The following is a 70,716-nucleotide window of genomic DNA, read 5'->3' on the forward strand; positions in this document are numbered from 1 at the left end:
CTGATGACCTCAGATGTTTAAGTCTCATATTGCTCAGAGCCATTTGAACCATTTTTTTTCCTCTTACCTCTTTCTGCGTTACATATCGCTGTGAAATATGCAACGCCTCTACCAGCTTGGTAATTACCAGAGTCTGTTTGTTTTCTTTGCAATTGTGGAAACTCGCAGTACTGTGAGAAAAACTCTTTTCCGCTATGCATACCTGGCGAAACATCAACACAAACAACGTCCTACAACCTGTCAAATCCGCCATCAATCAAAATTTCTCCCCAAACATGTCAAACAGGATCTACGTTTGACAAGCACAGCAAACAAAGCCTTACACTGGCAAATAGCGGAGTTTGACGAATTGCTTCATCATTTACAGGGGGTCTTAATTGGTGGGAGCGGCAATAACAGGTTAGTGTTGTTTATTACAAAACGGCAACACTGTTGCCAACACCACCATCAACGTCAAAACTCGCTTCCTGTGAAACCTGGACTTTTGTCTCAGTTCTGTTGGCAGCCTGTGTGAACTCCGCCATTTGAGACGCGCTGTGGATTATTTTGGCGTTTCGTGCCGGCCTGTAAAATGTGAATCGGCCCAAAGGAGCTTGCATACGTTCTATATAAATTGTCAAAGTTAGGTTGTCAGACTTTCTATACATCGAGCCTCTCTCACAAAATATCGTCCATTGGCAACACAGTTCCACAAGGTGAAGATGTCGAACTACCAACGAAAATGCGTGCTCTAGTTATATTAGCTATAAGTCGTAAATTACAGAAAACTATGAAAAAGAGAAAGTGAATCCTAGAATGACAGAAAAAGGTGTAGCGTTTTCTGACTAAATTTATCACTATTTTTGGATGAGTCTTGAATCATACAACGAAGTATTAACGTTGGTACAACATGAAGTAAAGAGGCCAAATGTGTCAATGAGAATGACATTTACAGGCGGCGATAGTTTAGGTACAACTTTGAGATTTCTGTTGGGTAAGTTTGCTCGGAATTTAGTGCTGGAATGTCAACAATCACAATTACCAAAGCTGTTACTGAAATTTGTGAAAGAATTATATTTGTCTTGTGATGATATACTCCTGTAATTACCACTTTTTTTTACATTTTGTTATGTGGTACCCATGGCATGTATTCTGCCAACCTCTTCAGACCCGTTCACATGGAACAACCTGTCTTCACAAATTTTTGTGCACATCAAACATCATTTACACAGAAATGAAATGTGTGCAGGCCTGGCAGTTGGAGTTAGAGGTTTGAACGAAACTGTTCAAATCAGTGGATTCAGATCACATCTGCACAGGCAAGCTGGAATGTGTGGACACGAGGTCGCCACAAATCTATCGCTAAAACATGTTTGAGTCATTTGTTTGTCCATTCAGGTGTTTATCGTCTGTGTGTACACAGTACATTTTTAAAATGGTAGCTACACATTAGTGTTCTAGATAGTTTACTGCCGAACTTATTGAATTTTATAGGGGTCATATATGTTTGTTGAAAATTAAAAGTAGGGGATAAAGTGATGGGGATAACATGGCAGCTGCTTATAATTGTTTGACAGAAAAATTATGAGTGGTTAACCCTATGACAAACAGAGAAATGGTACATAAAAAAGAAAAATTCTTTGCAGCCGGATTATCACAAAGAGCTAAGAAAAGTAACGAAATCTGTTCGATCTGGTGCAGGGGTTTCTTAGTGTACATCCACTCTGTACTCTCCCATGTCATCATCTAATGTCAACTGTAACAGTGTCACAGAAAGAAGAAGGTCCTACTTGATGTGCATCTTCATATTTGCTCTAAAGCAGAGTGCAGTGAGAATACTGTGATAACTTGATAATGGGACATGTTGGAACAATACCTTCACGGTCATAGTTATTATAACACTTCTATAACTTTCTAACGTAATACATGGTTCATACCAAGAGTCATTTAAAAGTGAACTGTTTAGAGTTTGGAATGGAATGTGGAATTTTATATTCTAGTGCAAAAGTTGCTGAGAACTGAAAATATAGACTTACAAAAAAACTGAATGATTGCTGATTGGGCACTTATATAGCTTATAAGAGTACACTGTATCTCAGACATGTCCAGAAATGTAAAAATATTATCCGTAACTTAGAATTGAGGTACAAATTCAGTACTTTTCTTACCTTCAGGTCAGCATGGAGCGAACAGCTCACATGTGTATGGTACGATTTCGTTCAATGCTTGGGAAACTTAACTTCACCATGATCTGATCACGGTGAGAAATTGCTCTCCTCATGCAAGCTTTTTTCGTGTTATACTAGGAGCTATGGGCATCAAAAGATAATTGTAGTACGTTCCTAAATCCATCCTCAAATAATTGCATCTGTCGTCAAGTTCGCCCTGCTACTCGTGAAGTAAATTTTGTGTAGACCATTTTCATCAGTCTTTCTGTTTCTGACTTTTTGTCTGCATCTTTTAGTTTTATTTTATTTTATTTGCAACACAGATCGTTATAGAAGCTCCTTCATTTCTGAATAAATGAAATAACCTTTGAGGTTACTGTGCAAGAGTCCAGTTGCTTTGCCACCAAAATTCCTTTTCTGCACTAACAGATGGCCAGCGAGCAGTAGATCGGAACCTGTGTCATGTGAACACAACACATTTGTGCAGACAGATCGTTGCTTGATCGTTTCCAAAAGTTTAAAGGTTCACATTTTAAAGAAAATAAACAAATTAATAGGTTCCAAAATTGCAGTGAGTATACCAGTTGAGGATATAATAAGCTGCTCCTTTAATTCGCCTGCAAAACGGCTACCATCTACGTCAGATTATAAAAGTAAAAGCTTGTGTAAAAAAAAAAAAAAAAAAAAAAGGATCAAAACTGCATGTATATAAAAGGGTCTACTCTCCATCAGCTTTGCAAGAGTTTTCCTTAAAGTTAACACATGAAAGTTGGGAAGGAGTATGTACAGAAACTAAAGTGAATACCAATTTCTCCAATTTTATGTTTGAATTTAAATTAAAATTTGAAGAAACATTCCCCAATGTATTAATTCCTAATGGAACACTCACCAACAATAAATGGACTACCAAAGGAATTAGAAAATGTGCTCAAACTTGTAAATACCTAAACTCCATTAAAAAGGACAATAGTGGTCCAGTTTTTTTGCACTACTTCAAAAACTACAAAAGGATCTACAGGAAGAAAATCAAACATTGCAAAAAAATCAGCTAACGATAGGTTCATAAATTTAGCCAATAATAAAACTAAAGCTGCATGGGCTGTAGTGAAACAAGAAACAGGAACTGTGATGCAGAGAGATATAAACACACAAATCAAGAACAAGGAAAACTCAGAAAGTAACCTGAAAGAATTAGTATATTATGTGAATACCTACTTTAGCAGCATTTCAATGAAGTTACAGAAAATTTTTCCAAAAAGTGCTAATCAACCAATGCAGAAGCATATAGCAAACTGAATGGTATTGCTTCCAACTACTGAGGAGGAAGTATGCAATGTTGTAAGGCAATTAAAGTACCAAAAACTCGGCAGGTTTAGATGTGTGTGCTGAAAAGTTGTGTAACTGGTATCAAAGCTCCAATAACACAAATCATAAATGATTCTTTCAAAACTGGTTGCTTCCCTGACTATCTGAAGCATGCCAAAATCTTACCAGTTCACAATAAAAGGTGGCATAGAAAACTTTGAGAACTACAGACCAATAGCCCTATTGTCATGCTTTTCCAGAGTAATAGAAACAATAATGAAAAACAGGCTTATAAGCTATCTAAGTAAATTCAACCTCCTCTGCAATGGCCAGCATGGTTTCAGTCCTGGTAGAGGTACAGAATCTGCAATAGTACAATTTACAAAAAAAGTTTTAGAAGCAGTAGACGAGAACAGCTATGTAACTGGCCTTTTCCTAGGCCTGTCTAAGGCATTTGACCATAGTTGACTACCAGAAGCTGTCACATAGGTTAGAGGCACTAGGAGTAAGGGGAGTGGTTCTCAAATGGTTTCATTCATATCTAGAAAATGCAGTACAGTCAGTAGAGATCACACATGTCTCGAGTGGATCAAAGTACATTGACAAACTTATATCGGATCTACAATATATAAATATTGGTGTCTCTCAAGGAAGTGTTTCTGGTGTATATAAATGATTTCCCACAACATATCCGCCATGGAGAAAACATGACACCAACATAGAAATCGTCATACATACTGGAAAATTCTACTGACGTGCTGAGGGATGTTCACAAATGGTCTCAGGAAAACAAAGTAACTCTCAACATAAAGAAAACAAATACAAGATGCTTTAGAATGAACAAAAAATAGAGTCCCTTAAATTTAAAGCTAGATAACATCTCCATAGATGATGCACCTACAACAAAATTCTTAGGGTTGCACATTGACAGCCAAATGAAGTGGAATGAACATGCTATGAAATTCTCGAAAAAGATATCCACAACATGTTATGCACATACAGTTCTTGTATCTGCATGCAGTAATGAATGTTTGAGAACTGTATACTTTAGTTATGTTCATTCAGTAATCAGTTACGGTATTATTTTCTGTGGAAACAGTGCTCAGAATTTACAAACAGTATTTAAAATGCAATAGAGAGCAGTAAGAATTATAACGAAAAGCAGTAAGCAGGCCTACTGAAGAGAACTTTTCAAAATGTTCGAAATTCTAACTGTTCCTTGTGAGTTTATATTCTAAACTCTAGTGTATATCAACAAAAGTATAGAAAATTACAGCACAACTAGCAGTTTTCATGACTGTAGTACACGAACAAGTCACTGTCTTCACCTAGACAGGAAGAATAAACATAAAACTGTATAATAAACTGTCTCAGAAAATAAAAGAAACAGATAACATATACTCCTTTAGGAAGAATTATAAATTGTTTTTGCTGGAACACTTCTTTTACACTAAAGTGAATTCCTTAGTACAAAATGACTATAAATAACTTTTGTTTCACAATATTTAATTATATGTGACGTTTTGATAAGGAGCAAAAATGATTGTAGATAACTTATATGTCAGAATGTTTAACTACATGTAACAACAAACTTTATAACTATATGAATGTACACAAACTGACAACATCCATGCATTTTAAAATGTCCACAGATGGCTAAATAAATACGTAAATAAACGGCGACTCGGGCGATCACGAAAGTCGACATGCGGTCTCTGTCATCTTCCACACTGCGCTAAACATCACAATGACGCCACACATGGCTCTACCAGCGTGCAGTAGACCCATCCGTTCAGTCAATTAACATAGAAGTTTTTTTTCACTTTGTGATAATTTGGTGCAATTGGCATGCATTTCACTGACATCTTACTTGTCTTTGCAGATGTTGTTGTTGTCGTAGTCTTCAGTCATGAGACTAGTTCGATGCAGCTCTCCATGCTACTCTATCCTGTGCAAGATTCTTCATCGCTCAGTACCTTCTGCAACCAACATCCTTCTGAATCTGCTTAGTATATTCACCTTTTGGTCTCCCTCTACGATTTTTACCCTCCACGCTGCCCTCCAATACTAAATTGATGATCCCTTGATGCCTCGGAACATGTTCTACCAACCGATCCCTTCTTCTAGTCAAGTTGTGCCACAAGCTCCTCTTCTCCCTAATTCTACTCAATACCTCCTCATTAGTTATGTGATTTACCCATATAATCTTCAGCATTCTTCTCTAGCATCACATCTCGAAAGCTTCTATTCTCTTCTTGTCCAGACTATTTATCGTCCATGTTTCACTTCTATAAATGGCTACACTTCGTACAAATACTTTCAGAAACGACTTCCTGACTCTTAAATCAATGATCGATGTTAACAAATTTCTCTTCTTCAGAAACGCTTTCCTTGCCATTGCCAGCCTACATTTTGTATCGTCTCTACTTCGACCATCATCAGTTATTTTGCTCCCCAAATAGCAAAACTCCTTTACTACTTTAAGTGTCTCATTTCCTAATCCAAATCGCTCAGCATCACCCGACGTAATTCGACTACATTCCATTATCCTCGTTTTGCTTTTGTTGATGTTCATCTTATACCCTCCTTTCAAGACACTATCCCTTCCGTTCAACTTCTCTTCCAAGTCCTTTGCTGTCTCTGACAGAATTACAATGTCATCGGTAAACCTCAAAGTTTTTATTTCTTCTTCATAGATTTTAATACCTACTACGAATTTTTCTTTTGTTTCTTTTACTGCTTGCTCAATATACAGATTGAATAACATCGGGGAGAGACTACAACCCTGTCTCACTCCCTTCCCAAACACTGCTTCCCTTTCATGTCCTTCGACTCTTATAACTGCCATCTGCTTACTGCACAAATTGTAAATAACCTTTCGCACCCCTGTATTTTACCCCTGCCACCTTCAAAATTTGAAAGAGGGTATTCCAGTCAACATTGTCAAAAGCTTTCTCTAAATCTACAATTGCTAGAAACGTAGTTTTGGCTTTCCTTAATCTATCTTCTAAGATAAATCATTGGGTCAGTATTGCCTCACGTGTTCCAATATTTCTACCGAATTCCCGAGGTCGGCTTCTACCAGTTTTTCCCATTCGTTTGTACAGAATTCTCGTTAGTATTTTGGAGCTGTGGCTTATTAAACTGATTGTTCGGTAATTTTCACATCTGTCACAGCTGCTTTCTTTGGGATTGGAATTATGATGTTCTTCTTGAAGTCTGACGGTATTTCGCCTGTCTCATACATCTTGCTCACAAGATGGTAGACTTTTGTCAGGACTGGCTCTCCTAATGCTGTCAGTAGTTCTAATGGAATGTTGTATAATCCGGGGCCTTGTTTCGATTCAGGTCTTTCAGTGGTCTGTCAAACTCTTCACGCAGTATCTTATCTCCCATTTAATCTTCATCTAGATCCTCTTCCATTTCCATAATATTGTCCTGAAGTACACTGTCCTTGTATAGGCCCTCTATATAATCTATCTGAAACCTTTCGGTATCTCCAGGATTCTTCCATGTATACAACCTTCTTTCATCATTCTTGAACCAAGTTTTAGCTGTGGTTAAGTTATGCTCTGTGCAAAATTCTACCAGGCGGGTTCCTCTTTCATTTCTTAGCCCCAACCCACATTCACCTACTACGTTTCCTTCTCTCCCTTTTCCTACACTCGAATTCCAGTCACCCATAACTATTAAATTTTCGTCTCCCTTCACTATCTGAATGATTTCTTTTATCTCCTCATACATTTCTTCAATTTCTTCGTCATCTGCAGAGTTAGTTGGCATATAAACTTGTACTACTGTAGTAGGCGTGGGCTTCGTGTCTATCCTGGCCACAATAATGCGTTCACTATGCTCTTTGTAGTAGCTTACCTGCACTCCTATGTTTTTATTCATTATTACTCCTGCATTACCCGTATTTGATTTTGTATTTATAACCCTGTAATCACCTGACCAAAAGTCTTGTTCCTCCTGCCACTGAACTTCACTAATTCCCTCTATATCTAACTTTAACCTATCCATTTCCCTTTTTAAATTTTCTAACCTACCTGCCCAATTAAGGGATCTGACGTTCCACACTTCGATCCGTAGAACGCTAGTTTTCTTTCTCCTGATAACGACGTCCTCTTGAGGAGTCCCCACCCGGAGATCCAAATGGGGGACTATTTTACCTCCAGAATATTGTACCCAAGAGGACGCCATCATCATTTAATCGTACAGTAAAGCTGCATGCCCTTGGGAAAAATTATGGCTGTAGTTTCCCCTTGCTTTCAGCCGTTCGCAGTACCAGCACAGCAAGGCCGTTTTGGTTAGTGTTACAAAGCCAAATCAGTCAATCATCCAGACTGTTGCCCCTGCAACTACTGAAAAGGCTGCTGCCCCTCTTCAGGAACCACACGTTTGTCTGGGCTCTCAACAGATACCCCTCCATTGTGGTTGCACCTACGGTACGGCTATCTGTATCGCTGAGGCACGCAAGCCTCCCCAAGGTCCATGGTGCATTGCATATATATGACGTATTTTTCCAAATGGGAGTGTTTTTCAAAATTGCTTTGCAACACAACGGTCTATACTATATTTTCAAATTAATGAAGTAAGCAATGTCATAGATCATCCTCTATTAACCATCCTAAAGTGGCATATAAAATGATTATTCTTAGATAGACCTAAAAGTTCTTTGTGATAGAAAACTCCTTAATAATTGAATCTGAGTTGTAATGCACACAACACAGAGTTGACAAAATAAATAGTGCACACTAACGCCATGTGACTTGTTTACGAAACTTTGTCAACATCTGAATGGAGAACATTGTCAAACCGTCAATATTTGACCTCACATGTTCAGTATGTATTGACAGTATTCAGAATGTTTTGAAATCCATCAATTTTGCTAGTTAATACTTTTGGTACTGGCAGTACGTCAATAGGCGCCTTACGATAGTGAATGCATTGACAGTTTCACTATATTGTTGAACGTGTGAGGGCCCCTAAATATCCTTGGTTTTGTCCATAGAATTTACTCTATGGTTTTGTCATTCCGATATGTGAATCTAGAGATCACTGTGTGAATCTGTTGTTGTGGGTTCTTCATGCAAAGAGCTTCGTAGAGTTTGTAGTTTGTACTTTGTTTTTGTTTTGCCTGTGTCTGTGTAATGACGTGATTTGTTCAAGGAAAACTTGAGAGTATTTTTGTCTGCAGAGTCGTGCTGATACTGAAATTGATTCGAAGCTGTTACGTAACACATTGGTGTTTGTATGAAGCGGCGTAGTATAGCAATGGACGCAGATGCCTTCATATCGTCGAAAGGTAAGCGGTTAATACTTTTGTCTGCTGTTCAAACCTTTATTCGAAAGATTTTGATTTACCGACTCTGTTCTTAGTTTCCCTTGTGGAAAGGAATCCCCAGCCGATGGGTCTGCAGCTGGTCAGCCCCACCGCCGTAGGCAGAACCGATCGAGCCAGCCTCATCGAACTGGCGCAGGAGATTGAAATGGTATGTAGGCCCCGTTCGTGGAAATGTGGGATTCACTGCGTAGTTAACAAACGAGACTCTGGAAGTACTCCGTGCTCATATCGCGTGTCATGTAACTACCGAAACTGTACGTCCTCAGGGTAATGGATGCCAACATGTTTTAGCACAAATGGCAACACGGTTATCCCATTGGTTAGATGCTACAACTGTGATAACAGAGCTGAACCACGGCGAGTTTCGAAACTATTTGGGTACATTCCTATGTTTTCACTAAAAATTTGTAACTCTTATTTAGTGCTGCCACGCAGATCAGTACTTGTGCACGGGACTGTCGGTTCCATGTAACGAACATTTGTTGTAGGTAGATCGTAACATAGTCAGCTGATAGTGGTCTGTAGGCGTTAATGTTTTGTCTGAACTGTTAGGTAGGAACAGCTGATTTGGTATTAAAGGAGCGGTGGTTTCTTCAAAGGTGATGATTTTTTTGCTCACGAATGTGTAAAGTAATCTAGAAGCAATGACATAGTCATCTGTTCCAGTGGATTTGTACTGGTCATAATTTATCATTTTACTTTATACAGGTGTATCAAGCAATGGTTGCTGCTGCCTGTTCGTGTATAATTTGACTCGTTTGGCTTTCATGAAGGGATAAGACAGAACATGATGTGACTGAGTGAGGTGGCACAGGACGACCATGGTGCAAACCCACGTCTGACCATCTCGATTTAGATCTTTCGTGGTTTCCCTAAATCACTTTGGGTAAATGCCAGTATGGTTCCTTTGAAAGGTCACGGCCAATTTCGTTCCCCATCGTTCCCTAATATGATGGGACTGATGACCTCGCTGTTTGGTCTCCTCCCTCCAAACCGACCAACATGATGTGGGAGTGAGTTAATCACAGCAATGAGAACTCTTGTTTGACTGGCATTGAGTAAATGTATATTTGTTGATCCAGCCATAGACAGTATGTGTTTTGTGGATGAAGTACAATTGTATGAATAGGTATGTAGGTAAAACTTTATAAAGGGCCTTTGGGGAAATCTGAGATGGCAGAACCGCTGAATTGTGCACCCGTGTGTCATATGATTGACAGTGAATCACCAGTAATGAAAAGTAATCTGTCTGCTGTCATTTTGGATAGAATTATCCTTGGCGGTATAACAATTATATTTTAGCTAAATAATGTTTCAGATCTGTCCTGAATGAATGTATATCTTTTGTCTTTAATCTGTTGTGGTAATCAGTTGTATAATTTAATTCCAATTTACAGTGCCTTGGATTCCCACTGTGTCTGGTGAGGTAGAAATGCTGACAGGGTCAGCTCTTAGATTCCTATATAGACTTGATTGTGTGGTACTGATGGGAGTCTTCTTTATGCAGCTGACCAACTGCAAAGTGCATTTACGTGGGGCTGTCAGAATTCTCACAGTTGTAAGCTATTACTGCAGTGAGGCCTCTGCTGACTTCTTATTATAATTTGTAATGCCTTCTTTTCTATTTTAAATATTCTTTGCACATTAGTTTTGCCAGAAGGTAGTTCCATAACTAACTATAGAACACACACACACCATTCTAGTTTTCATTAAAATGTTATTTTATAATTCACTTTTCATCTAGCGTGTATTGTAAGTGTTTTCACATTACTAATTGAAAAAGTTTTATTTATAACAAAAATTAACAGAATAAGATAAAGTTATGAAATTTGGAACTTGATGTACTGTATCTTTTGGTAAATACACTGTATTAGTGTAGGGTGAAGTGGGGTAAGTGTAACCATGGGGTTAGTGTAACCACGGCTTATGGTGCCTTAAAGAAGCTGTATTTTTACCTCTGACCTATCACACATTACTCCTTTCTTTGTTATATTTAACCATAAGTTGTCATATCTGACATAAATTGGTAATTAATTTTTGGAGATTGATGTCTACATTTTCACTCTGCGAGAGAGTGACATGTTCAGAATTTGGTGGTCTGTCATTTTTGCAGTTTTGAAGATAACTGCACAATTTTTTGGTTACAATCTAACTTTTGCATGATAATTTCAAATATGAGATTTGCTTTACTCTTCTGATAAAGCTCTTGATATGCCAGGCATAGTCACACTTACCCCAACTTTTACCCATGTGGGGCAAGTGTAACCAATCGGCTGGGGCAAGTGTAACCAGGGGAGGGCTACACTTGCCCCAAACAAACTTACTGGAGCATATTTACCTATTTAAGCCATAACCTTGTTTTTGCTATCACACTAGATCAACTAAACTGGCCTTCCTGTACAAATGGATACCAGAATACCTGATGTGCTGGATTTGTAGGTCCACTGAGTTTGTGTGAGATATATTTTATTTTTTATTTAAGTCTACTATATTTTTAAACCACGTTTCCTTTTATAAAATGACACAGAACTGTAAAGAATGCCACCATTTCAATTACAGCACAGTATGTGAAGCATTGTTTGACTGACAACAATGTTGAGCATGATAATTCATCCTGCAGCCAATGGGTGTAGCGGTGTTTAAGGGTGTGAAATCTACTTGGGACCAAAAGTTAACTTGTCACCAGAGACATCATCAAGGGGTAAAAATTAGCAAACGTGACTTTTCCAATCTCCTCGCTGCTCTATGGAATGAAACACCACATGAATTGTTGAAAAGTGGTTTTCAAAAAGCAGGAATATTCCCTTACAGTAGAGAAGTAATTGATAAAACTAAATATGATCCGGAGGCATATAAAACATACGTAGCTCATACCAAATCTTTGGCAGAAACAAATCCATTGCCAGCTCACGATAACGCAGCCATAGACTGTGTGGAAGCTATGTCTCTAACACAAAGTACTCAGATTTTTGGAAAGCTTCCAGTTGAACAACCTCCATAATTTTATAGGCCTACATCTACTGAGCCCTGCAGTTCTCCCAGTATCAGAGTTCTTTCTCAACCATTCCCAAGCTAACCAGTATTTCATTATGTTCTGGAACTTCTGATTTGTCATTTGCAAGCTCATTATTGGAAACAGTCCGACAGTGTAGTCTCCCTGGTAAAACAAAGAAGAAACGGATTGCACCAGGAGCTGAAGTTATCACTTTTGAAAATGCCACCTATAAAGAAAAAGGTTTTAAAGGAAACAAGAATAATAAGGAGAAAGCAAAACAAAAAAGCATCATCGGCATAAAAAAGGGCTTGATAATGAAAAGTAAATCTTCCAAACAAAGTGCTGTTACTTTATCCGAAATGGCATCTTTTAATGTGGAAAATAAAATCCCTGATTGCTCATGTGAGTAACAAAAAAAAAAAGATGAAGTTGAATCAGTAAGTGAAGAAAGTGAAACTGAAGGAGGCCTATCTTTAATAAGTGCTGGTGAAGAAAATGGGACCATAAGAACACTGGACGATGTCAGGAAAGAAATGATAAACTATGAAGAAGAAGAAGACAAACTTTTTTGAAGCCAAATATAAAATTACAGTTTGAAACTATGTTCTGGTAGCTTTTGCAACAAAATGTAAGAACGTTCATTTTATTGGCCAAGTTACCAAAATTAGTGATTTAGGAGATCCAGAAGTGATTTTCCTCAGATGCAAAAATAAGACAAAGCATGGCACCACATTGTACTGGCCTGATAGAAGAGATGAGACGGAAGTTCCATCCTCTGATGTCATTTCAGTGCTGCCTGAGCCTACTTTGGGTCACTGGGGAGACCTGACATTTGGTGTTACATTTGATTCATACAACATTCAGTGACTAAATAATAGTTAGGGCCTAAGTGTGAATATAATAAGTTGAATTAGGGCAGTTTAGTATTAAACACAAATTGCCAACAACTTTAGTTCAATTACCATGAAAAATAATAGAAAGTGAACTTATAAAGTGATTTTTTCTTTTCTCTTGATATCAGATATTTTATTATTTTTGTTAAATTGCCTACTAAAGAAAAAAATATTACTTTTGTAGAATTTAAACTAATAAATTACTGGCTTAAAACAAAAATAAATCATCTATGAAGTATTCTGTTTCGGTGTTTTATGGTTTAGGCTAACACTTATTTTTTAGTTTAGCTAACATTTTCTGTGTATTTCATAATATACAAAGAGGTGTGTGCAAAAAAGTTCATCTCTTGAGTAAAATTTAAGATATTTTAATAATTTAAAAATCCTCAAATTCAGTAAAAATTGCGTAATCAGGTCACTTACCCCAAGTCTCTTTTACAATGCTCTGTATGGGTACGACAATGCAGGGTTACACTTGCCCCGAACCGTGGGGCAAGTGTAACCTCACAACACAAAATTTTGAAAACAATTAATTGATCGTATAATTTATTTTTTTTTTTTTTCAAAAACAAAATGTATATTGTTTAAAAGTCAATAAGTCAAACTTTAAGCATGAGAAGTTTCAAAATCATATCTTCAATAACAAGTTGGCAATTTGATGTCAAAGTTGAACTATGCCAAAACGTGGTTACACTTACCCCACTTCACCCTATGTAAAAAATACAAATTCATAGTTTGGGTCTTTTGACACACCACATGCCAATGATAGAGTGCAGGTTCATGGGTGATGCCAGGTCAACTGAATCTAACGATACCAGATGTCGGCTTTGTCCTGTTGCATAATGACGAGGTGGTGTGTGACGATTTGTGTTTGCAGACAGAAAGAAAGCAGAATACTGACCATTTTTCTTTTGCATCCGTAATAGTTTCTGGGATGTAGGTTGTTTTTTAATACTGATGTGTAGTGTAATCAGAGGTCTTTGTTAAATCTGAATGTGGTGGCAGTTTGATTGTTAGTTGACATAGCAGTGTCGTATGCTTCAGTTAACCTGTGTTGCCATTTGCCACCCACAGTCACTGCTACCTCTCGGGTATATCATTGTTGATATATTGATAAACATAATATGCGCCAAAGTACTTAGCGTAGATTTATGGCCTCGGCAGCTGAGGAAAGTGGTCGTGTGTGTGTAAGTTCACTATATGGTGAATGGCAATCTATCCTTTTCATAATATTTTTGTTAGTCTATCCTGGATTTTCCTTTGTTTGCCACAGGTTTATCTATCAAATAATATTTCCTGTATTTTCTTTGCAGTTCATATTATTTCGTAATTTTTTTATTTTTACCGTCGTTCTTCACTTGCCTCTGTATTCCTTGATACGTGGTTTGTCTGATGCAACTAAAAGTAAGGCTGTTTGCATTGTGCCACACATGTTTCATTTCTATTTATTTGTGCAGCATCTTTCATTGTTTATAATGAAAAGTGCATTTAGTAGGAGGTGAACACAGCTCGTGCACTTACCAATACCTTTATTTTGGATTCGTGCTCTTTGGCTCCAGCTCACAACTGAACTGCTACATTACAGCCTCGCCTGAAACTCGATCTATACTACAGGTCAGATTGTCACTACAACAATGATTTTGAGGGGGTCACTGTTGCACTACAGAACTCAGCAGTTTCCCATCGGTACTGACTAAACCATCTTTCCTTGCGAGTAACTGCAGATGAAAAGCCTTGTTATCCAAACAATTTTATTCCACGTTATTTGAATATTGATAGAATTTTCTTTAGGTGGTGATTAATTTTGTTCAGTCATGAACTTCTCAAGATCTGACAAACACGAGAAGGTAATGAGTGAGAAAAGCATCAGATGGCAGTGTGTGGAAAACTAATGTACAAATGTGAGTGCAGAGTTCAACTCCCACAGTTGGGAGCAGGTACCTGAGTAATAATGTGGGGAAGTCGCAGACAAGCAAACCACAGCTTCGTAAGTGTACAGCCACAGTACCGCCCTAATCCAAATTGGACTTGTTCAAAAGTAAAAATTTTTGAAAGAAATGTTCGTTAAAATCTGTGTTACTGCCCAGCCATAAAAAAGCAAAAGGAGAAAAAAAAACAGTAAGTTCACACACAGTTTGTGATTATCAGCTACTGTTGGTTTTTATCATATTTTAAGTAAATGCAGTTGTGGATGGAAGTGTCAATGAACTGTTGTTTTGCAGAAGTTAAGTTTTGAATAAGTCCTATTTGCATTATGCCACTACTGTGGTTGTACACAACAGAAGCTCTTAGTTGCTTGTCATTGACTTCTCTCTCGACTGTGATAGTTGAACTTTGCACTTAATGAAGTACCTCCCGTTTTATGTAGATCTGCACCCATACTCTACAACACGCTTTGAAATGCACAGCAGAGAGTTCGTCCCATTCTACCAGTTATAAGGGCTTTTTTCCAGGCGCATTCACATACGGAGCATAGAATGAGTGAGTGTTTACATACCTCTGTCTACGTTTACATCTACGTGATTACTCTGCTATTCACAATGAAGTGCCTAGCAGACAGTTCAGTTAACCACCTTCAAGCTGTCTCACTACCGTTCCGCTCTCGAATGGCAAGAGGGAAAAACGAGCACTTAAATTTTTCTGTGCGAGCCCTGATTTCTCTTATTTTATCGTCATAATCATTTCTCCCTATGTAGGTGGAGGCCAACAGAATGTTTTCGCAATCGGAGGAGAAAACTGATGATTGAAATTTCACGAGAAGATCCCGTAGCAACGAAAAACGACTTTGTTTTAATGATTGCCACTCCAAATCCGTGACACTATCTCCCCTATTTCGCAATAATACAAAACGAGTTGCCCTTCTCTGAACTTTTTCGATGTCATCTGTCAGACCCACTTGATACAGATCCCACACCACACAGCAGTACTCCAGAGTAGGGCGGACAAGCGTGGTGTAAGCAGTCTCTTTAGTAGACCTGTTGCACCTTCTAAGTGTTCTGCCAATGAATCGCAGTCTTTGGTTTGCTCTACCCACAACATTATCTATGTGATGATTCCAGTTTAGGTTCTTTGTAATTGAAATCCCTTGGTATTTAGTTAAATTTACAGCCTTCAGATTTGTGTGATGTATCGTGTAATCAAAATTTATCAGATTTCTTTTAGTACTCTTGTGAATAACTTCACACTTTCCTTTATTCAGGGTCAATTGCCACTTTTCGCACCATACAGATATCTTATCTAAATCATTTTGCAATTCATTTTGGTCATCTGACGACCTTACAAGACGGCAAATGACAGCATCATCTCCAAATAATTTTAGACGGCTTCTCAGATTTTCTCCTGTGTTGTTAATATAGATCAGGAACAATAGAGGGCCTACAACACTTCCTTGGCAACACCAGATATTACTTCTGTTTTACTCAATGACAATTCGCACATCTGAGGCGATATTCCATAGGCACGCAGTTTGGTTAGAAGTCGCTTGTGAGAAATGGTGTCTAAAGCCTTCTGGAAATCTAAAAATATGGAGTCAGTGTGAAATCCCCTGTCGATAGCACTCATTACTTCACGAGTATAAAGAGCTGGTTGTGTTCCACAAGAACGATATTTTCTGGATCCGTGCTGACTGTCAATAAAACTTTTTCTTCGAGGTACTTCATACTGTTCCAAAACAACACTGCAAATCGACATTAGTGATATGGGCCTGTAATTCAACAGATTATTCCTACTTCCCTTTTTGGGCATTGGTGTGACTTGAGCAATTTTCCAGTCTTTAGGTACAGATCTTTCTGTGAGCGAGCGGTTGTATACAGGGTGTTACAAAAAGGTATGGCCAAACTTTCAGCAAACATTCCTCACACACAAAGAAAGAAAATATGTTATGTGGACATGTGTCCGGAAACGCTTACTTTCCATGTTAGAGCTCATTTTATTACTTCTCTTCAAACCACATTAATCGTGGAACGGAAACACACAGCAACAGAACGTACCAGCGTGACTTCAAACACTTTGTTACAGGAAATGTTCAAAATGTCCTCCGTTAGCGAGGATACACGCATCCACCCTCCATCGCACGGAATCCCTGATGCGCTGATGCAGCCATGGAGAAAGGCGTATTGTATCACAGCCGTCCACAATACGAGCACGAAGAGTCTCTACATTTGGTACCGGGGTTGCGTAGACGAGAGCTTTCAAATGTTCCCATAAATGACAGTCAAGAGGGTTGAGGTCAGGAGAGCGTGGAGGCCACGGAATTGGTCCGCCTCTACCGATCCATCGGTCACCAAATCTGTTGTTGAGAAGCGTACAAACACTTGGACTGAAATGTGCAGGAGGTCCATCGTGCACGAACCACATGTTGTGTCATACTTGTAAAGGGACATGTTCTAGCAGCACAGGTAGAATATCCCGTATGAAATCATGATAACGTGCTCCATTGAGCGTAGGTGGACGAAACTAAAATCAGCTCTAACATGGAAATTAAGTGTTTCCAGGCACTTGTCCACATAACATCTTTTCTTTATTTGTGTGTGAGGAATGTTTCCTGAAAGTTTGGCTGTACGTTTTTGTAACACCCTGTATAATTGCCAAATATGGAGCAACAAGTGGAAGTCACAGCCTGTGTGGTGACAACTTTCTTAATGACACATTTTGATTTATACATCATCAAATTAGTTCAGTTTAAGGAGATCATGCCATACATAGTTATGGGGTCATGCATTTTATCCATAACACAATGCAAAAACTTTAATATTGTGACATATAAATCAAACACGTCATTGAAGAAAGAAGCCGCCACTCAACCTGTTACTTCCGTGTTTTTTATAGCATCCATTACAGCACTGATACAACCTCTACATTACATAAAAATGGGCGCTTACCTCTTATACGACTTTACATCAGCGCTGATGGAACTGGAGTCAGTCAGCTCGACAGATACCTAGCCATAACACTGGGAATGGTCACATAAGTTCATTCATAGGTAAGGCAGCTGGCAATTTCAGTTCATTGGTAGGATACAGGGGAAATCCAGTCAGTCTACAAAGGAGTAGAAAATCCTGGTGTGATACTTCCTACAATATTGCTCAAGTGTGCAGGGACCCATAGCAAATAGAGCTGACAGTGGACATGGAACATACACAGAGGAGGGCAGCACAAACATTTGCACGTATTTGTTTGACCGACAGCAGAGCATCACAGAAATGTTGAAAAAAGTAAATGGCCAGACTTTTGAAGATAGATGTAAATTATCTACTTACAAAGTAGCCTACTTACAAAGTTTGGAGAAATGACTTTAAGTAAGTAATCCACAAATATACTAAAACCCCCTATGTACCGCTCGCAAAGAGATTGTGAGGAAAAAATTAGATTAATTACAACGTCAGACAGAGCACCTCATGTTTCTGCTGCTAATAAGGTGAGTACACCATTCGCTTCTTGCATATTATCACGAGCTTCAAACGGGAGCAACTGCAGTAATGGATAGCACGTGTGATTGCTGTGTACAGATGTGAGCCGAGTTGGCAAACCTTCGCTCACAGCTCCAGGCTGTGTTGGCTTCTGTCTCACAGTTCGAGGCTGCAGCCGAGGGGCATCACTGTGGGGGGAGGGGGGGGGGGGGGGGATCGGATGCAGGGATGTGTGGGAGGCCTAGCACATCCCACGTGTCCCCGATCGGTCCTCTGCTGTGGCCGCCCCGGATACTGCCTGCACTGAGGTTGACCCCTCACCCGTGGTCGAGTGGGAGATCATTCCAAAGTCTGGCATTCTTTCCGTGGGTCCGACTGATAGGGCCTCCAGAGTTCGTTTGACAAACAGATTTTGGGTGTTATCTGTGGCTGACGATGTCTCTGAGCCAGATGCAGTCGTCCATCCTGTTCCAGAGGAAGCTTCTCGGGAGGACGACGGTTCAATCCCGCGTCCGGCCATCCTGATTTAGGTTTTCCGTGATTTCCCTAAATCACTCTAGGCAAATGCCAGGATGGTTCCTTTGGAATGGCACGGCCGACCTCCTTCCCCGTCCTTCCCTAATCCGATGAGACCGATGACCTCGCTGTTTGGTCTCTTCCCCCAAACAAACCAACCAACCGGCAAGCTTCTCGGCCCTCGAGGTCTGGGGATTCACAGAGGGTGAATTTTCTAGCAGTTGGGAGCTCCAACGTTAGGTGCGTAATGGGGCCCCTTAGGAACATGGCTGCCGAGGAGGGGAAGGAAGCCATTGTGCACTCCATGTGTATGCTGGGGGGAGTCATTCCGGATGTGGAAAGGCTGCTTCCAGATGCCATGAAGAGTACAGGGTGCACCCATCTGCAGGTGGTCGCCCATGTCGGTACCAGTGAGGTGTGTCGCTTTGGATCGGAGGAGATTCTCTCTGGTTTTGGGCGGCTACTGGACATGGCAAAGACTGCCAGTCTTGCTTCCGAGATTAAGGCAGAGCTCACCATCTGGAGCATCGTCGATAGAAGAGACTGTAGCCCTGTGGTGCAGAGCTGACTGGAGGGTCTGAATCAGAGGCTCACGCGGTTCTGGACCGTGTAGGCTGCAGATTCCTTGACTTGCGCCATCGGGTGGTGGGTTCCCGGGTTACGCTTAATAGATCGGGAGTCCACTACACACAGTAGGCGGCTACACGGGTAGTGGAGGCTGTGTGGAAGGGACTGGGTGGTTTTTTTAGGTTAGAGGGTCTCGGGGAACCACAGAAGGGAAGTCCGTCTAAAAGTGGGCAGGTAAGGTACTTGTAGAAACGATTGTTATTGTATGGTTGTACATAAAGCACACCACTGGCAACACTCAATACCTTCACTGTGCGACAACAACGGTGAAGCCACTGATAACAGTGCCACTGAAGAAGAGTTATTAAACGCAGTTTTCCGACACTCCTTCACCAAAGAAGACGAAGTCAATATTCCTGAATTCCAATTAAGGACTGCCAAGATGAGAAACATAGAAGTTAGATATCCTCAGTGTCGCAAAGCAGCTTAAATCACTTAATGAAGCCAAGGTCTCCATTCCAGACTGTATACCAGTTAGTTCCTCTGAGTAAGCTGATAAAATAACTCCATATTTAGCAACTACGTACAACCACTCGCTCACAGGAAGATCCGTACCTAAAAACTGGAAAATTGCTCAAGTCACACCAATGCCCAAAAAGGGAAGTAGGAGTAATCCATTGATTTACAGTCCCATATCATTAACATCGATTTGCAGTAGGGTTTTGGAACATATACTGTATTCAAACATTATGAAGTACCTCGAAGAAAATTATTTATTGACACACAGTCAGCATGGTTTCAGAAAGTATTGTTCTTGTGGAACACAACTAGCTCTTTATACTCATGAAGTAATGAGTGCTGTCGACAGTGGATGTCAAATTGATTACATATTTTTAGATTTCCAGAAGGCTGTCGACACCATTCCTCACAAGCGTCTTCTAACCAAACTGCGTGCCTACGGAGTAACGCCTCAGTTGTGCGACTGGACTCGTGATTTCCTGTCAGAAAGGTCACAGTTCGTAGTAATAGACGGAAAGTCATCGAGTAAAACAGAAGTAATATCTGGCGTTCCCGAAGCAAGTATTACAGGTCCTCTATTGTTCATGACCTATATTAACGACACAGGAGACAATCTGAGTAGCCGTCTCAGACTGTTTGTGGATGATGCTGTCATTTACCGTCTCATAAAGATCATCAGATCATCGAAATAAATTGCAAAATGATTTAGATAAGATAGCTGTATGGTGCGAAAAGTGCGATACAGTGTCTGTGTGGTGGCGCCAGTTGCCTACAGTGTACATTGCCCCTGTGCAGTCGGCACCTTGTGGTTCCCAGTTCCACATCTACGTCTACATTTATACTCCGCAAGCGACCCAACGGTGTGTGGCGGAGGGCACTTTACGTGCCACTGTTATTACCTCCCATTTCTGTTCCAGTCGCGTATGGTTTGCATGGAGAACGACTGCCAGAAAGCCTCCGTGCGCGCTCGAATCTCTCTAATTTTACATTCGTGATCTCCTCTGGAGGTATAAGTAGGGGGAAGCAATATATTCGATACCTCATCCAGAAACGCACCCTCTCGAAACCTGGCGAGCAAGCTACACCGCCATGCAGAGCGCCTCTCTTGCAGAGTCTGCCACTCGAGTTTGCTAAACATCTCCGTAACGCTATCACGTTTACCAAATAACCCTGTGACGAAATGCGCCGCTCTTCTTTAGATCTTCTCTATCTCCTCCGTCAACCCGACCTGGTACGGATCCCACACTGATGAGCAACACTCGAGTATAGGTCGAACGAGTGTTTTGTAAACCACCTCCTTTGTTGATGCACTACATTTTTGGACAGCCCTGTCCATCACGGATTTGAGCTGCCACGTGAGGCGACATCTCGTTTCGTCTGTGTGTCGAGGATGACGGCACGTGCGCTGTTCGAAAAGTCTGTCGTTGCCGAGGGTGTGACCTGGCTCCGTTCGGTAAGTTACTCAAAGGATCATGATCCGGTCTGAGAGTTTACTCTAGCGTACGCGAACCGACCATGTATCGAGTATCGTGCAGCTCGAGGTGGTGTCCGAAGTCCGAACTGTTGATCCCGATGCCGACAGACACGTTGTCGAGATAATGTGAAGCTTTCGGAGCAGATTTTAGGACAAAAAGGAATAAAGGAGAAGATACGTGTTCAGTTGAAGATTGGATTACATAGTGTATAAATGTGTGCTACGATATTATTTAGGTTGCAGTATCTCCTGTACAGGATGGCAGGTTTGAGGAATTGCCTGAATCGGTCGTCGTGGTGAGTAGACAGCTGAATATTTGAAGTCTCAGCAACTCTTTCCCACTGCAAGAAGTGGCAGTGTCGCTGGCAATCTTTAGTGTACTGTTGCAGATTCTCCTGCACCTGTATCTTGTTTATCATTTGAGAATTAATAGTGCCAGAAAGGCAGAGATAGATTTCTTCATTTGTCCTTAGGTAATATAGCCAACATTGAGGCTAATTCTTCAATTTAATGACAAGTAAATGACAGAATACATTTTTTGTTCTATCGGCCACTCTTTACGTCACACACGGACACTGAAGCCACAGGAAAAAATCAGTCTGTCTCTGCCGGCCAGCCTCCGTACAGGTCTGTGTGTAATCACCTTAGCAGCATTAAGACTGCTGTCACTGTTAAGAGTACGTGTGTTACTGCTTTGTTTGTAAACTGAAGAATGCCAATGTAACTGCTGCCAGCACCACAAGCAATAACACACACACACACACACACACAGTGATAGTTTCATTAATGAAAGGCGATAGGTTATTAGAAAAATGCTGATGTCCTTTCACAGGACACACAAGAAGCAAAGAGCAGCTGAGAAGCACACCACACGGACTGGGAGCTGTCAGAGAAGCTCCTCAGTTCTCGGGTGCACGAGGGGTGAAGTGTCTGCCTGAAAATTTGAGAGAGAGATGACGTTCCAGGAACCTATTGATCATTATTTACTTAAAAAGGAATTTAACAGTGTACAGGAGCATACATGTAAACAATGGGAATGTTTAGCTTCTTTTATCTGTATACTGCAGACTTGCGTGGGAAATAATTTTTGAATATAATACTGCAAGCCGACTATAGTTAAACTGTTGTATGTATTGCGTGTTCTTGGTGTAGGTCTGTGCTGTAGTTACTGGAGTTGGTTAACTTTAATATGTGAATATCAATCGAGAGATAAGATCATATTATGATTTTTACCAATTGTTTTGAATTGTAATGTGTGGGCTAAATATTTTGAGAAGAGAAGTGTGTGACGTTTTAAATGTTTACATAATAAAGTCGCTTAACAACTTTGATGTTCGTGTCATTGGTTTCGGCATTTGATTGCCATCTTCAGGTGTGGTGAATCCTCTAAATAGCTACACCAATATATACAATAATTCTAGTTAAGTTTTCTGAACATAATTAAGTCTTGTAAAATACAGGACTACTATAAATGATTCATTTGTCCTCAAAGCTCTATATTTTGCAAAGTATAATGTGTACAAATACGATTGACGTGTCAATAGAGGCGTAACTCACAGAGTCGGCATTTTATGCTTTACAGTTGTTCTGTGAGTGCCCCTCGGGACACGTGACACACGCCCGAGTGGCGGTAGAGTTTGTTCCGACCTTATACGGGATGCCTCAAAGCCTTTTGGGTCAGATTGAAGCAGGTGACGGTGGGTCCACAACAGACTGTATTGACGTAGGGAACCAGTGGTCGGAAATGTATATTTATTGTGTTACGGACCTACACGGTGTACACTGTGGAACGACAGTGTAGCTCGTAGAATTGTTCAAAGTGACGACCGCCAGTCTACGCCCCCACATGGCAGCGGCGTGTGGAGTTCTGCCGCACTCTCTTGCGGGTCCCCGGTGTCTGTACCGGAAGACGGGCAGCTCGGACAGTAGCGAGCGGGTCTGCGTCCATTTCTACGGGGTTTTGGTACACCGACGTCTCGACGTAATGCCGGAGAAAAATGTCCAGAGGTTAGAAATCCGGCGATCACACTGACCTCGAGACGGGACCGCCGCGTCCGATACGACAGTGGGGGTACGTGTCGTCCGAGTGCCCACAGCTGTCTTCATCGAAGTCGGCCAGTGCACCGTCGTCTCGAAACTGCTACCTTTTTCGGACAAGGAGGGGTACGGTCGCCGAGAACTGTGGCCAATGTCGACCGGTCAAACGGGAATTCGGATTCGGCAAACGAGGTCCTGCAAGTGAGCTCGGACAGTGTCGGCTCACAAGTTGACAGAGTACTTACGGGTGTCCACCGATGTGAGTGGTGTGACGGATTGTCCTCACTTCAGATGTGGCTGTCGACAACACGGACGCGGGTGAACGTGGGTGCAGCCACGAACAATACGTACTGTACAGTGTGTGGCATTGAGGCACCGCGGTGGATAATCTACTGGCAGAAGTGAATGCGGGCTTCAAAATCCGTCGGTCCCAGTGGTCGTACAAATTCTTTGACAGTAAGGGTGTACAATACCTGTTCGACCACCACTCTCCGATCCGAGTGCTTCAGTGTGCGAGTTTCACGGGCACCGCGTTCTACCGCACCGTACATGAGGTGCGCGTCTCCCAGCTCTCGTGACGCGTAACGTTCGACGTCCGAACACGTGTCGTGCACAGTACACGGTAACACGTCTCACTGTGGACACATGACTACCTACGTGATGCGACAGACGACCGATGTCGGAGTAGTGGTGTACTCGCGACGTAAGTTAATCTGCCGGTGTGACGCTTGAGGCCGTCAAGGGGCACACGTACTACGAGCCGAGTCGCGAACGGTACGTCCGTTTTGTAGTCTGGGACGTGGGCCGGTAATCACGCGCCCGTTCCGGCGTACGGTAGACACCTGGGACGAGAGTGCGTCAGAACTGCGCACACTGGCACGATAGGGGCACCGAAACTGGTGGCCGCCGCTTCCGACAGTTACTGTCGGCTACACTGTAGTTACGCGGTGTACACTACTTGTGCCCGTAACACGATAAATATTCATTCTCGAATGCCGGTTCCCTATCTCAATATAACTGGTTGAGGACCCACTGTCAATTTGACCCAAAAGGTTCGAGACATTCTGTGCGGCAGTGTCCTGTCGGCGGTCGTCACAGAAGCGTCGGTGCACTCTGAGCTGTCCCGGTGTTCCCGGTAGTGGGGGGGAAAGGGGCAGGACGACACACAAATAAACACGGTCCTCAGTGTAGCCCCGAAGGAAAAAGCCACGAGGCGTCGGGTAGAGCGACCCGGGGGGCCGAGGGAACGGAGACGCGTCGTCTCCACTGCCGTGCCGACTCCGGCAGTGCCAGAGTCCGACCGACACGGGTGCTCCGGCGAGCGGGTGCCCCGTCGTGCCTGAAGGTGAAACCCTCGATAGTCGGGTGGGGAAACGACCCCGGCTGCAGTATCTCGAGGTGAGAGTCACCCGTCGCACGCTTCTCTCAGAAGAAGTGTCCCTCACAGATTCATCTGTTAAACTCGACACAAAACGTCAATGTCCGTCGAATCTCGTTCGTGTGCCACAATTTTGTGAGGATTTTCAGTGCTTCACACTCTCACATTGCGGCTATAACCTTTGTCAAATATCGGCACAGGGGCAAAATGTCTGTCGTCGAGTGCTTCTCGAATTGCGATTCAAAATTGGAGGCACAGATCACAATCTTCCGGTTTTAATTGTCGCGAGAGGTGCAGGTACGGTTGGAATTGTAACTACCGTCGCAAAATCTCCGTTAGAGCTCGCTGCAGGATTTAAGTTCTCGGCTCGCACGGATCGTCACTCCTTAAGGACTGCGTGCGACACTTTTCCTCGCCCTCTCCGTGATCGTCGCCACCGGCACACTCGGTCGACCGGTCCTTTCCTGTTCACGGAGACGACCGGTGCCCCCAAATTGTCGATACAGACGCACGGTGCCCTGTCCTCGTGGTGTACCTTTTGCGTAATTCCTCATGAATGCACACGGCACTGTTGTAAGAGATAAACACCTCGACTATTCCGGCACACGAAAACTCTATTCTCACTCTGTCGCCATTTTTTCGAGGTACTGCACTCTTAATACCACGTGGCAGGCAGAATGCAAACTTGGTGAGTTTATGGTTCTATTGGCACATCAAGCGTATTTGTACATGTAACACTTCGGAAAGTATAGAACTCTGGAAATGAATCAATCGTTTATAGTAGTCCTGTATGTGTTGTGATGTGTTTCGTACTCTCTGCAGAGAGAGAGAGAGATTGTGTGTTGTTGTTATCATTGTTGTTGTTGTTTTCCAGTATAACTTGTGATGACACTCTTTCCTTTTGATGTGTGCAGGCAGATGAGTTTGTGCAGTCGACAGCCGGGGCACAGCTGCGGCTGATAGCAGAGCAGGTACCGCTTTCTCTTCTCTTTGGTTGGCTTAATATTCTCTCTCCCTCTCGCTGTCACACACACACACACACACACACACACACACACACACACACACACACACACAGAATGTATTCCTGTAAAGAAACAGCATCATTTTCCAAAAGTTACTGTTACTGTGTGCGTAATGGACTAAGGCGAATACAGGTTGTGGGAAAATAGGATGGTGTAAAATAATTCCTCTGTGTCATCAGTTGTGCAGCTATTCTTTAAATCAAAATTTTGTGCAGGTGGTGTCGAATGGCTTTCACGAACTTCTTTTGGAATGGCTTTATATAATAAACAGATGCACAGTACACGTGTGTATTATTGAACTTAATTCCGAAAGATTATAAATTTTTGTTCTTTTTTCTTGGAACAGATGGATCTAAAAGGCAGAAACTTTCTGAGAAAGGCATATATTTTCGAGTAGTAAAGTTTTGTAACTATTCGGTCTTAGACAACTCTCACTCACAGCTTACAGTGAGTCGTTTGTACCTCTCGGACACTCTGGGAATTCGAATTTAAATCGCTCACTCTTTGCTTCGTCTCGGAAAGCTACCTCGAATGTGTTCTTCTATTTTCTACGTGCTTATAGAACTTTGATGTCAGTGCTCAGACAAGAAGTTCCTAAAGCAGCAGGAGAACTAAACTTACCTGCTACAATCTGAGCTACCAGTTTTGTATTTAACGGCAGTGAGAGAGTTTTGAAGGTGGTGATAAAAATTGTCGTACTGCTGTAGGAAATAGAAAAGGACCCATAGCTTTTGCAAAGTGAACAAATTTTTTCATAAATAGGGACACCTCCTTCCAAAATTTTTGTCTCTGAAGTGGTTTTCTCGTGAATTCAGATTTATTAATCTTTATTAATGCCAAGTTTGGTGGTGTGGAGTATTTTCAGCAGCAGGTAAATAACCAGTTGTTTTATAAATTCAGTCACCTTTTCGTCTCTATTGCATATTATTTATTTACACCGTAGAGGCATTCCACTATTTTTGTTAAAGGCATTTTCAGTGGATTTTTTTTATTCACTTGCCTGTCCTGTGAGAATCTGTATTTCCTCTTGTCCGGATCAGAGACTAGAGGGCGCACTCCACTTGTAAAAATTAGGCACACAGCTGCATTTAGCTCTTTTGATTTTTTTTTGTTTTCACACTTTGTTTTTCATTAGCTACATAATGAGAAAAGTGTCACTGTCGATCAATTTCGGGTCTTCAGTACGATATAACTGACGATTTTTGTCATACTTAAAGATTTGAAGCTATTGCTGGGTCAGATGAGAAGTGTTTCACATTTTGTATCTAATGAGAAACAAAGTGCAGAAACGAGAAAACTGAAAGGTCTCAAGAAAAGTGTGTGCCTATTATAAGGGGCAATGCACATCCTGAGCTGTGATCCCACAGGAGGAGTCATAGATTTTGACAGGAGACACAAGTAACTAAAAAAAAAAGATACTGAAGGTGCCTTTTATTTAAAAAAAAAAATGTGGAATGCATCTGAAAAGTAATACAAATATTATATTGTAGGAGCAAAAAACTTTTTGACTATACGAACTGAATCTCTGTTACTAGCTTCAGTACAGCACAGCGGCAAGCCTGTGGCCTTTGACTGACTGAGAAGTACTCGAGTAATTTCGTGTCGACGCAGAAAGTAACTTTTCAACCAGACCGTCTCAGATTTGTTTCAGACTTGGTGTATCCAGTGATCCAGATAATAGATGGAAAACTACCAGTTTACGGAGGCATATGACAGTTGTGAAGAAAGTTGCAGGAATGCAAAATTTGAGAAGTTCGTGAGATCTACGTGCATCTATCCCTACATAAATTTTTATAATCACGGTTCTAATCCAGAGACAGCAGTGAAACTTGTATAATTGAATACCTAATGAGTAGCGCTTTACACTGATATGAAAAAATGTGGGTTTCTAAGAATTTTTACATTTGAGGTCATTGGCCTCAACCTTTGATCTTGAATATATCATAACACCCCACCTTAAATAATAATAATAATAATAATAATATTTTATTTATTTTAATATACCAGGTGGTTATAATTAAACTTTCCCAATTTAACATGTCATAAAACGAAACTAATTACTGTAAGAGTACCAGACTTAGTAGCATTAATGTCAAGGACATGGAGAAGAGAGATAATGCAGAAGGAGTTCACTTGACACGCTTTTAATGTGCTGCTACAGTACACTACACCATTACATGCCGGTACCATTACTGCTACAGAAGGGGCTCAGTATGGCATCCATCAGTGTCCAGAAGAGTCTGGAAGAGCAGGATTGCATTTTGCACAGTAGAACGAAGCACTTCTGTAGGTATGCAGGCTACCTCTCTCGATACACTGCACTTCAGATCGGCACGTGTGTGAACGCTCCCCAGACAAATCCTGTCCTTCGGGTAGCCCCAGAACCTGAAATCACGGGGACTGAGATAAGGTGATCGTTCCAGCCGAGCATTTGAAAACGACCGGATGACAATTCGATCCTTTCCGAACGCGTTTCGGAGAAGTGGGTGAACTGCACGAGCGACGTGCGGCGGGGCCCCGTCTCGCACGGAAACTGTAGGTTTGACGCGTCTCCCTCCCGGAGGGTGGGTACGAAGCGTATCGCAGTAACACCTCCGATCCTCGAGCACCGTCCCGTTCGAAAAAGAGTGGACCGGTGACGAACGTAGCTGCGAAGTCACACCGTACGGCGATACGTTCGCCGAACGGAATAACTTCGTGCACAGTGACCGGAGGTGAAGATCCCCGTACTCGGCAGTTCTGCGTGTTCACCTCACCCGTCAGAGAAAAATGAGCTTCACCTACCCGTAGGACTGTTCGGGGGCAGTCCTCGTCGACTTCGTTCCTCGCGAGAAAGTGGAGAGCAGAGTCGACACACTGTCGTGCTTCCTGTGGTGCGAGCTGGCGTACGGTACGGATCTCGTACGGATACCGTCGGAGAACGGTTCGCGGCACCTTCCGTACGGTGGCCCGCGCGACGTCCGACTGTCGTGGCACGGCACGCGCACTGCCCGACGGTCGGAAAATGCCCGCAGTGTCGTCTGTCGTAGCGACGGCGATTTTCTGAACCGCCTGTGGTGCGACGGGTCGTCAGCCTCTTCCCGGGGTGACACCTAATTCTCCGGTCGGTTCGAACTTCGTCCTGCTCCACGAGGCGGGTGGAGCAGGAGGATTACCCTTTCAGCCGGTGATATTCTCGAAGTGGAGGTGCGGCATTACTGTCGTTTCGATAATACTGCTCGGTGGACAGTGCCCCGCTCCTTTAGTCTGAGCTGGTGTCGACACGTCGACGAGTCCACTGCGACCGGTCGGGTCTGTGAGACTACAGATGACGGTGACCGATCGCGGCACCCGTCGGCCCTAGTCGGAAGTGGGCGGTGGCGCAGTGACGCCTGGAAACCGTGCACCCCGTACTCTGGACATTAGTGCAGCCGAGTTTGTGTTAAATAGGGAAAGTTTAATTATAACCACCTGGTATTGTATTGCCCCAGTATGCTAATATAAACATGGTAAATATCGAGAGAGTACGTCAGACATTGTGATCAAAAATTTATTTTGTCGACATCGATACACTGTCAAAATAGAAAAGGAAGCACATAAATATGAACTAAAAATAATTAAAAAATACATTTCGTAAGCAGTGTTGTGCAAAATATGGTTTATATAATTGTAGTGGTATTATGAACCATTTACAGTGTAGCTTCAATGAAAAGACAATAAAAAGTGGTTGCATCTTGTTTCACAAGTCTCCAATAATTAAATTGTCAATGTTCATCAGATACGGTGCAAGGAGAGAGTATGTCCTTCCACTAGGTGTTGTCGGATCCAATCTCACGAGAATGCAACCCCTTCTGATAACACGAGTGTCCGGAATGGCAGGAAACACAAATGACGGGGACGGCCTGTGTGGATGCGAGAAGCTGATTCGATACGTGCTTTGTCTGCTTCTTTCGTCAGACGTGTGCAACTCGCCAGTTACTGTTGTACAAAATGGCGACAGATCCGTGTATGTGTGTTAACAGCATTTCTTTCCACATAGCAATCACCGACTCTTCCTGCCCAGCAAATAATTCAACATTTACATCTGGGTCTGTATCTTTGTCTTTCTAGCATGGCATGGCCCCCATATGATCACAGAAAAAAATCATACAGCTCAGTGTTCTCACAAGAGGTCTTACCTAGCTATGGATCTGGTGTATATAATAGAGGGAAACATTCCACGTGGGAAAAATATATCTAAAAACAAAGATGATGTAGCTTACCAAACGAAAGCGTCGGTATGTCGATAGACACACAAACACACACACAAAATTCAAGCTTTCGCAACCCACGGTTGCCTCATCAGGAAAGAGGGAAGCAGAGGGAAAGACGAAAGGAAGTGGGTTTTAAGGGAGAGGGTAAGGAGTCGTTCCAATCCCAGGAGCGGAAACACTTACCTTAGGGGGGAAAAAGGACAGGTATACACTCGCGCACACACACGCATATCCATCCACACATATACAGACACAAGCAGGGTGTCATTGATATACCATGTTCTGCTACTAACTGTTTTGCTCTTTGCACCGTGTAATCTGAAGTGGAAAATTCTTTCACGGTTTTCCTTAACTTCAACTCTGCAGAAGTACTGTCAAAATTTGTATTTAGTCACTTGTAGGTACTGTAGTGTGGAACTTGTCTTTCAGTCAGGTAACAATTTCTCTTTCTCCATTTCTTTTACAGACTACTTTTTCCATTTGTGCAAAATAACTATGCTCCAATACTGAGACAGCATTATTTAAATTCTTGCTTCGGGCACTTGTTCTCATCCTAAAACCTATAATTTCTTTTCCACAGGAGATTCACCTAAAAACTGAGGACTAATATTTAAAGAATCCAGTGCCAGATCCAATGGTACTTCATCTCCAGTTATCATAATCTCTGGAAGTACTTAGCACAGCCGAGGCAACACCTGCAGGAGCGAGTGGGTCTTGCGATGTTTGCTTTCTAATTGTTGTAAATTTTTCCACCTAGGAATACACCAGGACTCTCGTTTACCATCCACTCGTCAACATTCCTCATTCTTCTGTAATCTTGCGTGGTCGTCTTTTTTAAGTAGCTTGCAACAGTACAATTTTACTTGGAGTCCTCTTTTTCTCTCTCTCTCTCGTTTTTTTTTTTTTTTTTTTTTTCAAACAACTACTCAATACTACTTCACAGCACATGAACACTGCAGTTGGAGTAAACAATCCACACTCAAGAAACAAGCTAATAAGTGATTGAAATAAAAGGTCTCTCTGGACTAGCTGTTCCCAGCAAGAAATTTTCACAAACTTTTTAGAATAATAGTGACAGCTATTGTCTCCTGTTCCAGAAAAAACCAGATGCATAGCTGCTCGGATGTTGAGATAGATGTATGTAAATTTCATACAATTTCTGAACTTTGGGGACTTGTAGCTTTCTTCACGCACATCTGCAAATTGGTAGTTTTCCATCTTTTATCTGCATTATCGGATGCATCAAAATTGGAGGAAATCTGAGTGGGTCGGGTTGAGTGGCGTATTAAATTGACACCGAATTAATCCACTTACCTTCCGAAGGTGAAATGCCGAGATTGTCGATAGACACGCCGAAAGGGGGAAATAATAGTACAGAGAGGCTTCGGAGGTGTCGGTTCCTTCTTGTCAAGGAGGCGAGGTATTGGGCTACCTCGCATCTCCCCTCATCCTGTGCTCTGAGGAGGGAACTGTTGTTTCCTTCAAAATATGAAAAGCTGCTATGTTAACTTTCTCACAATTTCTGAGTAGCACATATAAAGAGGAAACATTGGTAACAAAAATTTTCAAAAGTTCTTGACTGTTTTATCTCACATATGCAACACTCTTCTTAACATTTGGACAGACATAGCCTATGTGAGGGGTTACTCAAAAAAAAGGAATAATTTTTAAAAGCTATATATTTTCAAATCGATTACAAAACCTCATTCATACCCATCAAAACTCTCTATTACAACTAACACATTTGGCCCTCTGGTACTTCATCTGTTCGAAACAATTTTTGCAGTCATGTTTAGAAATGGCTGACAGCCTCTCCCTTGTTTTTTTCTCGACTTTTGCAATGTTGTCAAATCGGTGTCCTTTGCGTGCACGAAAATAAGAAAGTCACACACGGAGGCAGATCGGACGAATAAGGTGCATGAGGCAGCAGAACTGTGCCATTTTTAGCCAAAAACTGTCTAACAGAGATGGCTGTGTGTGCAGGTGCGTTCCCGTAGTGGAAAAACCGGCCTCCTGTCTGCCACAAATCGGGTGTTTTTTGACGAACACTGCTGCGCAGTTGTCTTAAAACTTGCAAATAAAAGGTTCGATTGATGGGTTTTCAATATTTTTGTCGATTTGGGCAGTTGACGGACGCCCAGAATGAGGTTCACCATCGGTCGACGCGTTCCCATTTTTAAATCGAGTGAACCACTCATACACGTGAGTTTTTCCCATACCGTCATCTCGGTGAGATGTTTACGACATTAAAACAGTTTCGGCAGCATTTTTACCGAGTAGGAAAAAAGTCAATGCTGCACGTCATTCACGTAAACTTGCCATCTTACAAAAAGGAGAAAACGACACAAACAAAAACGATCGCTGCCGACAAGCAGGTCGACAAGACACGTCACTGAACTGGCAGTCGGTTGTACTGTACATGCCTAGTTGCAGAAGTGCATACTACCCCCGAGACCAGCCCGTGGCGACGGGGTGTCTTTTTTTACCCGGACCCCCTCGAATATTTGTCGGAACGACATTGTTCGGCCTTTCTGTTAAAACTGACTGCGAGAAAGAAAATGCTTGGCTGTGCTGTGAAAGTGTGCAGTTTTATTTCTGTTTAAGCAGGAAGCATATAAGGGAGGATATAAGATGTACATCAACAAAAGCAAAACGAGGATAATGGAATGTAGTCGAATTAAATCGGGCGATGCTGAGGGAATTAGATTAGGAAATGAGACACTTAAAGTAGTAAATGAGTTTTGCTATTTGGGGCGCAAAGTAACTGATGATGGTCGAAGTAGAGAGGATATAAAATGTAGACTGGCAATGGCAAGGAAAGCGTTTCTGAAGAAGAGAAATTTGTTAACATCGAGTATAGATTTAAATGTCAAGAAGTTGTTTCTGAAAGTATTTGTATGGAGAGTAGTCATGTATGGAAATGAAACATGGACGATAAATTTTTTCGACAAGAAGAGAATAAAAGCCTTTGAAATGTGGTGCTACAGAAGAATGCTGAAGATTACATGGGTAGATCACGAAACTAATGAGGAAGTATTGAATAGGATGGGGAGAAGAGGAGTTTGTGGCACAACTTGACTAGAAGAAGGGATCGGTTAGTAGGACATGTTCTGAGGCATCAAGGGATCACCAATTTAGTATTGGAGGGCAGCGCGGAGGGTAGAAATCATAGAGGGGACCAAGAGATGAATACACTAAGCAGATTCAAAAGGATGTAGGTTGCAGTAGCTAGTGGGAGATGAAGAAGCTTGCAGAGGATAGAGTAGCATGGAGAGCTGTTTCAAACCAGTCTCAGGACTGAAGACCACAACAACAACAAGCAAGAAATCTGTACGTTAATAAATCTGGATTGTCCAAAACCTTGTAGTGCAAGTAGTTCACAGATTAAAACTATGCAAAGTAATGCCATTAAAGGTACTAACCAGAAAGAGCCAGCAACTGGATAGTTCTCTCTCGTACATCACTTGCCACTTACCTCATTAAGTTTAAGGGACTAGAGTTCCCAATCAATGTTCGATTTACAGTAACAGATGTTCAAATGTCAGAATTGATTTACAGTGAGTGTTTTTTTTTTTTTTTCTACGGTCAGTCGCACATTTCCCATTCACAGATCGGTAATTCGGAGAACCGTTTCGTAATTTTTCTCTCACTGTATCCAGCAAAACAAAAAATGTATATTCCTAAGTCTTGTAGTTGTATTGTATACAAAAATTTTAAAAAAATACTTAAAAACACTGAAAACTGAAAATGAAAACAGAGGAGTCTTTTTCATTAATTTTCTGTGTGTTTTATGATGATTTATTTTCACAGCTTCAAAGTAAGCAAGGTCATAATGAGGAGCTGGAATTTGTGTCCCGACACAATTCCAGGGATTTCCCCCAGATTACGACGTACTTCTAATTCCCGTACGTATTTTGCGTATGACAGGTTCGCTAGTAGTATTAAAAATGTGGCGAGGGTGGGTAGTGCGTTAACACGTGATAGGAGAGTGAGAAAGGAGCCCACTGTTCGCTCGCTTCACAGCTGTACAGATTTGTAGGTCGTCATTTTGGTCACGTGCGAGCCCTCCCACAGCGCGTGTAACGCCTCCAGATAAATGTTGACAAACTGGGAAGTTATTTATGTAGTGTAGTGGTACCCGCGCCTGTGACCTGCGGTCTGACTGGCGCCGGTCGTGCGCGACGTGGCGATAAGACACGGTTCCCTGCCGGTGCTCTCCACCTCACCCGACGTCGGCCTACTCGCCCCCCCGCTCTGTGTTCGAGATACTGTATCCGTTTGACGACCGGTGTTTGAAACTGTTATCACTCGGGTTCTCTGGTCTGAAGAACAGTTTGGGGAGACTCTCCACGCTAATCTGTCCTGTGCGAGCCGAGCCTCGGTCTCCCTTTGCAGTTACTGACCCCCGCACTTCCCTATGGGGGGGAGGGACTTGCGTGGGCTCACCGATTTTCACAGAGTTTTGGAAGGACGTTCTATATTGGATGTGGGCAGGTTGCAGACAAACTTCAGGTCTCTCTGCACACGTCCGTATGCCTTTCTTTCATTTCTGATGTCAGATAATTTTGGAACCCACCTCACACACACTTTCTCGAACAATACGGTGGGCCGATCTGACACTTACGTTTGTCATTGCGGCAGCGTCACCCCCTGTAATATGCCCGCTTTCCCGTACAAACTCGTCAGCTCTGACAGTGTCGTTTTTCATGACCATGCGGTGCGTCTGAGGCGTGGTGAATATTCGACACTTGTTACGGCCGGTTTGAACTTATCTGTCCACTCGTACAGTTGTGTTAGACTCGAACCACTTTCACTGTACTGCACTGCCATCTGCCAAAGAATTTAGATTGTTTTCGACCCTTCGGCCGACGGAAATCGAGTGACACTCGACTGCTCCCCGTCGAGGATGTCGCCGTCTCGCTTCACGGGTTCCCGGCATCCTGTTCGTGAGGCAGGCATACTGAGCACGTCTCGGACTCCGTCAAAAAAAAACAGAGGAGTGCAAACTTGGCCAGAGTTTTGTAATTTTTATAAATCTTTTCCAGTTATTTATAGACTGAACATTGTATAATTCAGCGCTGTGCATTTGCCTGTAGAAGGAATTTGATTGCACTAGAATGTCGTAATGCATTATTTTCACAATTCTCGGTACACACTTTTTATTGTAAGTGTCATTTTGGTTACTCTACGTGCTCTCCTTGTCGAACTTCGCATTTTGAGAGAACGGACTTCCGTCTTTGGGGAAAACTGTTAATGTAGTTCTGTTGCACTGAACGGGAAGATGGGAGCCTGATCTCTGAAAACGTTTAGTTAGACTGGGAGAAGAATATAATGTGGATTAATACAGTAATTTGAGGTATGAGTTAAGACTCGCAACCGCTACTACACCTCTGTCTCGACAGAGGATGTTAAAAGTGGTGCATTTGCTTATTTTGATGATAAATTTTGTTTTCTTGGCAGTGATTCGTACTTAGACTTTATTATAACATTTTTCATTCGTTTTGCTGTCTCAGTTTTATCAACAATGGCCTCTAGTATACTATAACCTTCCCCTCTACTGCTACAAAAATATGTAATAGAATGCACTTTTGTAGTTGTCTCGACGCTAGTGTTGTAGTGCGTGCTTTGTAAGTGACAAGGAAGATCGAATAATAGTAAAACGTAGTTTACTTACCTGCTTCTTGTAAATCCCTGTCAAAAACATAGCTGGCTGAAAAACATGGCTTTCAATAAAAATAAATTTCACATCTAGGAAGTAGGATTTGGTTTGATACTTTAGATTCCAATACTGTTCCTTCCAGTTTCTTCCATCCAATCTTTTATTTTCTTCATTTTACATTTCTGTATAATATTACAAATGAGTCTTCACGTTACTACAGTTCACTGTACACACCGACAACCGTTACCGACTCCCTACTATAGTCTGGTTAAAATTACTTGATAGTTGACACTTCACACGTCAGAGCCGCCTTCCTCCAGTCAGAGCACATGCCACGCCCAAGCTGTTCGGCGTTGCCAAACTGCCACAACAAATGGTCAGTTCACTTCTAATTCCGTGTCTGGCTTTTTTCCCTTGATGTGTTTCAACCCCAAATCCTAGGCCTGACTCTTTTATTTCATATTTTGTCGGATATGATAACTGCTCCAAAAGTAAAGCACACAAAACAGTAGTAACAAAATATGTATGTTTCTTACGCAGCACTAGCCAAATATTACTGGATCATTTTGCACAAGATGCACTTTGGCGCCACATATTCAATTATTACTACCACAGAGATCGGACTAAAACATTGCACGAGGCTGAACTATTTGAAGGTAGCAAATGATAGTTGCAGCTGGTTGTACGGAGGAATAAATAAACCACCATAATGTGAAACAGAGCTGTAGCGCAGTGGTTAAAGTAGAATCTGGATGTGCAGAAGGTTTTGGGTTCAAATCTTGTCAGGTGTCATAATTTTTGTTTTTTTGTTAAAGCTCTGATTATTGTTATATTTTCAATTAATTGGCTTAAATTTGATTTTTATTATTAATCTTTTTCACATCATTTTAACATTATATTGTCTTTTTTATTTGCTCTTATTGTTTCTTCCTATCATTCTTTTGTTATCTGCTTGTGGTGCCTACAACGTGGAACAGAGTGCCAGCCGGTACTGGTCACTGGTCGGTATCGTGTCGGCTCGTGTAGCCGTCGAGAGGACAGCTTCACGTAACTTGTGAAAGTGAGAAGTTACAGTTAGCTTTTAACGCTGAAGCAAATTTTTCCGTCTAGAGTTTGTTTGTAGAAATCGGCATTAATCGCCGTGAACAAAGGGAATGTGATAAATAGTTCTGTGCAGGTTGTCGACTGCTGTTTTCTCAGATATGTTACAGTTCACGAGGTTGTGGTTAGTTTGGGACAAGAGTTTAAATTCACGGTTACAGAACGTGTCGTTTGCTGCAGTCCAGTCATCGGTCACTTAAAATCAGCTGCGGCTGCGAGCAAAGCGTCTCGTGTTGCCGCCAAACCCGACGGCGACTGCTTCGGACACTGACACTTTGGCACCTGTGGAGTGACGTGCCGTGTACGCGCGTCACCCTTACCCGAGTGACAGCCGACGTGGCGACACTTCAGCGCCAAATGACAGGTGTCGGCTCTCGAGTAATTTTAATCGGACTATAGTAACCTGTTAACTCGAGGAAAGATACAACAGCTTGCTGTACAGTGATCTTACAAAGTGCTGAAATTTTTTTTACGTCTGGATAGTTTGTGTACGATTATTGGCCTGACAGATCCTTTTAAACTATTACTCAGAATAAATTACAGAAAGAACAATAATGACAGTAATAATTATTATTTATTCTAAATGTATCTTCAAAATTTAGAAAGCAACTCTTTGGTATTTTAATTAAGAACAATTCATTATAACTTTTATAACTGAATAATTGTAGCATATCACTGTACTGTTTGTTCATATATATATATAATAATTTTTTTTTTTTTTTTTTTTAATGGGATTTCGCAATTCTTTTATTGTATTGAGTACTGCGGTACGTTAAAAAATGGCCCACTGACCATTTCCACTGTGAGGGCCTTTCCCTTTCCCTTTACCTTTACCTTTCCGTCAGCTGCCTTCGGCACTCCACCGCCGGCCGTCTGTCGCAGGTGTCGGTGCTGCGGCGGCAGGCGGAGCGCGTGCTGTCGGAGGCGGCGCAGTCGCACCGCCTGCACCACGCGGCCTGCAACTTCCGCAAGGCGCCCGGCTCCGTCTACCACCTCTACCGCCGGCCCTCGGGACAGGAGTACCTCTCCATGCTGGCGCCACAGGTCTGTGAAACAGTGGGGCTCGAACGTTACCACTCGGTAGCGTTTCTGCCCCTCCGCGTCTCCCGCTCCGGTGCTCGGCGCCGCCGCCTCTAGGTCGGCGTGCCGCGGGTGCGGTTCCCGGCCGGGTCGGAGAGATTTTTTTTTGGCTCGGAGATTGGGTGTTTGTATCGTCCTAATCGTTTCTCCTCATCTCCGTCACAAATGTGTGAAAGGCACCGGAGAGACTGCGTATAGAAAGTCGGCCAAACCACATCGGACAGATCTCCCGGCCAGTAATACCTGGTCGTCATTGGTTCGTTTACTCACTCGTTCGTCGATGTATTTGTTCACTCGTTCAGTATTTCTTCCTGTTCCATTTGCATACAGTGTGTTGAAGAATTACTGCTTAAACACCCCTGTGTGTACTTTAGTCAGTCCGCAGGAGTGGTACAGAGTGTAATGTAATATACTGCTAGTCTTCAGTTAACACTGGTTCTCAGAACTTTGTGTCTGGGCTCTTGTGGTTTAACTGATATCTATCTCACGTCTGCCATTACTGATTTTTCGACATTACCGTGACGTACTGTTGTGCATCGAACGAACCTGTGACCGTTCGAGCCGCATGTCTTTGCGTGTGTTCGGTATCCCCTGGTAGTCTTATGTGCCACTGGTTTGACGCACTCGAGCTATATTTTAGGGTTTATCTTGTGAGCAGTGCGTAAACGATCTCTTCTACGTCTGCACGTTAACATTACAGTTCACACTTGAGCACCCTGCAGAGAGTTCATTGAACCATCTTCGGAATTTTCCTCTGTGTTCCACTGTCAAACAGCTTGTGGAGAAAAATGAATATTTGAATCTTTCTGTGCCAGCTTTGATTTCTCTTATTTTATGGTCATCGTTTCTCCATATGTAGGTGAGCATTTTCGCATTTGGAGGAGATAGTTGGTGATTGACATTTTGTGAGAAGATCCTGCCGCAACAAAAAAAACATTGTTTTAATGATTGCCCCCCCTCCCAATTCACATATGATACCTGTGGCACTCTCTCCCCTTTGCGCTAATACGAATTGAGCTGACATTCGTAGACCCTTCTTGTCATCTGTGAATCCTATCTGGTACAGATCCTATACCCTGCAACAGTGCTCTAAGGAGGACAGACAAGTAGAGTGGGCACTCTCTTCAGTGGATTTCTCGCATATCCTAAGTGTTCTGCCAGTAAACACAGTCTGTGGTTTGTCTTCTTAACAACATTATCTACGTGATCATTCAAATTTAAGTTGTGCAGGTTCTTCATTTCTCTGAGGAGTTTCATTTTCTCGCACGGGCCCCACATTTTCCTTTCCCGTTCTCTCTTCTTTTTTTATGCTCAATGTTTTTCATCAGCCTGCTGTGTCTGGTAAGGCTTTTGTTCGACCACTCGGCACTGGTTGACATCTCGGAAACCTGCAAATTTCCCTGTAGGTTATAATGCCGTCATATGATCGAGTATAGGCAGTGCTTCTTTGTGGCCGAATGCGATTTTTCTTCCCTCTCCATCTTGTGATGAGATGCCCATTTTCTCTGTATCTTTTTTATATGAATGTGTCAGAGTATTTTTGGTTTTCTGTCTAGTCAAAAACGTTGAAGATACAGTTATCAGGTTTTGTCATGTATTCTTCAGATGTGGCCACAAAATTGTTTGCATGTTAGATCATTTTAGAATATATCTGTTGTTCGGATTTTTTTTTTTATGTAGACCCCATTCTTGTAATTAGGACCCATTCTTGTAATTAGGACCTACTATATAGTGTAAGATGTTCCTCTCCTTTGATTGTTATTGCTTCGCAGAGGATAATATACTGACATACGTACACACACGTAAGCTGTCTCACATATTTGGAATGATTCTGTTATTTATAGGAAAACACTTTATGCTGTAAATGTTTCATGTGGTTTAGAGAGCTGTTCCCATATTTCTCGCTCTTACTTTTGAGGCTTTGTAATATTCTTTTGAATGTTCTATGTTTTTCTTTTTGTCTGGCTTCTCTGTCGACTTTTGTATAAACTGTTATTAGTGAAAAAAAACCTGAAACTTACTGTACTGTATAATTTTCTGCCTATTTGTTGCTTCTACAACTTAAAAAGATTTTCGGGACACTGTGCATATTGCCTTGATTTTTGGATCAGGAAAACTGGACTTCAGTTACGTTGAAGAAGCAACTTGACAGCAATACCATCTCACTATCATAGTCTGCGAATGGTAATTCCAAATGAATAACTGCGTAAACCTACACAATACCTCAAGTTCATTGTGACTTTACTCACAAGAAACACATAGTTTATTTAATTTGTGGCAATTAAAAGCAGCCACCAGTCCTGATATGGCATTTATTTACAAATTGCAATTATCATTTCTTTCCTTAATGGCATCTGAAAAGTGCGTTAATTTAGTGAAACAGTAAGGGGTGTTTTTATTCTCTCGTTGATATAATTAAAGTGAAACATTTATTTCATAGAAAACGGGCTGTACCACATGAAGTGATGCGTGTTAGTCAGCACGCTGACAACAATTTGAAATAACTGTGGTCTTCTATTGCAAACAATATTCTGTTCCATGCAAATGGAAGTCCAGTTGTTGTTAATTTAAAAAATTTTTTCAGTCCTTTATTTATTTTAAATCATTTAGAGACGATAGATCGCACCCTTATTTTTCTGCACATATTTTTATATATCTCATAAGGAGTAGTCTGAAAAGCTTGTTGTAAAGGTGTTGCAGGGTTGTAATTGTAAGAAAAAAAATTAGTTACGTTGCACCATTTCAGAGTTAATTAGAATCGAAGTTGGGCAAGTGGGCCACCACACGCGCAGATTCGGGCGACCCGTGAGAGACATCGTCACCGATGTGCTCTTTGTTCAGTTTTGTAAAACAGAATGAGAGTGATAATAAAAATTGCACAAGGGACGGTAGTGAGGATCGAACCTGTGCTGAAGGTCGAGTAGTCTCGTGCACCATTGTATATGCTGAGAGATCAGTTGCCACTAATTGTATCTGATGTGCCCCTCAAATTAGCGTGTGTGACGGCCCGATAGGCTAACTTCCGTGCTAATTAACTCTGAAACGGTGCAACGTATCAAATTTTTTTCTCGACAATTATTTATCGGCACAATCTACCCTAAGACACCCTCGAGAGCCTTTCAGACTGTTTCTGACCACCCTGTACGTAATTCTTCTATTAACAGGTCAGAGCCATACAGTCACTGCTTCGAACAGCTCGGTTAGTGGGATATCGTCTTTTGCTTTTCGAGATCTACAAATACTTGGTGTCTTTCCAAATTTTTTTGAGATATTTTTTCTATCAACTCGCACAGGGAGAATATATTATCGAGACATGATCTGCGTGCTCAAAATCCCATCGTGCTGTAAATCCCCTCTGTTCTTTGATATCTACATTTCCTGCTTCTGTTTTGTTTCTCAAAATCTGACCGTTTAAACTTCCTATCTATCTAACTGGCTGCACAGATGCCTTTACAATAACAACAGTCCTGTCGGTTTCCTTTTCGTAAATGGAACTTCCTACAGAAATATTAAAATTCTGCGGTAGCTCTTCACCGTTCCTCACCAGTTTATTAAAGAAGCGTGCCAGGAGCTCCATTAAAGCACTCGGTCGATATTTCACTAACTGTGGAAGAACCACAGCTCGAAGGGCTAAAACCGACTACAGATACACTTATAGTACAAAGGTGCTCATGCTCTAGCACCTGTCAATGTTATGTAGCTGTGAAACTCCACAGTTGGGTATAATCAACGTTAGAAGGACAACAAATCTAAAGATGGGAGGAGGACAAGTCACTGGTGCAATGGTAATGTGTAGTAGACAGTTACAGCCAGCAGATCTACAAAAGGCATAAATGAGGGAACAAAAAGCTACACAGCACTTGCTGTAAACAATGTAATATATTATCAGATGCAGTACATACCTGTCTGTATTTTCCAGAGTAGATGTTGTGTTGTGGAATGTTCTCCCCTCGTCATCAAAGTGCAAATCCGATCAAAACACGACGTAATGCGACAGTACGCACCCTCTACGAGGGCGTCGTGCGGACGTGTTACATTGTCTTCGGTGTATCTGCACTGCGACAGTCCAGTACCGGAAACCTCAGTGGACACACTATCGAATGATGCGACAGGAACACTGATGTTGTACCCGCACTTGTGCCACGTGTATGTTAACGTATGTGCAGGAAGTTGGTTGTAGATAACCTAGTGAAGCTGGTCGATGAAATATTGATTGTGGAGTGTGACCTGTGGTTTCTCATGTTGCGAGTGTACAAAATAGAGAAAAGTCTGCAGTAGAGTTTTGACTGTCTAAAGAAATATATGTCCAGAGGTTGGCAGTATTTGGTCGTCTTGGGTGGTAGTATCTGTTACATAATATTCTTGTTGGGGAAACATTCTTTTGTCCAGACTGTAGTCTTTGTGCCCCGACTATGAAACACAAAGTAACAGACCGCAATCACCAACATCTTCACAAAGGGCTGAACTGAAGAAGCTTTTCGTGTGCTCGTTGGTCATTTTTCCACTTTTGCTGACTTCAGTAACGATGTTACATGTACACGTTGCTGCCAGTTTCTTTGCAACCTGCAAACTAAATGTTTCCTGCAAACAAATGTAAAGCTCGTTTTAATCTATTGTCTGTCGGCACAGCCACATTTTTTGTGTGTGGCACTGTGAACAAATTGTACCATACCAGATATTGCTTTTTTGCTTCTGTGTGTGTTGTAGATGATAAGAGTTCATAAAATATTGGCTCTAGTCGCTATTCTGTGTGTGTGTGTGTGTGTGTGTGTGTGTGTGTGTGTGTTGACGATGTTTTTGTCTTTAATGAACATTTTTATATTTGCCACAAGTGTTTCTGCTCTCTGTCTAATATTACGGTCTTGTTCGGCCTATTCGAATGCTACGACTGTAGTGATAAGCCCGGACAAAATGTTATATTCTTCTTTTGAAGCCACTGACGAAATACAGAGAAACTTTAAAATTGTCGAGACCGACTGCCGTAGCAGCTTCCAAAGCCCGACCTCGAATGTGCCGGTAGTTGACTGCCGATCCGCACTCTCTGTTCTCTGACAGGTTGTTTTACTGACTTAAGTTGTGACGTTTTGTTCCCATCAAAGTGGTCCGTGTCTTGCCTTTCCCGCATAACCTAAAATCATCTCGCAGTCAGATTTTGAAGTGACACAGCTTTAACAGTTCGTAAGTTTTCTGTAAGAAGGGTGATTGTGATTACAGTAATCGTTGTAAATATTGGCCAGTGTTCAGTCATCAGTAAACTGCAGCACACTGGGGGTAACGGTTCGTATTCACTGTGACTTGCACTTCCATCATTTGTTTGTGAGGACGCTCCAGAACTGGTGGAACTCTCACATTCGTGTGCAGCTTTTTGTCTGCCGTAAGTATCTGAATCGCTATTCCGATCCAATGTGTCGGCACGTATTTCTGTTCAATCCCCATAGTATTCTTGCATTATTGCGCGATATAACGTGCACACAAACAGCTCATCCCCCACTCCAGTTACACCCTATTATCCGGTACGTAAGTTCGACATACTTTTCCACACGGCAGATTCGCAGGATTGATTTGCACCGATCCATTGACGTGCATTTCACTGCAGCGGGCACGCTCGTACTGCCGTACAGCTACGGATCGGTGGGTTAGTGCACTGACCTTCAAATGGTGCCCTAATAACAATCAATATTCAGGCATTGTCATAGATTTCAGATTGTGAATACAAAGGTTTAGTTAATATACGTAAGTGCACCCATTGATATAAGTAGTTGCAGTGGTACGTGGCTTTATGCTTAATTACAGACTTACTGATTCATCAGTTGATTTGTTTCCACCATGTAACGCCCACGGTTTACGTCCTCCTTCGTTGCTGAGCGATGTATCACTTTTTGTTCTGACGCCGCAACTCTTCCTTTCCTATATCTTTACTACTTTATATCTGTATAAATGATGATCTATTGGTTTTGCCGTTTAACAACTTTTTAATAACTGTGGAAGTATTACAGGCATCGGGTCCCCACTTCATGTGTCGCCTGCCTGTACGTTTCACGTGAACCTTTTAAGACTCGATCCACCTGTTTACGAAGAGAAAACAGAATATCTCTTCCTTTGAAGTTGTCCGACAACGACCTAGGAAGCTCGACACCCTCGCGGCCTGGGCTCTTCCGCGGCTCGCGGTACTTTGCAGCATTCGTTTTATTCCTTGTCCACTTGCCGCTACGTCGAACTTTCGTGGTGATCGTCGGGCAATGTCTTCCACAATATCTGCATCATAAACTTTCTTCCCACAGTATTTCTGAAAACCCAAAAACAAAATTATTTGTATAAGTCTTGGTCGATTTAATGAGGGGTGGGACAACACATAGTTGAGATCAGAAATATAGTTTTTTTTTTGTTGGGGAAGGAAAAAAAAAAGCTGTATACACTGTTTTACAAAGGGGTATTACAATTTGAAATCGTCTACTAAATAACATCTTTTCTCTATTAATAAATGCTTAAGTTTATTCTATAACGTGTTTAAATTAGCTGTCTTGAGGTCAGATGGTAGTCCATTATAAAAGATTGTTCCTGTTGTATGTCGACTACAGTCTGCAGCTCTTTTTTTTTTTTTTTTTTCTCCTCCCAAAATTGCAATTTTGTGAAAGTTTTCCCTTCCCCCTGTGTTGTGCCTACGTACATTACTGTTTGTTACGTGATACTCTAGATTTTGTTTCACAAACATTATTGCCTACAGGATGTACGTAGAGAAAATGCTTAGTATTTTGTACTCTCTGAAGCGTTCTCCACGGGCCTCTCTCCTGTTTACCTTACCTACCACTCTTACTGCCTCTCTTTGCAGCCTGAAGAGCCTGTCTGCATAGGCAGCTGGTGGCCGACTCTGTATCTCGATACCATACCGGAGGTGTGGAGAGGATAGTATATTTGTCTCAAGCTATCGTGCTCCACGAGTGCTGAGACTCTTTTCAGTAGATACACACTTGTACCGATTGTATTGCAAATATAATCTATATGTTCTTCCTGTGATAGGTGTTCCTCATCAAATTATACCCAAAAACTTGTATTTTTTCTTTTTATTCAGGTAGCTTAAGATAACTTGACAGAAAATTAGAATTGATTGCACTACTGTTTGTAGTAGTTTGTATACCACGGCCCCAGCTGATGAGATGTGCTGTCAGCATAGCTTATGACCTTATAGTTTTGAGATTCAGTGACATTGTTAACGTACAACATAAACAAAAAAAGGCCTCAATATGCTTCCTTGGGGCACACACATTGAAGTATCTTGTGGGTTGATTTGGTTGTTGCCAAATGTTCGTTCCTTTTGTAACTTAGTTTGACACATTGTTCCCTGTCCTTCAAATAGGAGGTTAGTAGTTGTAAGGCTGCCTCTCACAACCTGTACGCTTCTAATTTAGGCAATAGAATTGTATGATTCACTGTACCAAGAGCTTTACTCATGTCCAGGAATATGCCTGTTACCGTGCCTCCTTCATCTAGCTTCTTCAATATTTCACGTATAAAAATTGCTACTGCTGTTACAGTAGATCCTCCCTTTCTAAAACCACATTGTAGACTGTTAAGTAGATTGTGTTTGATGAAATATGCCTCCGATTGATTTAATATTACTGTCTCTAGTAATTTCCCGAGCTCTGAAGTTAATTGTATTGGCCTATAGTTTTTCATGTCAGCTTTTATTACCTTCTCGTACACCGACACAATTTCGGCGAGTTTCAAAAGGGCGGGGAATTCTCCGTGGCAGAGGGAGATATTTATTAGATGTGTCAGTAGCTTCACTAATTCTCCTCTGCATTCCTTTAGCAGCTTAGGTGAAATGTGATCCCAGCTGCAAGACATTTTAGTTTGAAGTTTTGAAATGACTGCTAGGAGGTCCCTCTCGGTAATGTCACGGATGAAAAAAGATCGGCTAGTATTTGTGTCGTTTAAATTTGGTGCCCAGTCACATGTCCCATTTGTGTTAATTGTATTAAACATCTGTATGAATTTCTCGCACACTTCTTTTGGATCATTTGTTAAGTCTTCATTGTCTTTAAACGCTATGCTGGTGTGTTTGAGAGACTGCTGTTTCTCACATTTTTATTCAATGTTTTCCAGTGCATTTTGCTAACACAAGTTCAGTTGTTTATTTGATACGCATATTTATGAGCTTTAATGTTAGTCAAAGAATCTATTTTTTTCTGGACAGTTTGTATTTTGTTAAATAGTATTATAATTTAGTATCTCTAAAGAGTGTCAAACAGTCTTTCATGTCCTCTCTGTCCAGTGATTTCAGGAGGGAAATTCACAGTTTGTGATTAATAGCTTTGTTTACTTGTTTTACCAAAGGACATGTTTCATTTAAAGTTTTTTTGAATAGTTCGTGGAATTTTTCCATTTATCATTCAGATTTGTGACATTGTAAACTGCTTCCCATTTTTTATTGCCTAATGCACTCTTAAGTGTATTATAATTAAATTTTCTTTTATACGTAAACGTATCAGTTTTTCATATCTACATTCCTTACATAAATTTTCATAGTAAGGGCTCTACAGTCAGATATGTTGTTTTCTACAGTGGTTATGTTTGTTCTCCTTTGTTATGTTTTTGAGAATGTGGTCAATGCATGTCTATCTGTGTTTCTACAGTAATTCTTGTAGGTTCTGAGTTTGTGGTAATAGTTATAACACTGAAGTCAAAGTAACACAAATTATAAATCCTATTATTTAAAGAGTCTATGTAGATGTCTCCAACAAACGGCACATGTTTTCCATACACTGATGTCTTCTACAGCAGGTTTTCCAGACAGTTGAAAAATTCTTCAATACTGTTTCCAAGTGATCTATAGAGAGCTGCTATAATCGAGCTGTTGTTCCCTAGTTTTAAATTTACTGCCACAACCTCGAGCGCCATTTCTTTATGCTGATCATCAATCCATTTGACATTTTCACATGCTACGCAATTTCTGCTACAAATGCCCACCCCTCAATCTTTGTATGTGTGTCTTTCTACAGCACAAGTTTTTGAGTTCGTAATTTCTTAGCCTGTATCCATATGCTTCCTCGTCCTTGCAACCTAATTTTCTTGGTATGAAGAAATGAGAGGTTTTGACTCATTTAGGTATATGTCACAAAGTGATCTATTTTGTTCATTATATACTGAACATTCTGGTATGTAAGGGTTAATTTGCTCATTTTACTCTAAAACATCCCTATTTCCTTTGTGCTTGATAATTTTTTTTTACGTCACCTTTCTCTGCGATAATTTTCTTTAGTTTCTCACATAAGTTCCTTGCATTCGAAATTTAGATGCATCCTGAACTCGGTATGTATCATTTGTCCATTTCACCCATATCCACTATTCTACATTTTCCAAATGAATCACACATCTGTTTAATTTTAATGTTTGTCTTTTGTATCTCCTTGTTGGCATATAAATAGTGTATTAACAATGAAAACAACCAATTATTGACAAAATTATTTAATTGTATAGATAAAAAATCTACTCGCCAAGCAAGTGGCGGCAGCGGGCACGTGCGCACACACGCACACACACACACACACACACACACACGATGGTTGTAATTGGCAAGCTTTGAAGCCAGTGGCTACTTCTTCAGGTAGAAGGATTGAAGGGCAAGGAAGAGGGGTGAAGGAAAAGGAAAGTCAACGTACAGGATATCATCCTGTACGATGCGTCCCCACTGACCTGCGCTTCTGGATTACTTCTCCGAACTCTGTCCCTCTCCATGAACCTCTCCAGCCCTTTTGCTTCACCACTCGTCCTTCCCCTTCAACCCTTCTGTGTGAAGGAGGAGCCACGGGCTCCGAAAGCTTGCCAATTACGACCGTCTTACGTGTGTGTTCTGCCGCCACTTGGTGAGTAGATTTTTTATCTATCCAATTAAATAAACAGTATATTAAGTCATGCCTGTGAGGTAGTGTTGTAATCATTGTGTATCGAGATTTTTTTTTTAGCTTCTGAGAACTTTTCCAGGCATGCTAAGCGATTTAGCGCCTAGTTTCTTGTGACATTGTTGGCACCAGCTATGCACGTGATATATTCATTTTCATCTTTATTTTTTTCCTGCAGGTAGACATCGGTAACATTTTTCGTACTTGCACCCAGTTTTACTATTCTCTTCACTTGGAAGTCTTTGTGATCGGCTTGTAAAATACTCACCAAATTTCCGCTGTGGCTGTCTGTTAAGAAAAGAAAACTGCGATGGATTCTGGGTTCTGTTGTCACTGTGTCTCACTATTTTTTAGTTTGTTACGCCACTGCACTATTTACAAACTTCATTGCCACCACACTTCACATTTTCACGTTTACTGCAAACACTTGTTTCTGTAGTAGTTGCAGTCCACTTATCTGGAAGAGTTTGGTTGTCATCCGGAAAGGTATGCGATTTTTGTAGCAATAATGGTTCATGACACTTTTTACTTGTTAGTTTTTTCATATTCACGTTTGGAGCAGTTTGGCTATCACCCGGAAGTGTACGCGATTTCTGTGATTACTGAAGAACATTTATAAAATCATTTAACTTTCTGATCTCACTGTTACAATTTCTGCACACACTGCTGTTACTGGTATAATTTTCACTTTTTTCACACGAACACGAGCCACCATTACAGCTACACGACAGGTACAAAGGGAAAAACCCTCTGTCATGTACTTCACAGTAGACTGTTAGATAGGTAGCTTAAGATCTACAATCGTAACATATCACAGGAGAGCATGTTCATTTAAGTGAGCAAGCAAGGTGTGTCAGCAGTGGAGGTATGTGCGCACGGTTTAACATTTGAATCGCTGCCTGTAGCGTGTCCAGTATAAATAATCTGAGTAAAGGTTCCCCGTTCTTAAACAGTTGTTTAGTGGTGTGTGATAAGACACTGTGTGATGGAAAAAGTATTGATATCGGAGTGCTTCTTAATCGACCAGTGAAGCGTCAAAATTCGAGTGATAGATACTACAAATTATCTTCCTGTGACAATTAGTGAATGTGCTTTACGTATTTGGGAAGGGGGAGGGCTACAAGTGTGACGACGGATGTAGACAGTAGATACGGGTCTCTGCCGAATACGCTAGAGGAATCTCGACTTTCCTGTCCCGTCACCACCCGTGCGGTTGCACCTCTCGAATTACCGCCTCTTCTTCCAGGAGTGGGGTCCGAAGGGCCCGCCAGCGGGGCACGAGTTCCGCGGTTCGTTCAGGCTCGAGGCGGACCGCAGTTGGACGCCGGCGGGCGAGGGGACCCCGCGGCCTGCGGCACGCGCCGTCGCGGACATCTTCGGGCCCGCGGAGGACGCAGCCGCACGTTTTGACGTGACGCAGCCGCTGCGCGCCATCGAGGGGCGCACCCGCGCGGCCTGCACGTCGTGACGCGAGCTCTCGGCTCGCGTGCGGCCGCGTTTTGTCGGCGGGTACTGCCGACGTGTGTCGGCGTAGGGAGTGAAGAATTCTGTGTGGAAAACTGCTCCCCTTTCTGAGAGCTACCCCCTACACCACGAAGGGAGTGCTTGGAATTGTGTGCGGTGTCTGCCCGAGTTCCTGCTTATCTCAATGACTTAAAATGTCAAGAGTTTCATTTCAGATAATATATGCACTACTACAATTAATGTTATATGAGAAAATTGTAAACATATAGTAGAACAGCATTATCCGCTTCTCACTTTTAATGCACAAACACATTCACCACCTTCAGAACAGAGAAAAAATTGAAATGGATGCGTGAGGTTACTGGCCTTTGTCTCCTGTGACATCCAGCGGATGACTGCCAAGTGCTTCACGTCACTGTGAAATAGACTGGAGGTAATTTTCGTGTGCTTCATATTTGTCTCTATGCACACTGACTATAATTGGCTCATTGATAATACGTTTCGTAAGGTTATCAATTCGCAAAGACTGCGAGGAGTCTGACTTTATTAAGCTACTGCTCATTTGCCATTATACAGGTTGTTGACTTGGTGCGACTTCACTGAAGGCGAGCTTTGTAGTTGGATACATTTGATTGAACTCTTAGTGTGCTCAACCACTTGTGTGTGCAGGTTTTTGACAAAATGTTAAAATACAAAGTGATTCTGCTAACATATCCACTTTGTGGGGCGACGGGTTAATAACTTTTACGAGAGCCCGGAAACTATTTCTGTGATCAGCCAGAAAGCGACGGAGAACGTACTGGCCGTAGTTTCCGGTCTGCGAGTCCACATTCTTGTCCGGCCCACTGAAAGAAATGTTTCTATTCTCTATTTGCTCAGCGGGATCGGGACTGTGATTATAAATGAAGATTCTGATTTCTAATTGATACATAAATTTGGTAATGTTTCACACGCACAACATTGTAATATTCTTTATGTTCATACTGACACAAAATCTCTCTATCCCAAACAGCACTACGAGCAGTTCAGATGCGACCTCTACTGTAAGTTACTATTAAATTGTCCTTCACCCCGACTTCTGCTAATCAAAATAATTTCTCGCCACAAAAGTGGAAAATAAGTTTGACCACCGGCCGTGTGGGTTTGTTAACCTTAAGGGCGGCACACTGACAGCTACTTCAGTGAAATCTGAGCGATCCGGGACGGTGTACAGTCCTCGTAAGTTCACTCTCTATTATTACTGAAAGTGTGAGTTTAGTAACAGCCTGTAATGTCATCCTAGGCAACGTGCACTCCAGTGTTTGACTGACGCAGATCATACAGCGGCTGGGTGCGAAGTAGAGCCTGGTCTTGCCTCCCGGACTGTATTGATATATGTGGCGCAGCGGAGGGCTGAGGGAACACCTGCTGTCATCCAGTCTGTGCCCACGGTAGTAGCCTCCAAATGGCCACTTCCTCAGACCTACAATATTTTACAAGACGGTTGTGTATTAATTTTGAATTTTTGTATGCATGTAGTAGGTAAGTTGGTTAAAATCACAGAAAAAATTTTAGCTTGCCTGCATTTAAACTTTGCCGTCTAGAATTTTCAGAACGGAACTTACAGTAGAACCTGACCTCTGAACTACAACTTTAACAGACCTTGTACTTTTTATCATTTACATCCAGACCTTGAAACTTGTTACAGCTCTATAATTAATAGGTTTCATGATGTGCTGTAAACAAAACTTTCTAGCATTAATACAACAGATACTACTACAAATACGGATGTTTTAGTTCCAATTTGTATGGAGTGTAGCCATGTATGGAAGTGAAACATGGACGATAACTAGTTTGGACGAGAAGAGAATGGAAGCTTTTGAAATGTGGTGCTACAGAAGAATGTTAAAGATTAGATGGGTAGATCACATAACTAATGATGAAGTATTGAATAGAATTGGGGAGAAGAGGAGTTTGTGGCACAACTTGAGTAGAAGAAGGGACCGGTTGGTAGGACATGTTCTGAGGCATACAGGGATCACCAATTTAGTATTGGAGGGCAGCGTGGAGGGTAAAAATCGTAGAGGGAGACCAAGAGACGAATACACTAAGCAGATTCAGAAGGATGTAGGTTGCAGTAGGTACTGGGAGATGAAGAAGCTTGCACAGGATAGAGTAGCAGGCAGAACTGCATCAAACCAGTCTCTGGACTGAAGAAAACGATGACGACAACAACAACAACAGTTCCAAATTTAGTTTTCTGCAAATTACTCAAAAACTGTTAGAGAAAGCTTAATGGGGTTACATAATTAATGTTTTTGTGTTGAAGTGAAGCTTCATATAAATTTTCATATTTCTAAGTCCAATATTTAGCGCCTTACATTTTTCTTAAAAACACAGATTCTGACCAAAATATTGGATTAATCACGTTGAGACTTCCACCAGTTAATTTTGACGTACATCTGCTCATAGTGAACAATTTTTGGGTTTCTAACTTTATTATTTAGCGCCACTTACTTTTTTCTTAAAACTATTTATTTAGGATAAAATGTTAACGTGATCGTTTTGAGATTTGATATTTCACTAACTAATAAACTAAAGCACTTGCTGACAAAGTTTGGAAAAGCGACTGTAACTTGTAATGCCGTTCTTAAATTATGGTGCAATACTTCTGCGCTTCACACAGACGCATTGTGGTGACATTGTGCTACTAGCAGTGAACTGGGGTAAGTCCCGACACACTCGCTTGCCTCTGTATTTCACCAATGATACAGCACTTGTTTCGCCACAACTTCGACATGGTACACAATTTTGTTATTTTCGTGAAAAGTATTTTTGCTGATGATTTACTTGGCCAGTTAACCAGAATACATCACCACCTGCCAGTTGTGAGGTAATTGATGTTCGATGAATAATAAAAGTTTGAACATTCGTAAATCGTACTTGGTTTTCGTGTTGGGTTGACAGGACACCGATACTTTCTTCCAACGTATCTTTTATTTGCTTCAGGCAAGTGACAAAGTTATAGAGATCACCACAGACACCGTTATTTCTGGACTCACATTCGGGAGGACGACGGTTCAATCCCGCGTCTGGCCATCCTGATTTAGGCTTTCCGTGATTTCCCTAAATCGCGCCAGGCAGATTCCGGGATGGTTCCTTTGAAAGGGCACGGCCGACTTCCTTCCCCGTCCTTCCCTGATCCGATGAGACCGATGACCTCGCTGTCTGGTCTCCTCCCCCAAACAATCCAACCGTTATTTCTGACACTGTTATTTCTGCCACCGACCAACTTGACAGCATCTGCCTCCTTCCTAGTTGTAAAAATCTCCAACCAGCTTCTTACAGTATATCCTTTTTTGGATTCAATAGAATAGCTTTTCCCATTTTGCACCAGTTTTCATTATTTATTATTTATTTATTATTTATTATTATCTACAATAGTAGAGCATTTAGCATTTTTAAATTATAATTGAGAATTATCAGTGTAAATCCAGTGCAAAGACTGAAGAAAAAATTCATGAATACGAAATATATGTGTACTGATTAGTTTTAGGTATTGTGTTCTACAACACTATTTTACAGTGTGGCAATCACTTTACATTACATATTCAATAACAACAGAAAAGACAGGAATGGCCGAGAATACGTGTACAGTTTTGGCAATGGAGTTACTTTAACTATTAGCTGTATATGCTTTAAGTATCATAAACGCAGGTTCTGAATTCCGTAGCATAAATTTGAGTGAGGACTTTGGAATGTAACACGCCTACCATTTCCAGAATGAGATTTTCACTCTGCAGTCGAGTGTACGCTGATATGAAACTTCCTGGAGATTACAACTGTGTGCTGGACCAAGACTTGAACACAGGACCTTTGCCTTTTGTGGGCGAGTGCTTTACCGTCTGAGCTACCCGAGCACGACTCACGCCCCGTCCTCACAGCTTCACTTCTGCCAGTACCTCGCCTCCTACCTTGCAAACTGCAAGGTTCGCAGGAGAGCTTCCGTAAAGTGTGAAAGGTAGGAGACGAGGTACTGGCAGAAGTAAAGCTGTGAGGATGGGGCGTGAGTCGTGCTCGGGTAGCTCAGATGGTAGAGCACTCGCCCACAAAAGGCAAAGGTCCCGTGTTCGAGTCTCGGTCCGCCACACAGTTGTAATCTGCCAGAAAGTTTCACGCCTACCATTGTTCGGGCGTCTTACAGAGGTGGACTACATAAAAGTTTTTGTACTTGACATTACTTACCTATATTGACTGTGAGACTCGGCAGTGTCGCTATCTCTCGATGAAGCGACACTCCTTTCTCGAAGCTGCCGAGTCTGTTTCAACTGGAATATCAGACGCCTGTCCCGACAAAATAAATTCACGTGCCATTTCTCGATTGCGCACATATTTCACCTCCGTTATCTGCGTTCCGCGTTACGGCATAATACTTCAGTACGTATTAGTGTTTGTCATTTTCACTCCGTACGCCCTCTGAGCTTCCCTCAAAGAGTGTGTCGGGCACACCGAGGTTCTGTGGCCCGTGGCAAATCTTGGGAGGCGGACAGCGTCTCCACGGAATAAATACCCCGACCTGCAGGTGCCTCCGCACGCAGGTATGCGGGTGCCCGTCACCCTTGCCTCGCAGTTCACTTTCACTCTTGTGATATGTGCAGAAGGAATGGAAAGTTTCTTGCACGATATGCTGTCCAAAACAAACACTATAACAATTATCACCAGTAATTATTAAAACACACCAAGAAACTTGCAGAAGCCCAAATTTTCTAACTGAAATGTGTCATAAACTAATATGTTTGCATAAGGTGAGTATATGTTTTGGAAACTGAAAAATTAGGGCTACTAGAGAGTAAGACTGGACTTGAGAAAAGATTGCATTTTAAATTCAAACATTGTTGAACTCTCAAGGTGGCAGAAAAACAAAATTTTCATTAGGAAGATGAAGATATGAGATACAACATGGGTTTGTCAATCCTAAAACAAACATTTATTAGTGAGGTAAAATTGTCAAGTGCACATAGTTTTTGCGAATTTTAAGTTTTTAATGTTTCATTACAAAAATTCTTCATGAAACATTTGCACTGTTATCACGCACACACACACACACACACACACACACACACACACACACACACACAGAGAGAGAGAGAGAGAGAGAGAGAGAGAGAGAGAGAGAGAGAGAGAATAGTTGGCTCGCTTCACAGCCCATGTTATTCTTTCTCAAGACAGAATAATTGAAAACGTGCCATGGACGGCTGCTCTGTCTTCGTGTTGTTCTGCATGTGCTGTTACTTTCAATTTATTGCCCACATCGCACAAACTAGCCACTAACAAAAATACTGTACTATTACCTATTACACAAGTAATTGGTAAATGTGTTGTTGCCCTCCTAAATACTGTCTCTACTGTGTCAGGTGGTTAATTACAACAGTTGTGATAAACATCATGTTTCTTCACTGTTGTTGGAATGATGTAGTGCAATTGCAATTTGACTTCTACTGTGTGGCATATTGGCACTATATTAGCAAGCTCCAAGCAACAGAAATACTATATGCGGGTGTGAAGAGTGAAAATCATTTGCACATTTATAATGTAATAATTTTGTGCCTGGAACCCACGTTTTACATATTTTTAACTTCCTCCACTGTGTTAGTGCGGTACAGGCTGTCGTGATCGAGTGACCGAAGCTAATTCCGTCGACTCGGCCACCTTACTCACGAGAGCCTACGTGTGTCAAACTCTTCTGATTCGGCAAAACTTGAGGCTCCTGACAGAACCTCCCGAGTTACTCATTACAGTAATTATAAGTAACTCAACAATTTGTGGATAAAACACTATTTAAACTTCACTCTCTATACGACAACTCACTCTCATCGCATTTTACTGACGAGCTCTTAAAATGAACGCACAAAGAAGTCTCGATGCCGTCAGACGTTCGGGTCGTCAGTATTCCTCAGAGCGGCGTACAGTGTGGACGTGTCTCCGCTGCTGTCGTGGGTGGTGTCAGGCGCAACTGGACCGACCCCCGTGTCGGGCAGAGCCCGTAAGGAATACCTCTGAGAAACTGAAGACGACAGCGACGACAAAAAAACGTAGTCCGAGGGAACTAGGATCCTTTCTGCCGATAACTTTGATCCTCTCGCTATGTTTTCCACTCGGGCGAGACTTACCCGATTGCTTATATGCTATTGCAGTATGCGATTTTTCCCGCCAGTCTGTCACGTACACCGGCATTATTACTTATAAAATCACGGGAGGTGTCGTAGCCTCGCGTACCGGTCGACGCACGGGGCAGCAGACTCGTTTTCCCACCTCACGCAACTTCTTCCTTGCAGAAGAATAGTAATGGGCACACGTGACAAAAACCCCGGTTTTGTAACTTAACTCATTAACGATACACAGATGTCGATTATTTTTAAGCTTATTTGTGGAATTTCTCTTCATTTACCAGTCGTCTGAGTGATTTGAAGTTTCCCACCAGAAATGCCTCTCCTGTGCCAACCGGTGTCCTCAATTATTTGCCGGATGTATTCAAACCTCCATCTTCCTCGATAACCTCTGCAGTTTCTACCCTCTACAGCTCCTCCTAGTGCCACGGATCTTACTCCCTGAAGTCTTAACACGTGTCCTATCGTCCTGTCCCTTCTTCTTGTCAGTGTTTTCCACACATTCCTTCCCCCGGCGATTGTGCGGAGGACCTTGTCGTCCCTACGTTTGACGTTATTGTGTAGCACCACATCTGAAACACTTTGATTTGTCTCCGTTCCGTTTCACTCACTGTCTACGATTCACTACCGAACGTGCTGTGCTCTGAGTGTCCATTTCTTCCTCAAATGGAGGCCTATGTTTGATACTGGAAGATTTATCGTGGTCAGGAATGCCCTTCTTGTCGGTGCTCCTTAACGTAGTCTGCTTCCCGATAACCGATGTCGGTGTTAAGTGTCTCGCTATTCTCATTTCCGCTGTTTCTCATTGCTTTGGTCTTTTTCTGGTGTACTCTCAGTCCAGACTCCATACCCATTATACTGTTCATTTCATTCAGCTATTCTGTAATTCTCCTCCACTTCTGCTGAGGATTTTAATGTCACGAGCGAATCTTATCGGTGATTCCTTTCAGCCTGAATTTTAATCCCACTGTTGAATCTTTTTTCCATTTCCATCATTGCTTGTTTGATGTATAGATGAAATAGCAGGGGGTGATGGACTACATTCCTGTCTTACACCATTTTTAATGCAAACTCTTTGTCCTCGGTCATTCGGTCTTACTATTCCTTCACGGCTCTCGTACGTACTGTATCTTACCTGTCTTTCCGTAGCTTACTATTATTTTTCTCATCATTTCGAATATTGTGCTTCATTTTACTTTATCACATGGTTTTTTTTTCCCTAGATTGACAAATCCTGTGAATGTGTGTCGATTTTTCTTTGGTCTTCCTTCCGTTATCAAAGACATCGGAACCAACTCTCTGGTGCGTTTACCTTTCCTTTAGCCGAACTGATTGTCATCTAAAGCACCCTCTATTTTCTTTTCCGTTCTTCTATGTATTAGACTTACCGGCAGCTCAGATGCCTGAGTTGTTAAGCTGACTTTACGATAGTTCTCGCACTTATCAGACTGTGTTATCTTTGGAATTGTGTGCGAGACATTTTTCCAAAATATGACTGTACGTTGCCAGTCTCATATGTTCTTAAATAGTCAATCGGTTGCCAATTTCGCCAATAATTTTAGGAACTGTGATGGAATTGTGTATCTCTTCTGCCTTATTTGATCTAGATTGACTCCAGTGCTGGATCCCCTGTGTCCTAAATTTCTTCTCGAGTGGTGTTCTCAGACAAGTCCTTCCTCTCACAGAGGCCTTGAGTGTACTTTTCCACCTACCTGCTCTCTGTTCTGTGGGTAACAGTGGAATTCCTATTGCAGTCTTAAAATTACCAGCAGACGTTGCTTTCACTTTTCTATAAGCCAAGTCAGTTATTCTGACCAGCTCATCTTCTTTAATTTCTTCATATATTTCCTGCAACTGTTTCATCTCGGCTGCCCTGTGCTCCCTATTTACATTATTTTACTGGCTACAAGGTGCTACGGGCTATAAGATGCACCTCAATTTTAACCTTTTTTTAAAAAAAATAACATATTTACCATTTTCATTACTAGATTGCAAAGCCAGACAAAAAATTCCTAGTTTATAAAACCAAACTGACTTTTAAAATCATCATCTGAACTTTCTTCTTCCTCTTTGTTGTCATCATTGTCCTCTTACTATATAAGATGGTCTTCACTGCCATCGAGTGTGTTACTAATGCCGCACTTTGTGAGAGATTTAACAGCAATGTCTTCTCTCACTGTAGACGATGACTGCTACGTGTACTGACACACTTATCCGATTGTAGATCGTTTTAAAGCTGCCTTCACCACGAATTCGTATTGGGTTTCATCCGTCGTCCATTTCTTCCATTCCCCTCTCACGTAGACTTCAAATGGTTTATTTATCAAGATATCCAGAGATTGCAGTTGTGAATTAAGTCCTCCCAGAATAGCAGCAAGCTCTGTATTTCCTTGTCTCAGTTTCTCTTTCACATAATTTTCCAAATGACTATTAAACAGGTCTAGCGCAAGAAGACAAGTCTGCTTTGATAAAGCACCTTTCCTTCTCTCCCACACAGTTAATCCGTAACTTCGTGCCGACCTGTGACGTGTACGTGGGCCCCACCACCTGGCACTGTTTTGCACTTGAAAATTGTCATTGGATTAAGTTTAGTACCGTAAGCACAGCATGAAAGGGCAGCAGTGTAGTGCATTTTTTCGTGTCCACCTGTTTCTATAGCTGCAGTTTGAGCACCTTTCGTACCAGCAGCTCTGTTACTAGGCACATCAAATCTCAGAGGAGTTTCATCCGTATTCTCTGTTTGACTTAGTTACATGCTTCTTTTTCCAATGTTGACTAATAAAGTGATCTAAAGATAATATTTTCTATTTGTACTTTTGTGGCATTTTCTTAGATATTGTGGTTTTCGTTTGTGGGATGCTCGATAAACCTTTAGCACAAACCAACTCCACCCTGAAAGTCTGTCAAGTTCCCCTGTAGCGCTAACTTACAGCCGTGTATTTGAATTATTTTTATATCAATATTAATGTCATTTTGATGGCGTCCTCGAATCCGTTTCAGAATGTCGTATTGTAGTTTTGGCCATTTTGCATTCAGTCCTGTGTTTGCACATTTAGTCTTCCTCATTTCTTATCGGTTCTCCTCTACCAGCCCGCCAATCGCGAACGGTTTCTTTTCCGTCGGTGGAGGGCCGAAATGCCGCTCGGCTGCTCTGTCTCCGTGTTGTTCTGCGTGTGCTATTACTTTCAATTTATTGCCCACATCGCACAAACTAGCTACTGACAAAATACTGTACTATTACCTGTTACACAAATCATTTTCAGTTAAAGTTCACTGGCATCGTAGACCGCAATGACGTGTCGTAGGCTATACGGCGTTCTGGGTTCGTGACAGTGTGCTCGGAGGGAAACAGTGTTAACAATTTCGTAAATCCTTGCAGCTCAGGTTCGTCGCAACGGTACTCCGCTGCTGCAGGTTAAATAGTGTTGCCAGATAGAGATAGGTGGCCCATGGCATCGAATTGGTGGCCATTTTTAAGACTTGCAGGAATTTTAAATCGATCACTGAATAATTTTATATTAAGTTAAAGACACACCTGAATTTTGGTGGCAGTTTTTTTAAGATAAAAGTGCTTCTTGTAATCAATTAAATACAGTATTCTGTTCCCGAGTGATTTATATTTCTGTATTCCCTTCTTCCCCTGAATATTTTTGTACTTTAATCGGTGGGTGGGACGTAATGGGGTCGACTCGGCCCACCGATACGGATCGAGTAGCGAAACGGCCACTCAGAGATCTGCAAAGTGGGCGACGGCCGGGAGAGCAGCGAGGCGACCCGCGCCACTCCGTACTGCACCGAAATGGTGCGACCGGCTTAAGGGCGACACGGTATTCGGTCGGTCCCGATCGGCCCGGGCACCCCCGTAGTGACGTTCGCAGCTCGGCTGTGCGTGTCGGAAGGAGGCAGATGGGTTACGCACTCCGGTCGGGAGTCCCGGACCCGTAACACTGGAAAATTAGTCGGCAGGAGGCTTTGGAGCTCCCGTCTTTCGGACTGACACCCGTAAGTGTCCATTTCCAGATGCCAGGCACAGTTCCACGTGCGTCAGTGTACGTGTCGACACGACCTTGTGGGGCGGCCGGGTGCGCAGTTACACGTCGGGTCGGACGTGCTCCGTACGGGAATGTGGGGTGGCGTGGCATCCGGTGTGCTCGCGCGGGCTGTCGTCGTTCTCCCTCCGGAGCTCCCCGTCGGTGGGCTACGGTAAGCGGTGCAGTCGTGGTGGCTTCCTTCTGCCACACTGTACGCTTAGTGACGGACTTTATCGGAGCGTACGACGAGCGACGGTGCTCGCAAAAAGTGATACGGGAAGACTACGAGAGTAGCAGTTTGTACACTCGGTTCTACATTTGTCCTCCTCGAAGAGAACAGTAGTGTCATCTGTCACGTTTAGTGCCAAATCGTTGATATATATCGAGAAAAGTGGTGGAGTCACAACAGATGCGCACGGTACCCCTCTTTAGATGACCCGAGTCACATTCGTACCTGCTACCCATTTGTCGACATCGGAGGATGACCTTCCACTTCCTGCTTGTCGTATACGAAGTGAACCGTTACGAAACTTTTCCCCCTGTTGCGTAGTGTTCCGACTTGCGTAAAAGTGCTGTACAGTCCACACAGTCGGAAGCTTTTGTCGAAGAAAACTGTCCTCGGTGTACTGGAGAGCCTTGCTAGGGCCTCCGACACTAGAGAATAGATAGTGTGTTTTTGTGGATAGTTCCTTCCTCGAACCGAACCGAGCGTGACAGTAAATTATGTGTACTGATATACTGCACTTCTTCACATTGCGCTTTTAAAAACGCTGGTAGTAAAGAAACTGTTCGGTAATTGTGTGTTGTCCATTTCAGCCTTTTGTTATAAAGTGGTTCCAATAACAAGCGTCTAAGTCTGTTAGAAAATTGGTCACACGTGAAGGTACATCGCACACACGATTTGAGTGCAAAAACCAGTTTATGGTGCACTTGTCTTTACAATCCGACTAGAAATTCCACCAAGTGTGTAGGAGTCTTTAATCTTTAGTGATGTGATAATTGATTCAATTTCATCTTTGTTCCCTGTAGCTCCACACGTGATGCATTGGTTTCAGAACACCAGCTTTAGTAGTTCTACATATTTAATATGTTACGGAAAAAAGCTACAAACTATTAATTTAAAGACTTTTTGTTCAACACATTTTATTTGTATAAGATATGTTGAACAAAATGCCTTTGAATTTTTTATTGGTAGTTTTTTATAAAATGTTTTGTAATACAGCCACAGATCCCTCAAAATGTCAGTTTTCGACACAAAAGGTGTAGTTTTGCTAATTCACCTATGCAAATAAAATTTTGATTTAAGTCATTGACTGTTGACGAGTAGTAGTTCTGTGACAAGACTTCAGTACTAAGATTTGCTTCTGTCTTGCTGCTGTTTGATCAGAGCAGTGTGATTGCTGTATTAGCTGTATTCCTTAACTCGAGTACCACATTTTCTTCGATTTTTATCGACGCTATTAACTGCGGTACCTATTTCTGTAGTAACAATAATAATATGTGTTCAACTCATTTTCACACAGAATACGCCAGCAACTAATTTTCTCGCTGTGAAGGATAACCGGAACTGGCAAAACTCCACACGCCGTGCAGTTGCACGGGTTTGATCCTTTACGTGTAGGCTCCTCGGTGTGCGTAAATATGGCATTTTCTGAACATTTACAGGCTTCCTTATTTCGTTTTATATTTTTAAACACACGGATGCGAGTTAGTAGTTCCTACCCACCACCTTTTACACAACACAGTATTAGAAGTTCTGCTACTGAATAAGAGGGATTGTCAAACAAACTTTTTCAGATTGTTTTCAAATTTTACTTTGCTATTTGTCCGACGTTACATAATACTGGATGAGTTACCAAGGTTTTTCCCACACCTTTTGGTGGTTCAGACAGTTTTAATGTGGTATAATGAATGTCATTTTTTCTTCCGGTCTTGTATGTGCGTCACACTGTAGTGGATTATTTACAACAAATTTCGTGAGGGAATAAATGTACTGAGAAGCAGTATTCAGCATGCCAAACATCAGTAAGCAGATGTCTACAAGACAATTGAGAGCGAGCTCCACATATTATTCTAAAAACATGTTTTCGAGCAATGAATATACCTATTCCATATGTATGTTATTGAATGAAAATGTCCAGAATATGTCAACTTACTGAATTGTGTCTCCCGAAAGTGTTCAATGATTCTAAGTGCAAATTAGTTGAACTAAGTTGCTTTAGGAGTTCCAAAATGTGCTTTTTCCAGTTTAAATTCTCATCAATATGGACACCTAAGAACATCAAAGTTTCCACTTTATCTGTTATGTCCTCACTGTGTGTAGTACCACTAGCTGTGCAGAACTGAATATCTTATTTCTTTTTTAAAAATTGAAGGTGAGACATTTTGCGGAAAATCAGGCAGTAATGCTTTTAAGAATATTGTTTAAAATTTCTTCACTTTCTGTACATACGTGTGTACTTACAGGAGTCATTCCACAAGTCACAGCAACTACGGTGTATGTCGAGATAATGCGAAACCGTGATAATTCCACGTCGTGCATTGAACCGGTACGGCTGTTTGTATCTCGGTGCCGACATAAAATAAGGCTCCAGCACGGGAGGTCACGGCAGAAGTTGTAACAAAACACACACGTCGGAACTCTGAGTAAATTTATTGTGCACGAGTACAAATGAAACAAAAATTAATCAAAATGAAATACCGTGCTTCAGAATAGTTCCTCCTCAGTGAATACGCACAGCATTGCCAACAATGTGGAAGCGACGAATGCCACTGGCATTTCTGTCAGTGTATGCCGTGACCTGTCACCGAAATGCCGTGAGGATATCTGTGCTGTTTGCAAAGCGCCTCCCACACAGTGGTCTCCCCAGTCGTGGAAAGAGGTCGAAGTAGTGCGGACCGAGGTCTGCCGAATAAGGTCGGTGGGGGAAGGATCCGTCTCGTAGCGCGGCCAACCTCACGCCGAACGTTTCAGACGCCAGTAACGAGCCATCCTTGCCTGTGGTCCCAGTCTGGCAGTCGATTTCGGTGACGTCTGCCACAGCCTTTCAAATGTATTTACTGCTATTATCGAGTTGCCACACGTTCGCACGATATACCGTAGCTGCCGCGACTTGAGGAATGACCCTCACGTGTGTGATGTGATGTGATGTGATCTGAAGTTGGAAGCCCTTTGTCCTGGAGCTAACTCCTGCAGTGTGCGCAGCTGTGGTCATTAATTATCAACACGGCAGGGCCTCTGGTCCGGCATAGCCTGGCGGGGCAAACTTCCGCCACGACGCATCCGGCAGTCGGCGTGTTAATAGATACTGCATCAAAACACAGTTGACCGTACTGGGAACCGAAGTTCTACATCCATATATATACACTCTGCAAACTACCGTGGGGTGAATGCCAGAGGGTACATCCCATTGTACTAGTTATTAGGGGTCTTCCCATTCACATATGGAGCGCAGGAAGAATGATTGTTTGCACATATTCTTGAGTTCAGTAATTATTTTAATCTTATTCTCACAATCCCTATACGAGTGGTACATAGGGGGGCTTTAGTACATTCCTAGAGTCGTGATTTGAAGCTGATTCTGGAAATTTTGTTAGTAGGCTCTTTTGGGATAGTTTAGATGTCTGTCTTCAAGAGTCATCCAGTTCATTTCCTTCAGTATCTCTCTCTGACACCCTCCCACTGATCAAACAAACCTGTCACCATTCGTGCCGCCCTTCTCTCTATACTTTCAATATCTCCTGTTAGTCCTATTTTCGTGATCGAGATCTGCCCGAATATTTATGCACCTTCTTGCAGATAATAGTTTGTTACAGATAACTGTATCATCTGCAAAAAGTCTGAGGTCACTATTAAAGTTGTCTGCAAGCTCATTGATATACAATATACCAACACACTTCTCTGGGACACACCTGGAGTTACTTCTACACCTGATGATTCTACATCCGAGATAACATGCTGTGTCATGTTTACCAGAGAGTCCTCAATCCAATCACAAGTTCCACCCGATACCCCATACAATTTTGGTGCGATAAGTGTAAATGTGGTACCGAGTCAAATGCTTTTCTGAAATCGAAAAATACTGCCTCGATTAAAGCTTTCAGTATGTCGTGTGAGAAAAGTGCGAGTTGAGTTTCACACGATCAATGTTTTTGGAATCCGTGCTTGTTGGCATTGAGAAGGTCATTCAATTCGAGATACCTCATTATCTTTGATCTCCCATTCTACAACAAATCCGTGTCAAGGAACTTGGATGGTAGCTTTGTCGATCATTTCGGCTACCCTTCTTGTAGATGGGTGTGACCTGTACTTTTTTTCCAAGAAGTGGGCACAGTTTTTTGTTTGAGGGATCTACGATTGATTATCCGTAGAAGAGGCGCTAGCTGTAAATTCAGTATAGAATCTGATAGGAATTGCATCGGGCTCTGGAACTTCATTCAATTTTAACGATTTCAGCTGTTTCTCAACACCAGTGACACTAATACTTATTTCATTCGTCTTTTCAGTGGTACGAGGATTGAATTGGGGCAATTCTCCTGGGTTTTCCTTTGTAAAGGAACATTTGAGAACAGAATTGAGCATTTCAGCTTTTGCTTTGCTACCCTCAGTTTCAGTACCTGTCTCGTTCGCTAGCGACTGGACACTAACAGCCTTTACGTACAACCAGAATTTCATTCAGTTCTGTGAAAGATCACTTGACAATATTCCGCTGCGGTAGTCATCGTAGGCATAACGCATTGCTCTCTTGGCAGCTAAATGTTTTACCAGCGTACCTCTACCTATAGCACTATGCTTCACCTATTATGCAGTAATGGCTGTTTCTTTAGAAGTTTCTGTACAGTTAATGGATACCGTGGAGGTTCCCTCCCATAATTAACTGTTCTACTGGGTACATATATACCCAGTGCAAAGTCAACTATTCTTTTAAACTTGAGCCCAAGTTCCACTATGTGCTCTTGCCCTGTCTGGACGTTTGAAGTCACTCATTGAGGTGTGACACTACCGATTTTTTAAAATCTGGCTTACTGAAGATATATCATTTTCTGCTTGTTTTAGCTGCCCTTTGTACTTTGGTAATCATTGTTGCCACAACCGCATCATGGTCACATATCAGTTTCTATGGGGATATTCTCAAAGACGCCAGGTAATGTGTTGCCGTTGGATCCAATATATTTTCACGTGAGTGGGTTTCCTGTGTGTTCTGGGTAATGTGCAGAAACAGCATCGCCCACGACCAACAGAAGTGTTATCATTATGACAATCGAAAAAGAATTTGCATTTACGATAGTAAAGCCGTGTGGTGAACAGAAGTCTTTTGTCCATGGTAGCACGGACGCCAGACATGTGGTCAACGGTATATCTAACGCCGCCTGCTCATAAAACATTTATCCGTTGTAGTTTAAATGGTGCATGGTCAAGCAACTTTCAGCCATGGCAGTACGAACGCTGTATGGTAGGTGATGGTACTGCGAAAGCCATCAATATATTCGTCCAACTTCCCAACACGGTAGCTGGAACGCCATGTAAGAACTCCAGGTTGTCAGTCAAGTTTTGTCCGTTCTACCAATATGATTGGACAAAGTTTTGTAAGAACTCGAACGCTGCATGGTGGTGACTGGTGCTGCTTCTGTGCATGGTACTTCGAACATCTCCACATGGTCAGTGAAATTTGTCCGTGTTAGTAGGAATGATTGATGGTCATGCGACTACTGTTCAATTATTACGAACACCATAGGGTGTGTTCAGTTTCATGGTGTGTGTTCAAGCAACTTTTGGCCATGGTAGTGCCGACGTCGATAATATGGTCAACCAAGTTCTGTTCATGGTAGTTGGAATGCCAAATGGTCAGGGAAATTTTGGCCATGGTACTGCGAACACAGTCAGTATGGTCGACCAAGTTTTGTTCAAGGTAGTTCGGACCACAGTCTAACATAACAGTCCCGACACTTCGCCTCGTTTTTGTTGCCTACCGCGCCAGCAGTGCCCCAAGCGGCCAGTAACTTAAACTGCGAGTTCGGCGCGATCGTGAAAGCTAATAGTGGTTGTTTATTTTGATTTCTACAATTGTTTTCACAAGCGGGAGCGTTTGTAGCGCAATAGATTGCAGCAACAACAGGAAAAAGACACCACAGCTGTCTCTTTTTAAGTTCCCTATGGATCCTGAGAGGTATATACCATCACGTTACTAAACTGTATCGTCAGGACTCACTTGCAAACTACAAACGTATTAATGTTTCGTTTTAGGAGCAGAAAATGGCTAGTTAATAGCAGACGAGAAGACCTTATGAAAAAAGACCCAGTTTAGCCGCATAGTAATATCAGATTTTGCTCATTACATTTCGAACAAAACCAGTTCATGAACGCAGACAATAATAAACTCGCGTGGAATGCAGTACCCATACTGTTTGACATCCCAAATAAGCCACCTCAACTGACGATGATTCGACAATCCAGCCAAAGCTGTAAAACAGTCCTGTGACACAGAAGCAGCCAGTTCAACTCTCCAGGTATCAGTGCCAGATTCTTGTGAATCGTCAACACAGACCTGCTTTGACGATGAAGTGGTTAGATTAAGTGCAGTTATTCGTGCCTTACAAAAGCGTAATGTTTGGTATGTATTTCATTCACTTCTGTTGTTAGTCTCTAAATTTTCCTTGCTTCCTTCGTGTAATGACATTATTTTGTTAGCACCTTGTTCACTGACAGATTGTTTGAAAATTATTCAAATGTTTGGTTTTGCGTGAAATGTAATCAGCTCATTATAATGTTTTCAACATATTTCTCCCACTATTTGGCAGTTGCTTGTCCCACTTAGAATAATATAAAGATGAAGATCATACTTGTGGCAACAGGCGACGACAATGACAAACACAGTAGGCCTACAGAACGATAAATGAGCTGTCGATCGCTTTTGCATGTAGAGGTACATGTCTGTGCTTCTTACGTGTGAATCTGTGTGTTTATATTCTTTTGATATCAACGTGGTAAGCTGCAGTTCTATGCAACGTCACAAGTGTTTCTTCACGAATGTGTTTAGCTTGCCACTCGAGTCACGGTTTTTTCCATACTTGCGCTTTTTTTAGAATCTTTTGTAGAAATACATAAGCCTTCTGGTACTACACAAACCCTTAGAGGCAAGAAAATAACTCAAATATTTCATAAATTACGTAGGAAATGATCCAAAACAAACATTATACTTACGACGCGTCTGACGTTCTCCTTACTCGCCGCTTGGAGAGCTAGTGTCGCTCCATCTGTCAGACGGTAACAACTTTTACAGCAGTGAGTGTCGCGACTGTTATGTTAGACTGTGGTTCGGACGATGGATGGTCGTGCAACGTTTACGAATGATACTTCGAACGCTGTGCAGACAATCATGTTCTGCCCATGGTAGTATGAACTCCACTCCATATGGTCGATCAAAGTTCTGTGCATAGTGAGTGGAACGCCGCATCTTCCTGCTAATTTTGTGCATGGTAGTACGGTCGGTTCAGTTTTGTTCATTGTAGTTCGAGCGCCTAATGGTCAAACAATTTTCGTCCATATAAGTACGAATGCGATTCGAAATGGAGACCAAGTTTTGTTCATAGTTGTTAGAATGCCAAATGGTCAAGCAAATTTTGGCAATGCTTGCACGAACGCGATCCAAATGGCCGATCAAGACTTGTTATCAGTATTTTGAACCGCATATGGTCAATCAACTTTTGGCTATGGAAGCAGGCCTCAGGGAATCAACTGAAAAGTAACTTGTGGTAAGTACAGCTTATACTTCCCTATAACTTATTGCCATTTTTAGATTGTTTTCGTGCTATGTTTATCAGAAAATTTGTTCAGGAACTTGAAGATTAATTTTTGGAAACACACAATTTTTTTTTTATGACCCCATGAACTGCCCTCCTTTTCTCCTTGGATCTGTGAATGATTGCGAAGGCTCCTCTAAATGATCTTATACATCTCAGACCTGGAACAGAAAAGGTAGTAATGAGAGCCAAATTGACACCTTTCAGGTTTTATGTTGGCGAAAGATGCATTATGTAACACAGACAAAAGCGTAACCAATGTTTTCTTCGTAGCAGAACACAGCATCAAAAGAATTTTATCTTCCTGAATCAAATATACTTCCAGTTCCTTGAAGACATTTTGACAAGAGAAGGTGATGATTTACAGAAGACCACCTTGCAAAGCAAAATTGAAGGCAGAAGACTACGAGGAAGAGTATCCAATTGGTGGTTGGATCAAGCGAAGATGACTCTTCACTTTCTATTCAGAAGAGCTGAAGATTGCTGTGGGTGGAGATGTGCTGTCAGTTACTTAAGAAATGAGATTGTAGCTATCGCCAATGAGTTATTGGACTAATGATCATGAAATAATAAAATGTGTTTGTCAAATTCACTATTTCCAATTGATGGGCTTTTCACAAAAGCGTGCAGTTACCAACAAAGTTTTTGAAATTTTACCTTACTTTTGAAGCAGCTCTTGCGAAGTATTTTGACACCAGTGGGAATGACTAAAGGTAGATATTGCATTTTTGCATTGACTTAAGAGCGCTACGTATGTAAAAGAAAACAAGGAATTGGGTGAAATTATAAATCTGATGAAAATTAACTTAAATACCACAAGGAGGGGACAGATTTTCTTTTATTTATGGCACTGCCATTGCAGAATATTGGTTTTTTCCTTTCATATCTTTGTATGTTATATAATGCTGTGAAAGATTCAACACTTCAACCAGCTTGGTAACTACCAGAGCTTCTTTGTTTTCTCCAGAATTGTGGAAACTCACTCTGAGAAAGACTCTTTTTCACTATACATAGCTGGCGAAACATCAACGCAGACAATGTTCTACATCCTGTCAAATCTGCCATCAATCAAAATTTCTCCCCTAACGCGTCAAACAGATTAAATGTTTGACAAACACAGCAAACAAACCATTACACTACCAAATTGTGAAGTCTGACAAATTGCTTGATCATTTACAGGTGTCTTAACTGGTGGGAGCGGTGAAAACAGGTTATTGTCAGTTGTTAGCAGATGATAACACCTTTCCAACACCACTGTCAACGTCAAAACTTGCTTGCTGTGTAACCCGGATGTTGGGTTCAGTTCAATTGACAGCCTGTGCAAACTCTGCCATTTGAGACATGTTATGGGATGTTTTGGCGTTTCGTGTTTGCCCGTCAAGTGTGAATCGACCCACAGGAGTTTGCACACATTCTGTATAAACTGAGAACATTAGGTTGTCAAACTTCTGACATATTGAGGCTCTCTCAAAATATAGTGTATTGACCATGCAATGCCACAAGGTGAAGACGTCTAACACTCAACGAAATGTGTGGTCTAATTATAATAGCTATAGCTTGTAAATAACAGAAAACGACAAAAAAGAGGAAGTGGGTCCTAGAATGACCAAAAAGGTGCCATGTGTCGCGTGCTCGTTTTCTGACTAAAATTATCACCCCAGACACGAAAGATGCCATAAACTATTTTTGGATGAGCTTTGAATCTAACAACAGATTATTAATGTTCATACCACATAAAGTAAAGAAGCCAAATGTGTCAATTAGAATGACAGTCACAGGCGGCGATAGTTTAGATACTACTATGAGATATCTGGTGGGTAATGCTTGAAGTTTAGTTCTGTAATGTCAAAGTGATGGGGATAAGAAGGCAGCTGCTTATAATTCTTTAACAGAGATGTTATGAGTAGTCGACTGTATGGCACACAGAGAAACGGTATATAAAAAGGAAAAATTCGTTGCAGCCGGATTACTGCAAAGTAACAAAATCTGTTTGATCTGGTGCAGGATGTTGTTGGCATTCTTCCACTCAGTGTGTACGTATCGGCGGTCTGCGTCCCTGCCGACTCGGCGTCGCTCGGTGAGAGCCGCAGGCGGCCAGCTGCGGCCTTCTCACCGGTGTGGCTGAGATCGTGGTGACAAAAAGCGCCCGTGATCCGGTATCCGAATCTGCGGCTCTCGCCTCGCATGCCTCTGGCGTTCGTTGGAAGCCAGGACGACTGCCAGTGGTAGCGAGCCTTGGAGTGGCCCGCTGCTGGCTGGCTGGCTGCAGACCCCGCGTCAGCCTCAGAGGGTCGAACCAGCGACCAGCAGTGGACTGGAATGCTGGCGCCCCATCTGCTGCTGCGTGTTGGTGGTGGTGTGACACGCCCCGCCGTCCAGGAGAGCTGCCACACTTGAACGAATCTCGTTAGAAACCCATACCTATTTATATGCTGCTGTGCGCCTGTTTTTCCATATGCGCCGCTTCGTGTCACATATTCGTAACACGCTAGGTTGGCCAGTGGGCCCCTTCTGCCTGTGACTTCCGACATGCAAAACCGTTACGTATACTCTTTCACCAATTTGCCAGCCCTGTGGCTTCTATTCTACTTCGCAACTGTTGGTGTGCGTAACTCACTGCAATCTGGCCCACACCTGGCTGTACCTTGTGCTCAGAATATTGGACAAAACTAACTTCCTCTATCATAACGGTGGTGCTGCTACAGTTGTTAGAAAAAGAGTTTTTGTAATCAGTTGATGTTGGATCTAAATAAATAAATAAACAAATTTCCTTTCCAGGTGAAAATGCGCTCCAAACATGGCACGACATGTTCTTTGCATGAAAATCATGGGATTTCTACAGTAGCGGACTCAAAGATGCTATTATATATTTAAATTAACTCTATACAAACAGACTTAATAGAGCTTCATTAACTGTGACCAACAGCAGTGACTTTACTTGGATACAGGTTTGCAACAAAAATAATCTCATGTTTTGCTCTTGCATATCTGATTCTTGTTTCGGCCCATTGATTCTACCGATTTAGAAATTGTGGCATTGTAGTGATAGAAAAGGGTAGAGTTTATACTTATACCTTGCAAAACTTTTCCTGTTGTTTTCGCGTCATCATCTGCTTATATTCCCAAATTTTTGACACTTCTTGAGTAGTTGCAAATGGATTTAAAAATGGGAAAATTACCAAAAGAGCTTATCAAATGTATGTTGCTTTTTTATCTTCTTCAAATGAGACATCTTACTGCTTCCACAATATCCACTGAGGAAACTTCCACTGAAATTCTTCTGCGTGACAAACCTCGTAGATGCATATTGCATTTGACATATAATAACAAGTTACTGTCATGTTGTACGTTTACTGACGTGGAAAACTTGTCTTTCAACGTGTGACATTAAGTGCATACCGACCATGCTGTTCTATACCGTGCTTTACTGCTGCAGAATGTTTTGTTTATGTGTATAATAACTTTCATTTGTTCATATTCCACTCTTTGCTATCTTAATGGGGAGAGTAATAGTGCTTCGTTCTTGCACAGTTCTGTTAATCATAACCTCAACGAGTGTGTATTCCACAGAGTATACCATATACTTAACGATTTTAATACGTCTCGTTTTCGTATATTATTATTATTTTAGACTTGTGCTAAAATTCCATTTGTGGCAAGTTGATTCGGAAGATCGTTAACGATTTGTTGTTGTTT

General features: G+C 41.8%; 1 protein-coding gene across 2 annotated transcripts; it reads left to right on the forward strand.

Annotated features, from left to right (window-relative positions):
• The first annotated feature begins 8,534 nt into the window (after nucleotides 1–8,534).
• On the forward strand, nucleotides 8,535–50,001 carry LOC124720396 (uncharacterized protein C1orf50 homolog). 2 transcript variants are annotated; one of them, XM_047245737.1, is made up of 5 exons: nucleotides 8,545–8,757; nucleotides 8,832–8,944; nucleotides 25,498–25,554; nucleotides 37,483–37,644; nucleotides 48,826–50,001. In XM_047245737.1, the coding sequence occupies exons 1-5, from the start codon at nucleotides 8,706–8,708 to the stop codon at nucleotides 49,045–49,047; spliced, it is 606 nt and encodes a 201-aa protein (XP_047101693.1). In that variant the 5' UTR covers nucleotides 8,545–8,705; the 3' UTR covers nucleotides 49,048–50,001. The 2 variants fall into 2 exon arrangements, with proteins under 2 accessions (XP_047101694.1, XP_047101693.1); XM_047245738.1 differs by lacking the exon at nucleotides 8,832–8,944 and having other exon boundaries at nucleotides 8,535–8,757.
• The last annotated feature ends 20,715 nt before the right edge of the window (nucleotides 50,002–70,716 follow it).

Source organism: Schistocerca piceifrons, chromosome 11, assembly GCF_021461385.2.
Source record: "Schistocerca piceifrons isolate TAMUIC-IGC-003096 chromosome 11, iqSchPice1.1, whole genome shotgun sequence".
NCBI lineage: Eukaryota > Metazoa > Arthropoda > Insecta > Orthoptera > Acrididae > Schistocerca > Schistocerca piceifrons.

Excerpts from the sequence above, each read along its gene's own strand:
- LOC124720396 (XM_047245737.1), top strand. The coding sequence starts at position 8,706 with ATGAAGCGGCGTAGTATAGCAATGGACGCAGATGCCTTCATATCGTCG. Across the intron at positions 8,758-8,831 it reads TGCCTTCATATCGTCGAAAG|TTTCCCTTGTGGAAAGGAAT; the intron begins GTAAGCGGTTAA and ends CTCTGTTCTTAG. Across the intron at positions 37,645-48,825 it reads TCTCCATGCTGGCGCCACAG|GAGTGGGGTCCGAAGGGCCC; the intron begins GTCTGTGAAACA and ends CTCTTCTTCCAG.